General features: G+C 39.4%; 2 protein-coding genes across 4 annotated transcripts; both read right to left on the minus strand.

The window, feature by feature from the left end:
* Nucleotides 1-24420: 24420 nt before the first annotated feature.
* Nucleotides 24421-44007, minus strand: LOC103517941 (probable maleylacetoacetate isomerase 2). 3 transcript variants are annotated; one of them, XM_026829865.1, is made up of 7 exons: nucleotides 42041-42294; nucleotides 41027-41227; nucleotides 40734-40811; nucleotides 40089-40215; nucleotides 39035-39137; nucleotides 38437-38563; nucleotides 24421-24985 (listed from the first exon to the last, which is right to left on the minus strand). In XM_026829865.1, the coding sequence occupies exons 1-6, from the start codon at nucleotides 42056-42058 to the stop codon at nucleotides 38437-38439; spliced, it is 654 nt and encodes a 217-aa protein (XP_026685666.1). In that variant the 5' UTR covers nucleotides 42059-42294; the 3' UTR covers nucleotides 24421-24985. The 3 variants fall into 3 exon arrangements, with proteins under 3 accessions (XP_026685666.1, XP_008481212.1, XP_008481211.1); XM_008482990.3 differs by lacking the exons at nucleotides 24421-24985; nucleotides 42041-42294 and adding an exon at nucleotides 43746-44007 and having other exon boundaries at nucleotides 38107-38563; XM_008482989.3 differs by lacking the exon at nucleotides 24421-24985 and having other exon boundaries at nucleotides 38107-38563.
* Nucleotides 44008-46569: 2562 nt separating this feature from the next.
* LOC113471024 (probable maleylacetoacetate isomerase 2) lies at nucleotides 46570-49437 on the minus strand. The gene is made up of 3 exons (XM_026829864.1): nucleotides 49399-49437; nucleotides 48319-48519; nucleotides 46570-46701 (listed from the first exon to the last, which is right to left on the minus strand). Exons 1-3 carry the CDS (start codon nucleotides 49435-49437, stop codon nucleotides 46585-46587), a joined length of 357 nt encoding a protein of 118 aa, XP_026685665.1. The 3' UTR covers nucleotides 46570-46584.
* Nucleotides 49438-52675: the final 3238 nt, after the last annotated feature.

Consider the following 52675-nt stretch of genomic DNA (forward strand, 5'->3'; position numbering starts at 1 on the left):
GGCACCGTTTATTTTTTCCTACTTTTTTTTCTTTTTCCAAGTTTTTATTCAACTTGAGATCTCTGTTGTTGTTGTTGTATGTTTGTTTGGGTCAAATAGGTACCTACTACCTACTACATATATAGTACATATATCTTGTCAATTCACTTGATAATAGGACTTAGAAACTTAGATGACAAGATTTTAGGTTGTTTAAACAAACACTTTTTTCCATGAACGACCTTGTTGATGATGATGATGATGGTGACCAAAGGTTTCAACCAAAAGATTAAAACCTTAAAATGGCTTGAAAGTCTTCAAACGCCAAAACCATACGTTTATTGTACAAGATTTTAGTCGCCCCATTAGAAGTTTCGTCTCGGGAAAGAAACAGGTTCCGTCGAAGGAATCTTTCATCCCTTCTAGGGAATGAATATTCCCCTCTAGGGGGGAAGAATATATTTACCTCGCTGGGTGAATACAGGCGCTGACTGGAGGGAGAGCATTGGATGTTGTTCAGGTTGCATTCCTTCTTGATGTAGGAGAGACCACCCAGATCTGATGTGTCACCATCACAGGACATCATCGATACCTGGAACAACATACAGGCGACACAAATTGGAATGATTGAATAGAGGAAAACTCACTGCCAAAGTACAGTGACTTTCAAGAAACGCGTTTCACTAGTGGGAATTGCGATTTATCGTCCCGAAATTGAAGAGAGGAGGACGAAATAGATAATATGTTTAGTATAAAGTCCACCCCGTTCGGGAATCGAACCCGCGACTTGGACCTTACAAGGCAGACACGCTACCTCCAAACTAGACTGACCAGCCTAGTTAGCTTAGTTGGTAGTGCGTCTGCCTTGTAAGCGCTAGGCCGTGGGTTCGATTCCCGCCCGGGTCGGATTTTATCCTGGTGGGATAATGTTCGTTCTCGGAACGGCTGGCTTTCTCCTATCCTGTCTTCCTTCTCTAACTTTTTAAAAGAATTACCGATATTTCGGTATTTCTTTCCAGATCTAAAAGTCGAAGAAGAAAAAGAAAAAATCCTATTTCTTTATTTATTTTTATTTTTTATTTTTCAAGGTGAAAACCTACCCTTATTAGATGCAATATCTCACCTTCTAGCGAGGGTATAGACTTGTTGGGCGGCCACTGTTGGGACAGGAGGTCGGGATTGCGTCGATATTTCTGCCGTCCCCCTCTCACCCTGTCCAATCGCACTCCCTCCTTGAGCATGCCCTTACGCAGACACTTCTGAAACCGACAGGCCTGGCACGCCTTACGACGTCGCTTGTTGATTTCACAGTCGTTCGACGCAGGACATGTGTACTCGATGTTACCTGGTGGGGGGATAAATAGATGAATAAGTGAAAAAATAAAATAAAGAATTCGAAAAATTCGATTAAAAAGGTTTTAAATTGGTGAGCTTTCGATGTCACTCAGGACATCATCTTCAGACCAAGATAGATGATGACTCTATCGCAGCAGGAATAGAATTATAGAACTAGAAAAACTTCTTTTTTTAAGAGGTGTGATAGAGGGAACTGTAACTGCTAAGGTCTTATCGTCCCGAATCCGAAGGAAGACAGGATAGGAGAAAGCCAGCCGTTCCGAGAACGAACATTATCATGATTGCTATGAGACTGAAATAGTAAAGAGAACATACTATAGGATTATAGGAAATCTATCGTCATATTGATTGTGAATAGTTCATTTTGTTAGAATTTAGAATGATTGAATATCCCTAAAAAAGGACGTAGGTCACCCATCCAGGTACAAACCTCTCCCTATGGTGCCTAACTTTAGCTTCATAGTCACCCCACCATAACAAAACGATTAAGGCGGATTTGATTCCCGTCTGAGGCGGATTTCATCCTAGAGAGATAGATAAGATTCTCGGAACAGCTGGCTTTCTTCTATCCTGTCTTCCTTCTCTTATCGCTTTCGGGACGATAAGACCTTGGGCAGTTACAACTTCCTCTATCTACTCTATCAAACTTTTTTTTAAGCCATTAAATGGTTGGTTGAAAAAGTGTGTTGATTTGTATTGCGAAGTGTAGTTGCCAAAACTTTCACCTCAAGGTATCAGAGTACTAATAGGTACATATTCTGGCCAGCTGGGCTATATTATGGTCACAGCCAAGGTTGCCCTGCAGACATAGATATTGAGGTGCGTGCGTACGTGAGTCTACAAACTCATTTCTGAGTAGCTCATTTTTATCAGAAAATTGGAAACCAACCAAAGTTTGGTATAAAAAATAATAATGAGGAAGGAAAAATATAAGCTACAAAGGGGTTTACAATAAGCTACAAACTTAGTAGCTTATCATAACCCCTATCATAAAGAAAAGAGCCATAGCTACTGGGCAAGACGCCCTAATACTTTTTGACACCCTCTGCTCCCTTCCCAGTTTTCAGGTTGTAAACAAATCTTCGGGCTCAAGGTTTTGCGTTTCTTATAGCACAAGATATTACCAGATGGTTTCAGCTCCATCCATATCATAGCGAGTAGCAAGGAGTATATCATAGGAGTATCGAGCTATAGTATTTAAACTACCCTCAAGTGCAGAAAAATTCGACCGAAGTTTTGCGCTAGGGAACTGTGCTGCAAAAAATCTCGTTTTTTTCGATTTGCAGTTTTTTAAAAGAGCTTTAGGATAAAAACCGCCTAGGGCGGGAATACCCACTTCCCGCGACCTAGCGCTTACAATGCAAAATTTCAAGAATGGAGAACTTCATTATATTGTAGCCGGAGCTCTTTCAAATAACACCTTTATCTTTGGCTCTCAAGTTCTAAAGGTGTGTCCACTGTCCACACATAGTGGACCGGCCGTAGATCGACATCGATCAACAACTGTCCATACTGCCTCGACAACATAAATTCACCTCGTCGCGCTTCGATCGACGGCCAGTCGACTATATTTGGACACACCTTAATAGGGCTCAAAAAACACGTATACCTATCGGGGTATAGTTGGCTTAGGATGTAAAGGTGGCGTTCCGATCCTAGCTGCCGGGTCGCAAGCTGTGCGATCGCTGCCTACTGCTTCCTATGTATTCTTATGAAGTACTTTCCGAACCAAGCTGCCGGGTCGCGCGACCCGACAGCTCTATTTGGGTCGCGCTGCCCAGTCGCTCTGAGAGCAGTGTGGTCGCCTGGTCGTGAGGTTTTCGTGTGATTTAAAATACTATTCTTGTAATAATTTGTTCGACTGGAAGTTTGTAATGGAAGTCGCGCGACCCGGCAGCTAGGATCGGAACGCCACCTTAATAGAGCTCGAAAAACAACTACATCGTAGGCTCAAGTTATATCACTTTACGGTACTGCCGCGAAACTTTTGCTCTACAGTGTAGGTACACACTGAGCTCAACCAATCTCTTGGAGCTCCAGCGCAACATGTTTTCCATTGAAAAGAAAGAAGGAAGAGTGATACACCGTTGTCCATTGTATTTTAGGGAGAGAGAGAGAGAGAGAGAGAAAAAATGGAAACGGTCAAACTGAATTTGTATTTTATTATACAAGAAGTACTTAGTTAGAGGGATGGGGAAAGAACTTGTTACCTAGTTTGGAGCACAGAGCATCTGCATCTGAATTGTAAGCGCCAAGTCGCGGGTTCGATTCCCGCCCGGTGCGGAATTTACCGTACACAGATAACATATTGATAGATTCTGACGTAACTTTGTGAAGATTCATCTTGAAAAGAAGAACACAGATAAGGTTCGTTCTCGGAACGGCTGGCTTTCTCCTATCCTGTCTTTCTTCTCTCTTCGATTTCGGTACGATAAGACCTTAGCAGTTACAGTTCCCTCTATCAAACAGACACGGAACACCCCGCCCGTAACCAATATACCAAATGTGTTTGGCACATTGTATAATCAAAGTTGATAGCCGGCGTTCATAGAATTCGCTGTCGGGACGCGCGACCAAGCTGTGCGACCGCTGCCTACTGCTTCCTATGTATTCTTATGAAGTACTTTCCGAACCAAGCTGCCTGATTATAATTATACCGTAGCCGGAGCTCTTTCAAATAACACCTTTATCTTTGGCTCTCAAGTTCTAAAGGTGTGTCCACAGTCCACACATGGTCGACCGGCCGTAGATCGACATTGATCAACAACTGTCCATACTGCCTCGACAACACAAATTCACCTCGTCGCGCTTCGATCGACGGCCAGTCGACTATATTTGGACACACCTTAATAGGGCTCAAAAAACACTTATACCTATCGGGGTATCGTTGCCTTAGGATGTAAAGGTGGCGTTCCGATCCTAGCTGCCGGGTCGCAAGCTGTGCGATCGCTGCCTACTGCTTCCTATGTATTCTTATGAAGTACTTTCCGAACCAAGCTGCCGGGTCGCGCGACCCGGCAGCTCTATTTGGGTCGCGCTGCCCAGTCGCTCTGAGAGCAGTGTGGTCGCCTGGTCGTGAGGTTTTCATGTGATTTAAAATACTATTCTTGTAATAATTTGTTCGACTGGAAGTTTGTAATGGAAGTCGCGCGACCCGGCAGCTGAAATCGAGATTAATCAAATTAGGTATTTCATTTAGGCCGGCCATTCACTATCAGGTAGACCTGACAGGTACGCCTGAACAGCTGAGCCTGTCAGGCCTACCTGAGAGTGTATGGCAGCAATAACAAGTCTCTCAGGAGACCTGTCAGGTCTACCTGGAATCTGAGACTTTTGGGAAAAGTAGCGATGTTCTACGGTTAGAATCAACTGAAAACTGAGGAGACCTGACAGAATCTAAGCCACAAGTTCCAAGAAGCACACCTGTGTTAACTTTCACACGAGTAAAGCACCTAACTTGATTTTAAATTAAATTGTTACACAACTTGCCGGATGGCCATGAAACTTCTCTGAGTTATCAACCTTAGAATAAAACAATCGGTAACGTCAACTGGGAAGTCCGATGGAAGCGCACTGAGGGGAACCGCAACTTCTCAACTGTAAGTCGGACAGTTCTAAAAGTTTCACCATTCGATTCGGCGTGAAAAATCCCATGGGATCAACTATTCACCCTACTTGTTAATCAACGAGCTATTTTTTGACGAGTGCGCGCCCAAAGGTCATCGGACTTCCCAGTTGAAGTGGACTGTACGTAGACTCGGACAACCACAATAGGAGTTGGCTCAACGTAGGCGTAGAAAGCAATGAATAATGGTCCAAAAATCAATCAGCAAATTTATTTTGTGTTGTTGAAGATGTTTGTCAAATTTCATCAAAATCAGACAACTCGTACGAGATTTTCAAGCACCGTTCCGATGTCTCTTTTTAGGGGCGATTAAACAATCTTTCATTGGCGAAATCTCCGAATAAATCAATCCTGGAACCCACCTTGAGAGTGCAGTATCACCAAAAAGAATCTGTCAAACGACTGGAAGAATCCGTGAAAAGACTGAAAGAATCTGTCAAACTTCTGATCCGCACTGTGGTAGTCTCCGGGCAGAATACCGTGGCAAAACGTACTTAAACCAGGTATAGGTAGAACCAAGCCAACATGCACCATTGGCACACCGGCACAGAACCAAGCCTACACCAATATAATGAATGGTGTGCATTGAATTCAAACCAGAAGGACGCCTAGGACCGGGTGAAATGAGAAATTTCCAACAAGTGCGAACGCAGGCAATGGTGCAACTTTGGTCTTCTATTATTTGTTTTAATTGAAGGTTTCTTTTACGACTTTTCTTACCAATATTGTCTAATAGCGTCCTTAAAAAGAATGGATTTATGCAATGTAAGTTTTCTTGACTGTGTTTGAACACTTTGAACTTATAGCGTCTACATATCTCTTACTGCAAATATTCGCTATTGCATTGGTTCAATTATTGAAGAATTGCTTACAAAAAGTGTCACATGTAGATTTCCCTACAAGTGCCAAAGAAAATAGTAATAGAAAAAAGCATCCTGGAACGACTGGAAGAATCTGTCAAACTTCTGATCCGCACTGTGGTACTCTCCAGGCAGATTACCGTGGCAAAACGTACTTAAACCAGGTATAGGTAGAACCAAGCCAACATGCACCATTGGCACACCGGCACAGAACCAAGCCTACACCAATATAATGAATGGTGTGCATTGAATTCAAACCAGAAGGACGCCTAGGACCGGGTGAAATGAGAAATTTCCAACAAGTGCGAACGCAGGCAATGGTGCAACTTTGGTCTTCTATTATTTGTTTTAATTGAAGGTTTCTTTTACGACTTTTCTTAGTTCTTCTATGTACCAATATTGTCTAATAGCGTCCTTGAAAAGAATGGATTTATACAATGTAAGTTTTCTTGACTGTGTTTGAACACTTTGAACTTATAGCGTCTATCTCTTACTGCGAATATTCGCCATTGCATTGGTTCAATTATTGAAGAATTGCTTACAAAAAAGTGTCACATGTAGATTTCCCTACAAGTGCCAAAGAAAATAGTAATAGAAAGTAGAAAGCATCCAAGGAAGAAGTACCGCATCACCAAAGGAAGAGCCAAACTAGAAAAAAGCTCCTCAGTCAGCAATACCAAATCGCCAAAATGGAGACAGCAAAGGAGCACGTTTTCAACGCATCACGTGGTCGGTATTCGTGGACTCTAGGAAAACCTTTGTTACCAGGTACCGGGGAACCTTTGTTAAGAGGTAGCAGCAGAACCTTTGTTTTTCTGTTTTGCAATACAGACGCTCCCGATTCTGACGCACTTTTCATTATTTTTTACAAAAAAGTAAGAACTTCTTATTATCACGGACTCGGTTGATAAGGCTGATAAGCTTTTCCGCATCAATAATAATGATCGGTCAGCCCATTCGTTCCTTACAAAGTGAGATTATCTCATGGGTTTTGCCCTGTTAATCAATCGATTGCAGGATTGCGACTGATTGAAAATCGAGTTATACTTGACTTTGGGCGATCCAGTAATAAACTCAATCCTTTGATAGTCCGAAATGGTAAACCTCAGCCTCAGAGCATCCATAATAATAAAAACCTTCTGGATTTATCATATTTTATTAGTTCGAATAATGAAGCTTTTTTGCCTTTCAAAGACGAGGGAGGACACCTTGGGCCAAAGCAAACAGCACAAGAAAGCCACAAAAAAACCTCCATTCAACATACAACCCCACAAACAAACAATCCTTTGCAATTGAGAGTCAAATTGGAAATTCAGTCATAATTAACATTCATAAGTGCTCTTTTTCGACTTGGGAGAATGAAGGGGAAGAAATAATTGCTTCTCCAGGGGATCAATATTCCTCCAGAGGTCTCGTTATCACTGGACCAAGTGATCTGTGGTCAGTTCTAAAAAGTTGAGATATCATGCGTTCAAGATCACACGTGAAGAATTTGCTCACGCACAATGGACATGTTCATCAGGCAGACTGCACAGTGGACATGTACAGTTCATCAGGCAGACTGCACAGTGGACATGTGCAGTTCATCAGGCACACTGCATGCAGATTGAACATGCGTTGGGCTAATGCTCACACGCACAATCCTTACTACAAGTACGTGGTGTGCCTATTTTTATCCGAAAAAACTCTCAGCGGGAAGTAGCACAACCTAGGTTAGGGAAGAGATAAAGGCCCCCGGGGTCACGCTTTGATTGTTCTAATAGGTTTTCTTATCACGAAAAGCAATCGGAGTGCAAAGGCAAATCGATTGTGAAAAAAACCTAGATCTCTCTCCATGTAGTGATGGAAAACTTCCTACTTTTTCGATCGAAATCACATTCAGCCTTAGTAGCTGACTCTGAATTCAAAAGCCGGCCATCAAAGTTAAGCTATACCGGGCAGGGCAGCCTATTCAGGCATATCTGCGCAAGCTGACTAGTTGCCTGGACACACACGTTACGTAAAGGTGGGCTGTTCAGTTTTTCTTTATTTGACCATAGAAATCGAAATTAATCAAATTAGTTATGTATTTCATTTAGGCCGGCCATTCACTATCAGGCAGACCTGACAGGCACGCCTGAATAGCTGAGCCTGTCAGGCCTACCTGAGAGTGTATGGCAGCAATAACAAGTATCTCAGGAGACCTGTCAGATCTACCTTGAATCTGAGACTTTTGGGAAAAGTAGCAATGTTCTACGGTTAGAATCAACTGAAACCTGAGGAGACCTGACACTCCTGACAGAATCTGAGCGTACGTCAGGCCACAAGTTTCAATAAGCACACGTACCTGTGTTAACTTTCACACGAGTAAAGCACCCACTTGATTTTAAATTAAATTGTTACACAACTTGCCGGATGGCCATGAAACTTCTCTGAGTTATCAACCTTAGAATAAAACAATCGGTATGAGAGTGTATGGCAGCAATAACAAGTCTCTCAGGAGACCTGTCAGGTCTACCTGGAATCTGAGACTTTTGGGAAAAGTAGCGATGTTCTACGGTTAGAATCAACTGAAAACTGAGGAAACCTGACAGAATCTAAGCCACAAGTTCCAAGAAGCACACCTGTGTTAACTTTCACACGAGTAAAGCACCTACTTGATTTTAAATTAAATTGTTACACAACTTGCCGGATGGCCATGAAACTTCTCTGAGTTATCAACCTTAGAATAAAACAATCGGTAGGTATAGATACTACATACTACTACCAGGTATAACTGTACGTCTACAATATGCGTTGAAGACATGAAAACATGTTCTGTTGCAAAACTTCGTTGTAGCTCTTCAGCTTTTCGCTTTTCCTCACAGAAACTTCAAGATCAACACCTCGGTGGTGTAGTCAAGACCCTCGCCTGGTAAAAAGGAGGGCGCGGGTTCAATGCCAGACAACAAATGGAGTTCCATCCCTCATTTATTTGAAAATTCGACGAATCAAAGGTTAGGTGGTATAGAAAGCCTCAGGCTTTAACCCAGTACCCCAGAAGCTATGTTTCACTCAATAGTCTGTCTAATGGTGATTTTTTCCCCAACACAAAGGCAAACAGTAGGTACATACTAAAATTGGACACAGTAAATGGAAGTTATAGGTGTAGAAGGCAAACAGTAGGTACATAGTACATACTAAAATTGGAAACAGTGAATTGAAGTTATAAGTGTAGATACATATAGCAGAGACAAAAACAAAGGCACCATTTTTCATATAAGACAAGACAAAAGGATTTTTGGGCAATTTTTCCCCTTCTTTTTGACAACTTCCTCAGGGGCTAGAGGTTGAGGCTACTTCCTTTTTTTTTAAGTCAGAATTTAGAAATATTGAGATTATTCAAAATGGAAGTCCAGTCAGCACACACACACACACACACACACACAAATGTTTAGGGCTCAGACCCGTACTTTAGTACTAGGAAGGGTAGGACCAAGGATTAGGGAAGGGGGAAGGATAGGAAGTAGAAAAGGGAAGTTAGAGGTTGGAGAATAAGCCTTCGCTGACTGCTTCAAGAAGGGAAGCTTTGAATGACACACACACACACACACACACACACACACACACACACACACACACACACACACACACACACACACACACACACACACACACACAAATGTATAGGGCTCAGACCCGTACTTTAGTACTAGGAAGGGTAGGACCAAGGATTAGGGAAGGGGGAAGGATAGGAAGTAGAAAAGGGAAGTTATGCACCGGATATATGTAAATGATGTTTACGAAGAAGTCTCGTGCGATTGCCATACTTTTCTCGGCTAATTCTTTGACAAACGGACAATATACATATCAAAGTTGCAACGATCTGAAGGGTGGCAGATTTTATCAATGACTAATTAATCAGGGATTTCACCAATGGAAGATTTCTTTAATGACCCAAATAGGAGTCGGATAGACAATTCTATAGTCCAATTGTGTAGGTAAATAAATATCTTTTTGAAACAGATGCATCTTTTAATTTTTAGATTCAAGACTCATTTTTTTTTCACAGCAGACAAAAAGATATTTATAGGGCAGATATTTTCCATAATTTATTCCATCAACAGTCATATGTGCATACGAAGATACGAAGAGAAAATGATGTTTTTTTAAAGAAATAATGCTGTTATCAATAATGCAGTTAAAAAAAGGCGCTGAGTAAAGTTCAAGATGTGAGTTTTTTTCTCGAGTGTATCTACGTCAAACGAAAATTGATTTATTAGTCGGAAAAACACAGGAAAGATCGCAAAAGAGTAAAAATCGCTGTACCAACAAATAACAAATTTACGTCAGTTTAGGAATCGATCAAAAATAGAATATTCAAGTTCTTTTTATTTATTTCTTTATTTATTCAAATCAGGTATTAGATGTTATCTTTTCGATACTCAATAGGCACTTAAGTAGCTTTAGTAGCTCACTTACTACAACGGAAGGGGTTCCTCGGGACATCGGACATTATGATTTCATGTGCCTAGTAGATAGCTAAATACTCTGGCTGGGGGACCTCAAACGGGGAGTACCTACACCAGTTTGGTCTCCCATCTGGATAAGAGGGGAAAAAATTGCCGGTTCCTTGGATTGCCAATTCGACAGGTTCGACTTTGTCTCGGTGAAACACAGTCGAACCAAATCGTTCAGATTATAATCGAGCATTATCAATATCCTATAAGAAAGTAAAAAGACCATTTTGCTGAACACAAGAGAAAAGACCAATCACTAACACACCTGCAGGGTGTTTGATACATTGAATACGAAATCGACCTAAGGCAAAACCTAGCCAGTAGAAGACAGGATAACACAGTAGCCTGTAATCCGAATCCCAGTGATAAAGTGGTTAACGCGGTGGAGGTTGGTGGTTCGAATCCCCATCAAATCAGAAAATTTATCGAGTGTATACTTAGGAAATTCTTGGGAGCGAATTTCTTCGTGTTCCAATTTTAAATTGGCATATATTTTTCTTCTTCACAGATAAAAAATCGATTTAAATTCCTGATGAACTGTACATGTCCACTGTGCAGTCTGCCTGATGAACATGTCCATTGTGCGTGAGCAAATTCTTCACGTGTGATCTTGAACGCATGATATCTCAACTTTTTATCTCTTGCATTCTGGCATAACTCTGGCATTCAAAGCTTCCCTTCTTGAAGCAGTCAGCGAAGGCTTATTCTCCAACCTCTAACTTCCCTTTTCTACTTCCTATCCTTCCGCACAACTAATTGTTCCTCGTTATCACAATATCGTTCCTCGATTAATGAAGAATCCACCACGATAATTTTATGACTTGAGTTGGAATCGAACCATCAATCCCAATCTGAGTACCTACCACCGGCGATAACCACTAGGCACAGAATTCAGGATAATACCTCTTACTTAGGTAACATCTACGTAATTATTATATTGCATTGTATTGTGAAGCAAAGAGTTCTAGTTTGGTCTTTTGGTCCATAGAGATCAGGGACAGCAAAAACTCATCAGGGTGATCAAGGCCCCATTCCTGGAACGGAAGGGTCCATAATCCGAAGCATTTGCGGCACCTCTTTTTCCAGATTTTGCAACCAATATTTAATACACTGAAACACTTGTCCACGCTACAACAACATCCCTTTGAAGAATTGGCTACAAGAGAAAATCTTTAGGTGCTTGGTCCTATTTTTTGAGTATATGCCTTAACAGTATAGGGATGGTAACTTTACCTACCCACATTTCTACTTTACGTACTTTTCCTTCCGCAACCATTTCCCTACCCTAAACTGTGTTGCTCTTCACAAAGCCATTCGATAATATAGCTATATAGAAGATACGAAGAGAAAATGATGTTTTTTTAAAGAAATAATGCTGTTATCAATAATGCATTTAAAAAAAGGCGCTGAGTAAAGTTCAAGATGTGAGTTTTTTTCTCGAGTGTATCTACGTCAAACGAAAATTTATTAGTCGGGAAAACACAGGAAAGATCGCAAAAGAGTAAAAATCGCTGTACCAACAAATTTAATCCTAAAAATATACAGCCCCTTGTGTAACTGACTGACTCACTCACTCACTGACTCACGTATACAAATTCTAACCCACTTCTAGATGAGCTAGGAAGTTAATCCTATTATTACGCAGCATCTACGAGTACGGTCGATAGATGTCATGTCGCCTGAAACACGTCTAAAACATGTTTTTTTTCCACCAAAAATAGGACACCGTTAGCTCAATGGTAACTCAGACCTACATACCTAATATGAACCTATGCGGCAAAGGACGCCGCGGCGCCGCCGGAGGCATAAACCCCCCACCCCACAATATAAAATAAAACCTAGGTTTTGGCTCCAAATGTCACATCACCCTGGGGCTGATTGAGGGCTGACGAAAAACGCCGACCCCATTTAAACACGGGAAAAGGCGAAGAAGAAGCGGAGGTGATCAAAAAGCATCAGGACTCAGGAGTCATGCATGCGGTAAGTTATCTAAGTGCGCGACTGTCGGGGTGCGCAAATAAAGATCGCACGCACTCTTGAACTGACAATCAGTTAATTTTAACTTGGTAAAAACAACATCATAGATTAGGCAAACATAAATAAGAAGTTATATCATCATAGGCAAAAATATGAACAAATAAAACTTAATCATCTAAATTTTAACTCGTCATGTTTGTTGACCTATGACTCACAAAAGTTTAATGACGTCAGATTCTCATGTACGTAATGTCCGCGGCCTTTGAAAAAAAAATCTATTGTGAAAAGCTTGCGTGTCGATGACAATGGCTTTTTGTATACAGGGTGTCCAGACAGCGTGTGAGACGTTCTATGAACCGTTCTTTAGGGTGGATCGCGCTAATCACTACATTTCTGAGGTTGGTTCTCGGTTCTAACCTAGCATCTGGGTTCTACCAGTGAATTTCCCTTTCCAGTGATTAAGTACAGGCGCTACTACTTTGGCTGACGCTTTGGGCTGACTTTTGGTTTTGGCCACAAAAACCTTACGAGTGGATGGATGCCCTTCGCACTCAGCCTGTGTTATTTCTTTAGCAAGGGAAATTTCAGGCTGGTATTCTCTCTATTTAAAGTTCCCCGGCCAGACTCCTCCAATACCTACCTATAACTAACTCTGGAAGAGTAAGGAAGTTTTAAAACCAAGTTCGCCATGGTGCTGAGTGATATAGCCAAAGGTACAACACTATACAAGACCAAATACTCTCTGCCAATATACGAAAAAAATATAATTATACAATGTAAGTTTTCTTGACTGTGTTTGAACACTTTGAACTTATAGCGTCTATCTCTTACTGCAAATATTCGCTATTGCATTGGTTCAATTATTGAAGAATTGCTTACAAAAATTGTCACATGTAGATTTCCCTACAAGTGCCAAAGAAAATGGTAATAGAAAGTAGAAAGCATCCAAGGAAGAAGTACCGCATCACCAAAGGAAGAGCCAAACTAGAAAAAAAGCTCCTCAGTCAGCAATACCAAATCGCCAAAACGGAGACAGCAAAGGAGCACGTTTTCAACGCATTACGTGGTCGGTATTCGTGGACTCTAGGCAAACCTTTGCTACCAGGTACCGGGGAACCTTTGTTAACGGGTAGCAGCAGAACCTTTGTTTTTCTGTTTTGCAATACAGACGCTCCCGATTCTGACGCACTTTTCATTATTTTTTACAAAAAAGTAAGAACTTCTTATTATCACGGACTCGGTTGATAAGGCTGATAAGCTTTTCCGCATCAATAATAATGATCGGTCAGCCCATTCGTTCCTTTGCTTTGTGGCTTACCAAGTGAGATTATCTCATGGGTTTTGCCCTGTTAGTCACAGTTAATCAATCGATTACAGGATTGCGACTGATTGAAAATCGAGTTATACTTGACTGTGGGCGATCCAGTAATAAACTCAATCCTTTGAGAGTCCGAAACGGTAAACCCCAGCCTCAGAACATCCATAATAATAAAAACCTTCTGGATTTATCACATTTTATTAGTTCGAATAATGAAGCTTTTTTGCCTTTCAAAGACGAGGGAGGACACCTTGGGCCAAAACAAACAGCACAAGAAAGCCACAAAAAAAACCTCCATTCAACATACAACCCCACAAACAAACAATCCTTTGCAATTGAGAGTCAAATTGCAAATTGGAAATTCAGTCATAATTAACATTCATAAGTGCTCTTTTTCGACTTGGAAGAATGAAGGGGAAGAACTAATTGCTTCTCCAGGGGATCAATATTCCTCCAGAGGTCTCGTTATCACTGGACCAAGTGATCTGTGGTCAGTTCTAAAAATAGAATAGAATAGAATAGAATATACCTTGTTTATACTACCAGCATAGGACTGAAAAGTCCCTTTACTCTCGCAGTCTAAACAAGGAGGTTACCGACATCGACAGTATAAGTAAGACTTCATCCTTCAAGTTTTCTTCCGCTGGATTACTTTTGGACTGTAAAATCAGTATTCCGATGGTAAAGAACTTGTGCTTCTGACATATGTACTTCCAACATTGAATGAACTTTTGCTTTTACAATCAGTATTTTTATAAGTGGGGCCATTGGCTGTATTTAAGCCCCAAGTCACTGCAACCTGGTTAGATCTTATGGTCCCTAAAAGTACAGAAGTACTTACAGGGATGGTGAAGAATAATTATGTTAAGAATATTGTGAAGAAAGAATAAACTTATTATTATTATTATCTCTTGTGACTTTCCCTTGGGTTCCCTAGCCTTCTTACAATAAGTCTTACAAAGGAGTCTAGGGCTTACAAAAAAGATTTCTTACAATGGAGCCCAATTCATTTCCTATTCTTCCCCCCTCTTCATATGTTTCTTGAGTCTTGGCACCAACATCTATGCAACATCAAAACTCCTGATAAGGTCTCCCGTTTTTCCAACATCAAGTCTCTCATGATAGGTCAGCAAAAAGCTTCCACACTTTTACACAATCCATGAAATCCAGCAGAAATAATTGGCGTTTCACTAATCAACAGGTGAGGTTATCGATAAAAAGCTCAGTAGGTAGTCGTTAAGCAGGTTAACTAATGTTACCGGGTGGTGGTGATCGTTACTATTCCTTGTATTCAGGTTTTCATCGGAAGGATCCCAAAATTCAAACCTTTTGACCTAATGGTCGAATTAATCCTGTATCTGTAGGATGACCTGTTTTAAATGGAATTTTTTTGGATACCATCAATTTAAATGTTGTTGTTAACGCTGGCTACATCAAACAGTTTTACATCAATTTAAATGATGGTTACCATGGTTTGGGGGCACGGTTGGTCCAGTGGTAACGCGCTTGCTTGCCATGCAGAAGGTCCCGGGTTCGAATCCCACCATCGACAAAAATAAACTTTTGCTTTTACAATCGGTATTAGTATTTTAGTACGGCCATAGGCTATAAGTCCTATCTCACTGCGACCTGGTTCGATCTTTTGTGACTTTCCCTTTGGTTCCCTAGCCTTCTTACATCAATGTCTTACAAAGAAAACTAGGGCTTACAAAAAAAAGCCCTAGACTTCTTACAATGGAGCCCAATGGATTCATTTCCTAGTCTTCTTCCCCCCTCTTCATATGTTTCTTGAGTCTTGGCACCATCATCTATGCAACATCAAGACTCCTGATAAGGTCTCCCGTTTTTCCAACATCAAGTCTCTCATGATAGGTCAGCAAAAAGCTTCCACTTTTACACAATCCATGAAATCCAGCAGAAATAATTGGCGTTTCACTAATCAACAGGTGAGGTTATCGATAAAAAGCTCAGTAGGTAGTCGTTAAGCAGGTTAACTAATGTTACCGGGTGGTGGTGATCGTTACTATTCCTTGTATTCAGATTTTCATCGGAATGATCCCAAAATTCAAACCTTTTGACCTAATGGTCGAATTAATCCTGTATCTGTAGGATAGGATGACCTGTTTTAAATGGGTGGTTGAATGACTAGAAATTAGAAGCCTGTCCTCTATGCCTGGAATTTTTGGATACCATCAATTTAAATGTTGTTGTTAACGCTGGCTACATCAAACAGTTTTACATCAATTTAAATGATGGTTAAAAGTATTGAGAAACCCTTAAAGGATAGTTCAATCTTGAGAGTTGAACCTTTTGTATTCCAAGATCAATTCAAATTAATGGTAAAAAAATTTCAGTTTCTGATTTCTTAAAGACACAATTTTATTTTGATTGTTAAAGGATTCGGCACAATCCTTAATACATCACAGGATTGCCTATTTAATGTAAGACTGTACAACGCAGTACAAGGGATGGAAAAGTCCACTGTTTACGCCTAGTTTTTGCTCGCCAGAGAAATCTATTTCGAGATTTTATCATGTTTTCTTTTTTCAGAGTATTTAGAATTTAGATCATCGGCTCGCACTAATTATTATTAACTATACCTATAGGTATGATTATAAATTAATTTATCTCATTGTTACATAAACACACAAACTCGCAACATCACAGAAATGGCGGGAAACGCAAGTACAGTTTCGCTCCCACCTCAGTTCACCACAATAAACATAACACCAGGCTAAACGCTGAAGGTAGGCATTCTAGAATTACACACGTTGGCACACTGGCGGACTTTACGGTGCATACAGGGTGGCATGGAAGTTGTGTTGAAGTACACACAGAAACACAATTTTTAAGGTTATAGGGTGTAGGTCTGTAGGTATACTACTTAGACCGTGGGTGTTATAGTAGCGTTTTGTTACCGTGTTGCACAGTTATCATCAGTTTTAGAATGTGGCCCACAACAAATTTAATCCTATTATTACGCAGCATCTACAATACGAATACGGTCGATAGATGTCATGTCGCCTGAAACACGTCTAAAACAATTTTTTTTCCACCAAAAATAGGACACCGTTAGCTCAATGGTAACTCAGACCTACATATGAACCTATGCGGCAAAGGACACCGCGGCGCCGCCGGAGGCATTAACCTCCACCCCACAATATAAAATAAAACCTAGGTTTTGGCTAAAACCAAATGTCACATCACCCTGGGGCTGTCCACCAAAAATAGGACACGGTTAGCTCAATGGTTATAACTCAGACCTACATATGAACCTATGCGGCAAAGGACGCCGCGCCGCCGCCGGAGGCATTAACCTCCACCCCACAATATAAAATAAAACCTAGGTTTTGGCTAAAACCAAATGTCACATCACCCTGGGGCTGATTGAGGGCTGACGAAAAACGCCGACCCCATTTAAACACGGAAAAAGGCGAAGAAGAAGCGGAGCTGATCAAAAAGCATCAGGACTCAGGAGTCATGCATGCGGTAAGTTATCTAAGTGCGCGACTGTCGGGGTGCGCAAATAAAGATCGCACGCACTCTTGAACTGACAATCAGTTAATTTTAACTTGGTAAAAACAACATCATAGATTAGGCAAACATAAATAAGAAGTTATAATGTTATATCATCATAGGAAAAAATATAAATAAGAACAAATAAAACTTAATCATCTAAATTTTAACTCGTCATGTTTGTTGACCTATGACTCGCAAAAGTTTAATGACGTCAGATTCTCATGTACGTAATGTCCGCGGCCTTTGAAAAAAAAAAAAAATCTATTGTGAAAAGCTTGCGTGTCGATGACAATGGCTTTTTGTATACAGGGTGTCCAGACAGCGTGTGAGACGTTCTATGAACCATTCTTTAGGGTGGATCGCGCTAATCACTACATTTTTGAGGTTGGTTCTCGGTTCTAACCTAGCATCTGGGTTCTACCAGTGAATTTCCCTTTCCAGTGATTAAGTACAGGCGCTACTACTTTGGCTGACGCTTTGGGCTGACTTTTGGTTTTGGCTACAAAAACTTTACGAGTGGATGGATGCCCTTCGCACTCAGCCTGTGTTATTTCTTTAGCAAGGGGAATTTTAGGCTGGTATTCTCTCTATTTAAAGTTCTCCAAGCCAGCCTAGTTAGCTTAGTTGGTAGTGCGTTTGCCTTGTAAGCACTAGGCCGCGGGTTCGATTCCCGCCCGGGGCGGATTTTATCCTGATGGGATAATGTTCGTTCTCGGAACGGCTGGCTTACCCTGGCTTCCTTCTCTCTTCGATTTCGGGACGATAAGACCATAGCAGTTACAGTTCCCTCTGTCAAACCTCTTTAAAATGGTTCGATTCCCGCCCGGGGCGGATTTTATCCTGATGGGATAATGTTCGTTCTCGGAACGGCTGGCTTTCTCCTATCCCTCTCTTCCTTCTCTCTTCGATTTCGGGACGATAAGACCATAGCAGTTACAGTTCCCTCTGTTAAACCTCTTTAAAAAAATTCCTTCTCTCTTGATTTTGGGACGATAAGACCATAGCAGTTACAGTTCCCTCTGTCAAACCTCTTAACAAAAAAATACATGTGTTTTTTTTTTTTATCCTGATGGGATAATGTTCGTTCTCGGAACGGCTGGCTTTCTCCTATCCTGTCTTCCTTCTCTCTTCGATTTCTCTAGCAGTCACAGTTCCCTCTGTCAAACCTCTTTAAAAAAAAACTTGATATTTGCATTCGCTTAAAAAAGTACAGTTACAGCAGAAAAAAAGTTCCCCACCAGACTCCTCCAATACCTACCTATAACTAATTCTGGAAAAGTTTTAAAACCAAGTTCGCCATGGTGCTGAGTGATATAGCCAAAGGTACTACAGTACTACACTACACAAGACCAAATACTCTCTGCCAATATACCTATACGAAACTATACATCTATTAAAAGTATATTTAAAAAATACAAGCACGGTTCGTATATCGTATTACTGCTTCAAGCTCTATGCTACCCAAAGGTACCACCAAAGATACCCATGTACTAAGTTCCTAAACTTACGACTTACGAGATACCAGAGACTTTCTCTAACCTGCTGAAACTTTCAAATTCGAATCTCCATACAGCGTGTCCAACTCCTGAGGGCCTTTTGTTTAAGTTCCTGTTTTTTATATTATTTATTTTACATATAAAAAAGTGTTAATAGGTACATTATATTATATTTGCAGATAGGGACCTAATATGTAAGGTATATTAATTTCGAAAAACTATGGGTAGGTACATCGTCAGTCTTATAAATCAGTCAACAGGATAACATTTCTGAGGGTGTTTATTATATTGAGAATTTAAGACACTAAAATATTTTGCGAGATCATTTTTACTCATGATAGAACCAATTTATAATTGCCCAAGTAGATGTTGGCCGCGCCCGCGACGAAAGAAAGAAAACGAAACTTGGGTCCTAAGCTGTGTCCACAATGTCCACATACAGTTAATCGATGTTCATCCATTTTATGTCTGGACGCAGCCATCAGCAATATTCTCAAAAGGAAAGCTATCGCAAACATAATTATGTAATATTGTAAAAACCTAAATGTAATATTGTAAAATTGTAAATTGTGTATAATGTTGTAACAATCACAATAAAATAAAATTGAATTGAATTGAACATATACATATAATATTATTTATGTGATAGACCTTTGAAAATACTGTATCAACATCTATCAACAGCTGACGTAAGTATTCTTTCTTTTCTAGCAGGTATGGGGAATTCGGGATTCAATCCGTAAGTGAACCCTTCCACTAAGAGGTTGAAAAAGTTATCGGGACTCAACTCGTTAAAAAAAAAAGGTAGGTGGGACTCAATCCGTTGACTCCCCCGGCAGCCGTAGATCAACACAAAATAAACGAACTGACCGGGGGAAGAGGAGAACGGCTTATTATTATTTATTTTATTTTTTTTATGTTATTATTATTATTTTTTTTTGTTTACGTCCGGAAAACACTTGTAATATTGAAATTTCTAAAAAATTCAAACAACGACTTTTTCGTTCAAAACTCAAGACTGGGTCGTCCGGAAAACACTTGTAATATTGAAATTTCTAAAAAATTCAAACAACGACTTTTTCGTTCAAAACTCAAGACTGGGTTAGTAACACAATTTTCTGTTCGAGACTCAATAAAATCACGTAAAAATCTCACCGCGCCGGTTTTAGGAACCAGAGAGGACTGCTAGACACTAACACTACTGCGAGTAGTGAAGAACAAGTTACGATCCTAAGGAGAACGGGAGGTATGCCAAGTCCTGGGGTAAGCCTCCTGGTCTGTGAACCGCCTGATCAGTGGATCACACGTAGAGTGATTCAATATGATTTTCCACACATCTCCCTTATCCGGCCGATGAGGAAACAGATTCGCCCCAGTCATAGCGGGTTGCTCACTCGAATGTTCCCCGACTGGGATACTGGGAGATTCAATCAGAGGAACCAGAGGTAATGTTATGTATATCTCAGCTTAACTTCGTACACACTACACAAAAAGCCTACGTTGAGGCTTAGGTGTGGGGCAAACAGCTCTAAAAGTTGAATTAAGCTTAAACGAATCTAACTGCCTCGGCAGTCTAAATAGAGCCGTACACTTTCAGTAAAGTTACGGAGATGTGTGAGTCCGCTTTTGAAATTTTCTATTCGGTCCGTCACACCGTCACTCTTTTAGCTGATCTCAGCTTAACTTCGTACCTACACAAAAAGCCTACGTCGAGTCTTAGGTGTGGGGCAAACAGCTCTAAAAGTTGAATTGAGCTTAAACGAATCTAGCTGCCTCGGCAGTCTAAATGGAGCCGTACACTTTCAGTAAAGTTACGGAGATGTGCGAGTCCGCTTTTGAAATTTTCTATTCGGTCCGTCACACCGTCACTCTTTTAGCTGATCTGGAACAGTTGTTGACACAACGGGACACTTCATCTAGCTGCCTCGGCAGTCTAAATAGAACCGTACACTTTCAGTAAAGTTACGGAGATGTGTGAGTCCGCTTTTGAAATTTTCTATTCGGTCCGTCACACCGTCACTCTTTTAACTGATCTGGAACAGTTGTTGACACAATGGGACAGTTACCGACATCGACAGTATATAAGTAAGACTTCATCCTTCAAGTTTTCTTCCGCTGGATTACTTTTGGACTGTAAAATCAGTATTCCGATGGTAAAGAACTTGTGCTAGTTACCTACCGACATCGACAGTATAAGTAAGACTTCATCCTTCAAGTTTTCTTCCGCTGGATTACTTTCGGACTGTAAAATCAGTATTCCGATGGTAAAGAACTTGTGCTTCTGAAATATGTACTTCCAACATTGAATAAACTTTTGCTTTTACAATCGGTATTAGTATTTTAGTACGGCCATAGGCTATAAGTCCTATCTCACTGCGACCTGGTTCGATCTTTTGTGACTTTCCCTTGGGTTCCCTAGCCTTCTTACAATAAGTCTTACAAAGGAGTCTAGGGCTTACAAAAAAAAGCCCTAGACTTCTTACAATGGAGCCCAATTGATTCATTTCCTAGTCTTCTTCCCCCTCTTCATATGTTTCTTGAGTCTTGGCACCATCATATTCTATGATTCTATGCAATATCAAGACTCCTGATAAGGTCTCCCGTTTTTCCAACATCAAGTCTCTCATGATAGGTCAGCAAAAAGCTTCCACTTTTACACACTCCATGAAATTTCCAGCAGAAATATAGGAGCAAATTTATCAACACACTGATTGGCGTTTTTTTTTACTAATCAACTGGTGAGGTTATCGATAAAAAGCTCAGTAGGTAGTCGTTAAGCAGGTTAACTAATGTTACCGGGTGGTGGTGACTGTGAAAAGTATTCCTTGTATTCAGGTTTTCATCGGAAGGATCCCAAAAAATTTTTGTTGTTGTTGTTGTTGTTGTTGTTGTTGTTGTTGTTGTTAACGCTGGCTACATCAAACAGTTTTACATCAATTTAAATGATGGTTAAAGTTAAAAGTATCGAGAAACCCTTAAAGGATAGTTCAATCTTGAGTGTTGAACCTTTTGTATTCCAAGATCAATTCAAATTAATGGTAAAGAATTTCAGTTTCTGATTTCTTAAAGACACAATTTTATTTTGATTGTTAAAGGATTCGGCACAATCTTTTATACATCACAGGATTGCCTATTTAATGTAAGACTGTACAACGCAGTACAAGGGATGGAAAAGTCCACTGTTTACGACTAGTTTTTGCTCACCAGAGAAATCTATTTCGAGATTTTATCATGTTTTGTTTTTGCACCAAGAATATTTAGAATTTAGATCATCGGCTCGCACTAATTATTATTAACTATACCTATAGGTATGATTATAAATTAATTTATCTCATTGTTGTTACAAAATAGTCGCCGGGTCAAATGCCATTGGCGATAAGATTTCGCATCACAGAGAGCCCCAATAAATGACCAAACAAAAGGGCCGTTGAACTTTCACACTAGAAAGTTCGAATTTCCTATCACCGCACCGGATATAAATAATGATGTTTAGACTTCTTCGTGCGATTGCCATACTTTTCTCGGCTATAATTCTTTGACAAACGGACAATATCCATATCAAAGTTGCAACGATCTGAAGGGTGGCAGATTTTATCAATGACTTAATCAGGGATTTCACCAATGAAAGATTCCTTTAATGACCCAAATAGGAGTCGGATAGACAATTCTAGTCTAATTGTGTTAGGTAAATAAATATCTTTTTGAAACAGATGCATCTTTTATTTTTTAGATTCAAGACTCATTATTTTTCACAGCAGACAAAAAGATATTTATAAGGCAGATATTTTTCATAATTTATTCCATCAACAGTCATATGTTCATAAGAAGATACGAAGAGAAAATGATGTTTTTTAAATAAATAAAATGCTGTTATCAATAATGCATTTAAAAAAAGGCGCTGAGTAAACTTAAATTGGGCCGGGAGTTCTCAATTAATCCAGAGTTTAAGAAAATACTGGCCTGCTTAAATAAAATGGGTGACGTCAAAGAAAAACCCTTGACATTGTGTTAACTCCCAGTGTTAAGATCGGCCATAAACTGGGCCTGTCTGTCCCCCTTATTTCTAGCGTTCAATGACAATAATGACACCCTGTATGATCATTTATGACGGTCACACTTGTACACAATAACATGACAACAGCGCCTCGCTCATCAAAATACGAAACATGCACATATAGCGCTCGGCATTCCATAACACAGGTTAAGATCGGCCATAAATTGGGCCTGTCTGTCCCCCTTATTTCTAGCGTTCAATGACAATAATGACACCCTGTATGATCATTTATGACGGCCACACTTGTACACAATAACATGACAACAGCGCCTCGCTCATCAAAATACGAAACATGCACATATAGCGCTCGGCATTCCATAACACAGGCCCAAACGAGATATAAACCCCCTCCCCCTGTGGGGCGGCTAAAGTGCCGTCTGAGCCGCCCCAGAGGGAGGGTTTTCACCATTCGATGCCGATTTCTACATGACGAGAAAAATCCAAACCGCTTCGTCAGAAGCCCCACCCCCGTTGGCGGGCGCAAAACGCGTGTAAATGAAGTGATGCCTTAGGGCCTTAGGCTGTGTCCAGTTGTCCACACATGGTCGACATACTACATACATTTAACTCAGTAGAGCCGCCTTGTACTCAATGGAGACATCAAGTCTACGCTGCAATCTCAATTAACGACAATACTTTGTGATAATCTTCAAACTGAGAAACATTTTACGTTGATATAATGTTGAGCAAACTGAGTTGTTTAAGCGGCATTTGACGAACAAGGAATAGCTAACGGGATATTGACAAATATGGACAATCAATTCTTTCGCTGTGGAAACCTTGCGATTGCAATCATTGTTTTGTTAAAGGTAGAGGGAGCTGTAACTGCTAAGGTGCTGAGGTCGAAAGCGAAGAGAGAAGGAAGACAGGATAGGAGAAAGCCAGCCGTTCCGAGAACGAACCTTATCTGTTTAGGTTGGTTGGAGGTTGGACCATTTGCAGGATATTGACAATCAATTACTGAATTCCATTTCAACCTTTCGCTGTGGAAACCTTGCGACTTGCGATTGCAATCATAATTTTGTTAAAGGTAGAGGGAGCTGTAACTGCTAAGGTGCTGAGGTCGAAAGCGAAGAGAGAAAGAAGACAGGATAGGAGAAAGCCAGCCGTTCCGAGAACGAACCTTATCTGTTTAGGGGGGTTGGACTATTTGCATAGGATATTGTTTGACGAGAGAATCCTGTTCCAAACATTTTTTTGCCCAAAAGATGGGTCTAGCTATCCCGAAAGCAAATGCTGCATGCATCCGCTACGGGTTTTTACCAGAGGGAAATTTTTAAAATCTGTATTAATGGAAAAGCCAGCACCTCATGTTAGGATAAACTTCTACTGTACAATATTTCTTACCTCTATAGATAAGGACGACATCCCCTTGTATTGTTTGAGGTGATCTGGACACCTCTGGTTTCAGATCGTGTTCAATCCCATCTGAAACAAACAGGACAACAAGTTAAATCGAAGACAGGATAGGATAGGAGAAAGCTAGCCGTTCCGAGAACGAACCTTATCTGTTTAGGATAAAGTCCGCCGCGCCGTGGGCGGGAATCGAAACAGCGACCTCGGGCTTACAAAACAGGCCCCCAAGCTAACTAGGCTGGCTGGCTACTACAAATTTCAAGACCAACAAAAACCCATTTTTTGTTGCCTGCCTCGGTGGTGTAGTGGTCAAGGCGCTCGCCTGGTAAACAGGAGGGCGTGGGTTCAATCCCAGCCGAGGTATGGAATACCTAATGAAAAATTGAAAACTTTAAAGTTAAATATCTCAGTTTGATGAATTTCATTCATTGCCCTTTTTGCACCCAGCTCCTCAATTAATATACCAAGTTCAGTTTCCTGGAAACGTTTAATGAAGTTATTCGTAGGGATGGGCGATATATATCGATATTTCCGAATATCGATATTTTACTTTCGATATATCGGTAATATCGTTATTTTATTATCGATATCGGAAATATCGATATTTTTATAAATATCGCCCATCCCTAGTTATTCGTAGCATTCAAGATACCCGAAGACACTCGTACACGATTTCTAGTCTTTCTACTTCTATGTAGTTGAAGTCAACCAAGTCTTTTTTTTATTTGTATTTATTAAAGTGTGCTAACAACAACCAAGTCTTAAATAAGGACATAACTTCTCCATTGAATAAGGACATTGATTCTCAATTAAACAAGGTTTCCATCGTGGGCGTTTTGATTTAATACTTTAAATTAGATAAACTTAAACAATAAAGAAATACGATTCATAGGTATAATAAATGGTTAAATTGTTTTCTAAACTACAGGGTGGTTTGTACTTTGCGTTGACTTGGCGGCTGTAGGATCTACTTGGTGGCTTCGGGAGGACAATCAGGTTGACTAGAAGGATGGGCGGCGCGGAACGCGGGGTGGTTCTCTCATTAGTATAAGATACAAGGTAGTAGGAATTACTTCCATTGAAGTAATCCCTAGGGATTTCCAATGTATGTAGTTTCTCTTGAGTAACACTAATAATAAAATTAAAAAGAACCTTTCATCAGATATATGATTTTGTTTCTTAATTTTTTGGTACTTGGTTTCTTGAAATAAATGTATAGGTACCCAGATAATAATATATTTGAAAGAAAAATGAAGAAAAAAGAACTAGGATGGGCATCATGCATATTTCAGAAGAAAAAAATCTGTCTGTAGCCTAGTGAGTATCACACTGGCTTGCACCCAGGAGACCCAGGTTTGAATCCTAGCAATGCCTAAAAATTTGGACTGTTATTTGGATGTTACGGGGCCCACTCAGCCTTGTGAGGACATTGAGTAGCTACTTTGTACCTCGATCTACATTGTAACTTTTCATCTGAGTAAAGACCAGTGGCAGCATTATCAGGGTAAAAAGATTTGATTGAGACTTGGAATTGATTACACAGGAGGCTCTTAGTAATGCAGTGAGAGTGTGAGACTCACAAAAATTGTAAAATGGTTATGAACAACCGTACCACAAGATATATGGAGAGAGAAAGAGGGAGAGAAAAAAAAGCTTTTCCAGGGTCTAGATCCCAGAACTAAAAGTCATGTATTAAGTACCTATGATTACATTTGAATTCTTCTTCCTTGCATTTTCCCATGTTCAGACTGTTCAGATGGGATCAGTGTTTTTGGTCAGCCTCTCAATCAGCCCTAGGTACGGTGACTGCTTTCAGCTGACATTTGGTTTTGGCTACAAATATTAGGAGTGGATGCCCTTTGCACTCAACCTTTGCTATTTGTTTAGCAAGGGAAATTTCAGCCTGATATCATCCCTGTTTAAAGTTTCCCCAGCCTTCAAACTCCCATTGTTCCCATTAACACTTCAAACTCCCATCATTTGCACCTACAAGTGTAAACTTCAGCCATGGTCACATATCAGATGGGTATCTTACACAACCAATCTCCTATCCTGTAGGTAGTGTAAGTACTTAAACCTCTACCAATATTATTAAACAGCTCAAATTGTGAGCTTAGATGATCATGATCAACAATATCAACATTCAAAAACACAACTGCCTTGAAACAAATCCTAATCAAACAGTTCCACTATCAGTACCTACTAGGGAAAACTCACATGGGTAGATTTCACCTAAATAGGTAGATCTTGCTCCATATCAATTCCTAACCTCACTTTTACTTTTCAATCCAATACCAGTTAATCAATCGATTGCAGGATTGCGACTGATTGAAAATCGAGTTATACTTGACTGTGGGCGATCCAGTAATAAACATAAACTCAATCCTTTGAGAGTCCGAAATGGTAAACCCCAGCCTCAGAACATCCATAATAATAAAAACCTTCTGGATTTATCATAAATTATTGGTTCGAATAATGAAGCTTTTTTGCCTTTCAAAGACGAGGGAGGACACCTTGGGCCAAAGCAAACAGCACAAGAAAGCCACAAAAAACCTCCATTCAACATACAACCCCACAAACAAACAATCCTTTGCAATTGAGAGTCAAATTGCAAATTGGAAATTCAGTCATAATTAACACTCATAAGTGCTCTTTTTCGACTTGAAAGACTGAAGGGGAAGAACTAATTGCTTCTCCAGAGGATCAATATTCCTCCAGAGGTCTCGTTATCACTGCACCAAGTGATCTGTGGTCAGTTTTAAAAAGCTGAGATATCATGCGTTCAAGATCACACGTGAAGAATTTGCTTATGCACAATGGACATGTTCATCAGGCAGACTGCACAGTGAACATGTGCAGTTCATCAGGTAGACTGCACAGTGAACATGGGAAGTTCATCAGACAGACTACACAGTGGACATGTGCAGTTCATCACGCAGACTACACAGTGGACATGTGCAGTTCATCAGGCAGACTGCACAGTGAAAGTGAACATGGGAAGTTCATCAGACAGACTGCACAGTGGACATGTGCAGTTCATCAGGCACACTGCATGCAGATTGAACATGCGTTGGGCTAATGCTCACACGCACAATCCTTACTACAAGTACGTGGTGTGCCTATTTTTATCCGAAAAAACTCTCAGCGGGAAGTAGCACAACCTAGGTTAGGGAAGAGATAAAGGCCCCCGGGGTCACGCTTTGATTGTTCTAATAGCTTTTGTTATCACGAAAAGCAATCGGAGTGCAAAGGCAAATCGATTGTGAAAAAAACCTAGATCTCTCTCCATGCAGTGATGGAAAACTTCCTACTTTTTCGATCGAAATCACATTCAGCCTTAGTAGCTGACTCTGAATTCAAAAGCCGGCCATCAAAGTTAGTTTTCTTATCACGAAAAGCAATCGGAGTGCAAAGGCAAATCGATTGTGAAAAAACCTAGATCTCTCTCCATGTAGTGATGGAAAACTTCCTACTTTTTCGATCGAAATCACATTCAGCCTTAGTGGCTGACTCTGAATTCAAAAGCCGGCCATCAAAGTTAAGCTATACCGGGCAGGGCAGCCTGTTCAGGCATATCTGCGCAAGCTGACTAGTTGCCTGGACACACACGTTACGGAAAGGTGGGCTCTGTTCAGTTTTTCTTTATTTGACCATAGAAATCGAGATTAATCAAATTAGGTATTTCATTTAGGCCGGCCATTCACTATCAGGTAGACCTGACAGGTACGCCTGAACAGCTGAGCCTGTCAGGCCTACCTGAGAGTGTATGGCAGAAATAACAAGTCTCTCAGGAGACCTGTCAGGTCTACCTGGAATCTGAGACTTTTGGGAAAAGTAGCGATGTTCTACGGTTAGAATCAACTGAAAACTGAGGAGACCTGACAGAATCTAAGCCACAAGTTCCAAGAAGCACACCTGTGTTAACTTTCACACGAGTAAAGCACCTAACTTGATTTTAAATTAAATTGTTACACAACTTGCCGGATGGCCATGAAACTTCTCTGAGTTATCAACCTTAGAATAAAACAATCGGTAGGTATAGATACTACATACTACTACCAGGTATAACTGTACGTCTACAATATGCGTTGAAGACATGAAAACATGTTCTGTTGCAAAACTTCGTTGTAGCTCTTCAGCTTTTCGCTTTTCCTCACAGAAACTTCAAGATCAACACCTCGGTGGTGTAGTCAAGACGCTCGCCTGGTAAAAAGGAGGGCGCGGGTTCAATTCCAGACAAAAAATAGAGTTCCATCCCTCATTCATTTGAAAATTCGACAAATCAAGGGTTAGGTGGTATAGAAAGCCTCAGGCTTTAACCCAGTACCCTAGAAGCTATGTTCCACTCAATAGTCTGTCTAATGGTGATTTTTTCCCCAACACAAAGGAAAAGAGTAGGTACATACTAAAATTGGACACAGTGAATGGAAGCTATAGGTGTAGAATTGTAGATACATATAGCAGAGACAAAAACAAAGGCACCATTTTTCATTTAAGACAAGACAAAAGGATTTTTGGGCAATTTTTCCCCTTCTTTTTGACAACTTCCTCAGGGGTTAGAGGTTGAGGCTACTTCCTTTTTTTTAGTCAGAATTTAGAAATATTGAGATTATTCAAAATGGAAGTCCAGTCAATCAATCATTTACCGTCACTAGACTCACAAGCAATTTATAAGGCGAGAAAAGTTTTTTTAGTCAGAATTCAGAAATATTGAGATTATTCAAAATGGAAGTCCAGTCAATCAATCATTTACCGTCACTAGACTCACAAGCAATTTATAAGGCGAGAAAAAAAAAACGTCAGTTTAGGAATCGATCAAAAATAGAATATTCAAGTTCTTTTTATTTATTTTTTTATTTATTCAAATCAGGCATTAGATGTTATCTTTTCGATACTCAATATAGGCACTTAAGTAGCTTTAGTAGCTCACTTACTACAACGGAAGGGGTTCCTCAGGACATCGGACATTATGATTTCATATACCTAGTAGATAGCTAAATACTCTGGCTGGGGGACCTCAAACGGGGAGTACCTACACCAGTTTGGTCTCCCACCTGGATAAGAGGGGAAAAAATTGCCGGTTCCTTGGATTCCCAATTCGACAGGTTCGACTGTGTTTCTAATTTCTAATAGGTGAAACAATCAAAAACTAAATCGCCCAGATTATAATCGAGTATTATCAATATCATATAAGAAAGTAAAAAGACCATTTTGCTGCACACAAGAAAAAAGACCGATCACTAACACACCTGCAGGGTGTTTGATACATTGAATACGAAATCAACCTTAGGCAAAACCTAGCCAGTAGAAGACAGGATAACACAGCAGCCTGTAATCCGAATCTCCGTGATAAAGTGGTTAACGCGGTGGAGGTTGGTGGTTCGAATCCCCGTCAAGTCAGAAAATTTATCGAGTGTATACTTAGGAAACTCTTGGGAGCGAATTTCTTCGTGTTCCAATTTTAAATTGGCATATATTTTTCTTCTTCACAGATAAAAAATCGATTTAAATTTCAAGTTAGTTTACACAACTAATTGTTCCTCGTTACCACAATATCGTTCCTCGATTAATGCAGAATCCACCACGATAATTTTATGACTTGAGTTGGAATCGAACCATCAATCCCAATCTGAGTACCTACCAGCGGCGATAACCACTAGGCACAGAATTCAGGATAATACCTCTTAGGTAACATCTACGTAGTTATTATATTGCATTGTATTGTGAAGCAAAGAGTTCTAGTTTGGTCTTTTGGTCCATAGAGATCAGTGACAACAAAAACTCATCAGGGTGATCAAGGCCCCATTCCTGGAACGGAAGGGTCCATAATCCGAAGCATTTGTGGCACCTCTTTTTCCAGATTTTGCAACCAATATTCAATACACTGAAACACTTATAACTTGTCCACGCTACAACACCATCCCTTTGAAGAATTGGCTACAAGAGAAAATCTTTAGGTCTTGGTCCTATCTTTTGAGTATATGCCTTAACAGTATACCCGAAGCATTTGCGGTACCTCTTTTTCCAGATTTTGCAACCAATATTTAATACACTAAAACACTTATAACTTGTCCACACTACAACACCATCCCTTTGAAGAATTGGCTACAAGAGAAAATCTTTAGGTCTTGGTCCTATCTTTTGAGTATATGCCTTAACAGTATAGGGATGGTAAATTTACCTACCCACATTTCTACTTTACGTACTTTTCCTTCCGCAACCATTTCCCTACCCTAAACTGTGTTGCTCTTTACAAAGCCATTCGATAATATAGCTATATGCCCTAAAAAAACTTACAACATCTGCCATCCAATTATCCATCAGAAGTGCTGACATTCTTTCCGACCACCACTGGAAAACACTTGGCCCAATACTTTACCTACCCACATATCTACTTTACGTACTTTTCCTTCCGCAACCATTTCCCTACCCTAAACTGTGTTGCTCTTCACAAAGCCATTCGATAATATAGCTATATGCCCTAAAAAAAACTTACAACATCTGCCATCCAATTATCCATCAGAAGTGCTGACATTCTTTCCGACCACCACTGGAAAACACATGCCCTAAAAAAAACTTACAACATCTGCCATCCAATTATCCATCAGAAGTGCTGACATTCTTTCCGACCACCACTGGAAAACACTTGGCCCAATAAACACTACAAGTCCACAAATAAATTAACGGGAGGAGACAAAAAAATTAATTTCGAAAAACTATGGGTACATCATCAGCCTTATAAATCAGTCAACAGGATAACATTTCTGAGGGTGTTTATTATATTGAGAATTTAAGACACTAAAATATTTTGCGAGATCATTTTGATTCAACATTCCGAGAAAATAAACGCGTATTTTCGCCACGCAAAATTTGACATGACTCCGGTGGTAAATTGGAAAAAAAAAGGTATACTCATGATAGAACCAATTTATAATTGCCCAAGTAGATGTTGGCCGTGCCCGCGACGAAAGAAAGAAAACGAAACTTGGGTCCTAAGAGAAGAAAACGTCCGGAAAACACTTGTAATATTGAAATTCCTAAAAAAATCAAACAACGACTTTTTCGTTCAAAACTCAAGACTGGGTTAGTAACACAATATTCTGTTCGACTTAATAAAATCACGTAAAAATCTCACCGCGCCGGTTTAAGGAACCAGAGAGGACTGCTAGACACTACTGCGAGTAGTGAAGAACAAGTTACGATCCTAAGGAGAACGGGAGGTATGCCAAGTCCTGGGGTAAGCCTCCTGGTCTGTGAGGAAGAGTAACATCTACATAATTATTATATTGCATTGTATTGTGAAGCAAAGAGTTCTCGTTTGGTCTTTTGGTCCATAGAGATCAGGGACAGCAAAAACTCATCAGGGTGATCAAGGCCCCATTCCTGGAACGGAAGGGTCCATAACGACAATACTTTGTGATAATCTTCAAACTGAGAAACATTTTACGTTGATATACTTAATGTTGAGCAAACTGAGTTGATTAAGCGGCATTTGACGAACAAGGAATAGCTAACGGGATATTGACAAAAAATATGGACAATCAATTCTTTCGCTGTGGAAACCTAAGGAGCTGAGGTCGAAAGCGAAGAGAGAAGGAAGACAGGATAGGAGAAAGCCAGCCTTTCCGAGAAGAAACCTTATCTGTTTAGGTTGGTTGGACCATTTGCATAGGATATCGTTTGACGATAGAATCCTGTTCCAAACATTTTTTTTTTTTTTGCCCAAAAGATGGGTCTAGCTATACCGAAAGCAAATGCTGCATGCATCCGCTACGGGTTTTTACCAGATGGAAATTTTTGAGCTCTGTATTAATGGAAAAGCCAGCACCTCATGTTAGTATAAACTTCTACTGTACAATATTTCTTACCTCTATAGATAAGGAAGACATCCCCTTGTATTGTTTGAGGTGATCTGGACACCTCTGGTTTCAGATTGTGTTCAATCCCATCTGAAACAAACAGGACAACAAGTTAAATCGAAGACAGGATAGGATAGGAGAAAGCTAGCCGTTCCGAGAACGAACCTTATCTGTTTAGGATAAAGTCCGCCGCGCCGTGGGCGGGAATCGAAACAGCGACCTCGGGCTTACAAGACAGGCCCCCAACTAGGCTGGCTCCTACAAATTTCAAGACGAACAAAAACCTATTTTTTGTTGCCTGCCTCGGTGGTGTAGTGGTCAAGGCGCTCGCCTGGTAAACAGGAGGGCGTGGGTTCAATCGCAGCCGAGGGATGGAATTTGATCGCGCTAATCACTACATTTCTGAGGTTGGTTCTCGGTTCTAACCTAGCATCTGGGTTCTACCAGTGTATTTCCCTTTCGGAAATGGAAAACTGAACACTAGACCTTCGATGGTTGGGAATACGTCATTTTGGATTTCTAGGAATTAAGTACAGGCGCTACTACTTTGGCTGACGCTTTGGGCTGACTTTTGGTTTTGGCCACAAAAACCTTACGAGTGGATGGATGCCCTTCGCACTCAGCCTGTGTTATTTCTTTAGCAAGGGAATTTTAGGCTGGTATTCTCTCTATTTAAAGTTCCCCGGCCAGACTCCTCCCATAACTAATTCTGGAGAAGTAAGTAAGTTTTAAAACCAAGTTCGCCATGGTGCTGAGTGATATAGCCAAAGGTACAACACTATACAAGACCAAATACTCTCTGCCAATATACCTATACGAAACTATACAAACTATACATCTATTAAAAGTATATTTAAAAAATACAAGCACGGTTCGTATTACTGCTTCAAGCTCTATCCTAATACCCAAAGGTACCACCAAAGATACCCATGTACTAAGTTCCTAAACTTACGACTTACGAGATACCAGAGACTTTCTCTAATCTGCTGAAACTTTCAAATTCGAATCTCCATACATCGTATTCAGCTCCTGAGGGCCTTTTGTTTAAGTTCCTGTTTTTTTTATATTATTTATTTTACATATAAAAAAGTGTTAATAGGTACATTATATTATATTTGCAGATAGGGACCTAATTGTATACTTGTATAGGTACTCATGATAGAACCAATTTATAATTGCCCAAGTAGATGTTGGCCGTGCCCGCGACGAAAGAAAGAAAACGAAACTTGGGTCCTAAGCTGTGTCCACAATGTCCACATACAGTTAATCGATGTTCATCCACTTTATGTCTGGACGCAGCCATTAGCAATATTCTCAAAAGGAAAGCTATCGCAAACATATGTAATATTATTTATGAGATAGACCTTTGAAAGTACTGTATCAACATCTATCAACAGCTGACGTAAGTATTCTTTCTTTTCTTAGCAGGTATCGGGAATTCGGGATTCAATCCGTAAGTGAACCCTTCCACTAAGTGACTAAGAGGACTGAGTTGAAAAAGTTATCGGGACTCAACTCGTTAAAAAAAAAAAAAAAAAAGGTTGAAAAAATATTAAAAAGAAGTTTCCGTTTTGTCTGCTAGAGTGCAGCATTTGTCAACTGATAAAAAAAGTAAGGATCCGTATACACGATGCACTGTGCGTTTTTTCTCGCCAAGAGTTCGGTAAAGTCAAAGTAGGTAGGTACTTACAAGACACGCGATAAATACCTACGTATGTATTTTACTTATAGACTTATACCTAGCACTTTATAACTTTATTTATTTCTATTATAGGTATATCACTTCAAGAGGTTTGAACTTTGATAGAGTGAATTGTAAATTAACTATTGACGCCTTATTGACACAAAATCGAAGAGAAAAGGAGGACAGGATAGTAAAAAGTCAGATGTGTTCAAAGAACGAACCTTGTTTGTTTAGGATAAAGTCCGCCCAGGGCGGGAATCGAACCTGTGACCTACAACTTACAAGGCAAGCGCGAAACCCTTCAAGCTTGCAATAATTCCAATAGTAAAGAGTTAGGTGAGTACTTGAATAGTCAGTTGTACCTTAACTACCCATTTTACAGTGAACGTCGCTTCGGTTTTAAGTAAGTACACCTGTTGTTAGCTCCCACATAAAAAATAGGCCGTGGCCCATAGTAAGTACCTAAGTACTGCTTATGTTTAATATGTTCTGTGCACAATGCCTAGATGCTAATAACTGCAGTGGTGGATAACAAAATAACAACAGACTTCACAAGTGCAAAAATTTATCTACCCACAGGCCTGGAAAAGACAAAAATTTTTTCCCCCCCCGGCCGTAAATTTTGGGATTTTTTTTTTTTTTTTTTTTTTTTTTTTTTATCTATTTTGAGTCTTGGTTCGAGCAGTTGATTTGATGATTTGTGTTATGGAGATTAGTGGTTCGAGTCCTAGTTCAATCCAGGAATGATATTTGGGACAAACAAGTATTTGTTCTTAACACAATCAGAAATCCTTTTCAGTAGGTAAGTACATATATTATGTTCTCTTTTACCTGCAGAATATACAGACACTACACCACTGATGTGAGTTCTGTCTAGGGTTTGTGTAGATTTATGGCTCAAGTTCTACACCAGTGGTTCCCAACATTTTTGGTCTTACAGTACCTTGTTTTCGACAATAAACAATAAACCCTTGCACAAATTAAATTACATATTCTAAAGACTCCCTCCTCCTGTAGTAGGTACCAAAATAAGTGAAACTGTAATTGCTCCTGTAGTAGGTACCATATCTTCTTATCACTATCAATCTCCATGCACTCACTATGCAGTAGTCATTTACCTGTATACTTGTTGTTCTAAAAATACATCAGTGTAAAATTAAAACCGCACATACTCAGGATGTATTGCACTTGCACATTTTAATAGGGTTTAAAGGAAAAAAAAAAAAAGCTTTTCTAGGGTCTAGATCCCATAACTAAAAGTCATGTATTATGATTACAGTTGAATTCTTCTTTCTTGCAATTTCCCGTGTTCAGATGGGATCAGTGTTTTTTGTCAGCCTCTCAATCAGCGCTAGGTACAGTGACTGCTTTCAGCTGACATTTGGTTTTGGCTACAAATATTAGGAGTGGATGCCCTTTGCACTCAACCTTTGCTATTTGTTTAGCAAGGCCGGGAAATTTCAGCCTGATATCATCCCTGTTTAAAGTTTCCCCAGCCTTCAAACTCCCATTGTTCCCATTAACACTTCAAACTCCCATCATTTGTACCTACAAGTGTAAACTTCAGCCATGGTCACATATCAGATGGGTATCTTACTCAACCAATCTCCTATCCTGTAGGTAGTGTAAGTACTTAAACCTTAACCAATATTATTGTTAAACAGCTCAAATTGAGCTTAGATGATCATGATCAACATTCAAAAACACAACTGCCTTGAAACAAATCCTAATCAAACAGTTCCACTATCAGTACTGGGGAAAACTCACATGGGTAGATTTCACCTAAATAGGTAGATCTTGCTCCATATCAATTCCTAACCTCACTTTTACTTTTCAATCCAATTAATTTGCTCATGATTAATTAACAAATTGATATCTGTTGGACGAATATTACACATTTATGCCTGGCTGAGTCCCAAATTGTTTCCAATGGAAATTAATAAGGTACAAGAATAAGTTTCAGAGAGAATGAGATATTCTTTGAATTTTTGTGCTAGGCCCTTACCCTTACATCTTCTTATCACTATCAATCTCCATGCACTCACTCTACAGTAGTCATTTACCTGTATACTTGTTCTAAAAATACATCAGTGTAAAATTAAAACCGCACATACTCAGGATGTATTGCACTTGCACATTTTAATAGGGTTTAAAGGAAAAGGTAATTAATTTTAATTAATTAGAAATCAAATTGGGGAAAATTTAAATCACAATCGCATTTGATTGAAAAAATAATATTAAAAAGAAGTTTCCGTTTTGTCCGCTAGAGTGCAGCATATGTCAACTGATAAAAAAAGTAAGGATCCGTATACACGATGCACTGTGCGTTTTTTCTCGCCAAGAGTTCGGTAAAGTAGGTAACTAGGTACCTACCTACAAGACACGCGATAAATTAGATAAATACCTACGTATGTATTTTACTTAAATAGGCTTAAGTATACCTACCACTTTATAACTTTAGTTATTACTTCTATTATCACTTCAAGAGGTTTGAACTTTGATAGAGTGAATTGTAAATAATTAACTATTGATGTCTTATTGACACAAAATCGAAGAGAAAAGGAGGATAGGATAGTAAAAAGTCAGATGTGTTCAAAGAACGAAAACCTTGTTTAAGAGTTCGGTAAAGTATAGGTACCTACTTACAAGACACGCGATAAATACCTAATACGAGTAATACGTATGTATTTTACTTATAGACTTATACCTACCACTTTATAACTTTATTTATTTCTATTATAGGTACCTACCTATATCACTTCAAGAGGTTTGAACTTTGATAGAGTGAATTTTGTGCCTAAATAACTATAGTATTGACACAAAATCAAAGAGAAAAGGAGGACAGGATAGTAAAAAGTCAGATGTGTTCAAAGAACGAAAACCTTGTTTGTTTAGGATAAAGTCCGCCCAGGGCGGGAATCGAACCTGTGACCTACAACTTACAAGGCAAGCGCGAAACCCTTCAAGCTAACTATAGGTTCCACCTATGCATTTCTAAGTACCATATACTGCCACTAAACGTGGTAAGTACATTATTTCTTAAATTCATGCAAATGGATTTTACAAGTTCGTAATAAATTCGTAGGTATCACCTAATTCTCAGTAAAAAAAAAAAAAAAAAAAAAAAAAAAAAAAAAAAAAAAAAAAGGGTTTTTAGGTTTTTTTGGAAAAAAAAAAAGAAAAAAAAAAAAAAAAAAAAAAAAAAAAAAAAAATCATGGGTCTTTAGGTTTACTGTGAAATAAAGAAGGAAATAAATAAAACACTTTTCAAGGTAGGTATATTCAAAGTATTTGATACTTTTTTGTTCATCCATTTGATATTCGACGTTTATTTGGAATGAAATACAGGCTACAATCTTCTACACAGTAAAATAAAATTTTGACATTAAATTTTTTATCGTAAATGGTAAAATACAATGTACGTAAATTAACAAATAGGAATGTGGCTATAATTATTAAAAAATAAATGATAATAAGTAAAATACCAAATAATAAAAATCATAGAATAAAATAAAATAATAAATTAAAGGTTATGATGGCAAGAATGCGTGTCCAACAGCCACAAAAAATTAAGTTACATATTATGTCTAAAAAGTACATCAAGTCAAATAAATGCAGGCTAATATGTATTCAAACGAAAATCAGTATAGGTAACTCAAATAAAAAGACTCCTTTATCTTTAAACTAAGATCAATCGAGTTTTCATTTCTTGTCTTTTTATTTGGATTTCAACCATCAATTTTCAGGGATATAAAAAAAAAACAACTAATAATAGAATGTCAAATCTAAATTAAAATATAATAATGTCAAATACATATTTAAATTATTCAATAATGTTGTAAATTTGTACTATGGAATGAGGATGGAAACCTTTTTTAATCCTTCTATTGCTCATTCTTTTGAGCCGGGATAAAAACAAGATTTATTTACTTCTTTTTCCATCTTTTAAATCCGAAATTCTGAACTTTTTCCCCCGAAGGTAAAATTCAAAATGAAGCTTAGTAAGAATTATCTTTTTTTTTTTTTTGTGGGAGACAAGATGAAGAGACTTGTCATAAGGTCATTTTGGATTTGGAGAACCTATTTTGGATTTAGATGGTTTATACTTTATAGCGGTCTTTTGAGCCGGGATAAAAACAAGATTTATTTACCTTTTTTTTCATCTTTTAAATCTGAAATTCTGAACTTTTACCCCCGAAGGTAAAATTCAAAATGAAGCTTAAGTAGTAAGAATTATCTTTTTTTTGTGGGAGACAAGATGAAGAGACTTGTCATAAGGTAATTTTGGATTTGGAGAACCTATTTTGGATTTAGATGGTTTATAGTTTACAGCGAGCGTTCATAATTAATATACCATGTTCAGTTTCCTGGAAACGTTTAATGAAGTTATTCGTAGAGGAGGAGAACTATCGATAGCACTATCGATAACTATCGATAGTTTTGACTATCGAACGCTATCGATAGTTGAGGCTTGACTATCGTGGGGGATAAGACCTTTAGAAACAAGGAAAATATGTAATAAAAAAAAAACTATCGAAAACTATCTATGGCGCCGACTATCGATAGTTCTCCTCCTCTAGTTATTCGTAGCATTCAAGATACCCGAAGACACTCGTACACGATTTCTAGTCTTTCTACTTCTATGTAGGTGAAGTCAACCAAGTCTTAAATAAGGACATTAGTTCTCCATTGAATAAGGACATTGACTCTTAATTAAACAAGGTTTCCATCGTGGGCGTTTTGATTTAATACTATAAATTAGATAAACTTAAACAATAAAGAAATACGATTCATAGGTATAATAAATTAATGGTTAATATGTTTTCTAAACTACAGGGTGGTTTGTACTTTGCGTTGATTTGGCGGCTGTAGGATCTACTTGGTGGCTTCGGGAGGACAATCAGGTTGACTAGAAGGATGGGCGGCGCGGAACGCGGGGTGGTTCTCCAGTTCCCGATCTATGCGCAGGACGATGGGGAACGGCCTCAGGTCCACGTGAAATCTAAACGCAAAAAAGCAAGAGGAAATTTGAATATAAACAAAAAGCTCAAAATGGCTGAGGTGCAAGGTGTAAGGCAACCCTGACCTTGAGGGAACATGCTTTTCGAATACGAAGAGGAATTTGTTGGGGTCTTTTTACCTAAGTATCTTTGCAGAAATAATAAAAGGTTTTAGGACCGTGAAAATCGAAAATTGGCCCCGGTCAGTTCTGAGACCCCAACTTTGAACTTGCAAAGTGGATTAATGTTTTAAATTCCTATATAAAATTTTATCAAAATCGGATTGTCGGACCAGGTGATCGCGTGTTATAGCGGAACAAACAAACATTCATCTAGAAACCAAAAGCAAAGCTGTCAAGTTAAAACATAGACCTCTCTATGGTTCGGTCAATCAATAAGAGTCGGATGAGAGTCAACAATCAAGTATCCAAAAAACATATAACGGTAAGCAATAATGTCAATAAGATACTTACCGCCTGGCATTGAATACTTGAGGAATGAGACAGCAATCTGCCACTGAAATTTCATCTCCCACACAATACTTTCCTGCTGATGAGGAAAGTAATTTTTCCACAGCTGAAAATAAGAGAAAAATATTCATAAATACATTAGCCAGACACCTGAGAAAATCCGAAAGTAACCCGTTGAAATATTTGCAAATCGAAAAACGAGTGCAAATATTTTGTCCATGCTGGAATTTGAAACCGGGACCTTAGCTTCTGCATGGCAAGCAAGCGGGACCTTCTGCATGGCTAACCTTTTTCGAGCAAATTTTCTTCTCTTCCCAGGTTCAATTCCCGCCTGGGGCGGATTTACGAACAGATAAGGTTCGTTCTCGGAACGGCTGGTTTTCTCCTATCCTGTCTTCCTTCTCTCTTCGCTTTAGAGACAATAAGACCCTGGCTGTTACAGTTCCCTCTATCAAACCTCCCTTAGAAAAAAAGATCTTCTCTTTCCGGGATTCATCTAATATTGGATCAAAGTTTTGTCCACAAATGAAGTCAATGCCTGATTTGAGAGTTGGTATTACCTCGCAATCCCCTATGTATCCAATGCTCTGCTGATGAGGAAAGTAATTTTTCCACGGCTGAAAATAAGAGTGAAATATTTACCAGACACCTGAAAAAATCAGTAACCCGTTGAAATTTTTACAATAGAAATACATATGAGTGCACATAATTTGTCGATGGTGGGATTCAAATACTTCAAACCGACCGACCTTCTGTATGGCAGGAAAGAGCGTTACAACTGGGCTAACCTTTCTCGCGCTATTCTCTTCTTTTGCCAAGGTTTGATTCCCGCCCGGGGCGGATTTCCGAACAGATAAGGTTCGTTCTCAGAACGGCTGGTTTTCTCCTATCCTGTCTTCCTTCTCTCTTCACTTTGGGGACGATAAGACCCTGGCTGTTACAGTTCCCTCTATCAAACCTCTCTTAGAAAAAAGATCTTCTCTTTCCGGGATTCATCTACTGGATCAAAGTTTTGTCCACAAATGAAGTCAATGCCTGATTTGAGAGTTGGTATTACCTCGCAATCCCCTATGTATCCAATGCTGAGCCCATTCTCTCTTCTTCTCCTCTCCCACATAGATGAGAACTGTTAGATTTTGTAAGGGCTGAATCCCGGACGCTATCACCTCACAGATCTCTCGAACCTGAAATAATGAGTGGGAAATTCCGATGAACGAATACATATACTTACAAGTTAAGGCCCGTTCCCACGTTCGGAAAAATATCGTGTCGTGCGCAAGAGGGAATACTCCCATTTAAATTACATTACCTACAGGACATTCGGCTCACAGATCTCTCGCACCTGAAATGAAATTCCAACGAACAAATGTCCTTCAAGGCCCGTTCCCACGTTCGGAAAAATATCGTGTCGTGCGCAAGAGGGAATACTCCCATTTAAATTACATTACCTACAGGACATTCGGGGAAAAAATCGGATGCAACGCACGAAAAATGGAAACGGGTATTTACAAGTTACAAGTTAAAAATATCCATCAAATTTAATTGAAATAGGACAAACCGTTTGGAAGTTATTGCGAATCAATTTAATTACTGAAAAAGGGCTTTCTGTGCGGAACATTTTGTCAAATTTCATCAATATTGGAACGAAAATTGAGTAAAAAATTTAGAACCCATTTCTATCGTTTACTTTGTCATACATTACTTTGGCTCTCTTATGAACGTCTTGAGGCATCAGAGCTCTCTGCGGTCTGGTTTCTTCCAGATAATGCATTATGTTTAACTGAAAGTGAACAGAAATGAATTCTCATGTAAACAAGAACAAAAAGGTTGGTCTAGTTAGCTTGGAGGGTAGCGCGTCTGCCTTGTAAGCGCTAGGTGGCGGGTTCGATTCCCGCACGAGCCGAACTTTATCGTAAACACATCATCGTTCTCGGTACGGCTGGGCTTTTTCTTGAAGTTCCTTCTAAGGCCAGTTGTCCCACATTTTCCACTTACAGACTCAATCAGGGTATGGCCATCGATCTGCAGCGCGGGCACCTGTTCCATCGGATTAACATCTCGGAACTCATTGCAGTGCTGTTCTCCGCCCGCCTTGATTAAACTGATTGGTTTAATATCGTACGGGATCTCTTTCAAGTTGAGAGCGATGCGAACCCGCCAGGAGCACGAACTACGCCAGTACGAATAGAGCACAGGCTGGAACACAGTGGAATTGAACATGGAGAACATGTAAATTAGTGGAACTGTAGTAATCACTTTAAAAAGCACCCTTTTTGGGGGCACGGATTGTTTAGTGGTAACGCGCTTGCTTGCCATGGAGGTCCCAGGTTCGAATCCCATCATTGTGCCAGTTCCTTTGGTAGCAATATTCTACTGACGTGACTTCTGCACAAGTACCACAAGCTGTTTCCAGTTTATGCAGGTAAGCATACAATACTGGAATATGACTAGAGTCTCCCATAAAAATATCTGACAGTTCAGCAGTAATTTCTCAAAAATTACTCCTATACACAATGTGATAAATTTATTGTGCTATTTGTGCTGTTAAGTTGTACTGTTTTTTTTTTTTTTTTTTTTTTCCTTTGCTGATGTAAGTAAGTAGGTATATCCAGCTCAAACAGCTCTTCTGGCATGGAGTGGCCCCTGATCCTATACAAGGGAGTCCTTGACTATGATTTGGTCAGTTTGGAACACTGATGCTGGGCTTTACCAATACGGGATTGAGATAAAATCTCTTTGCATGTACATATGTGTTTAACTTTACAAAAGAAAAGGAATTTTAATCGTGTTAAGCATAAATGCTTGTCACAAATGTCATTCCCTGCTTAATGCACTATGCTAAATTTTATGGCTTGACTTGGACTCAAACCACCAACCTCCAGATCCAAAGTCCACCGCGCTAACCATTACACCACTGAAGTTGGTCTAACTTTACAAGAACAAAAAATGCATTCCAATCTCTTTGCAGGTGTCTGGTGTCTGGCTAAAGTCTAATGTTTGGTTACTTACCTTCCCAATCATTGACATTCTTCTGAAGGGGTCCTCACGAATCCAATCCAATGGCAGTAAGAGTTAACAAGGAGGGCAGTGGTAGACTGTGATCCTAAGACTAAAATGTAGGTACACAATGAAACAACTTCACTTATCACAGCACAGACGAAATAACACAGACATAGAAGGAGAGGGTGTGAATTTAATTAAATAATTATCTATCAATTAAATTGATAATGATTTTTATCAGAAATCAATCCAATAAAAAAAAAAAATAAAACCGAAAAATAAACAAAACCCCAACAGCCAACAGCGGATCTAGCACAGGGGAGCGTGTTGAGGACGAGATTTAGAGTACATTGACCAGGCTCCCGACTATACTTAATGGTCCTGGGTCTATGGTCCTTGCTGTGAATGTGCACTTGGGAGGAAACCCCTAGAGAGTAATTCTTGGGAGAGAGGGCTATGATAAAATTAAATAGTAAAGGTAAGTCCTAAGTACTTACTTGTTTTTAATCTTATGCAACAGCAGTTATTTTTCAATATCCATGCACTGTTGATGCTAACTATGGCATCTTTCAACTAGGCTTTTATTTTGAGGGATTTTACAATAAATAGCCTTGTATGGTAAAGGAGACTTTTATGGTCACTTTTATGATGTACTTCAAAAAATCGAAAGAAACAATTAAGAGATTAGAGCTCAGAGTAAGAATAAATTATAAATTTTTAACTTTTTCAAAAGTTTTTCTTGAAATTCTTGAGTTTTTCTAGCTTTTCCAAGCACAAGACAAGGCCACAAGCACATAGCACAAGCACAGCGGATCTAGCACAGGGGAGCGTGTTGAGGACGAGATTTTTCGAGAAAAATCCCATGACAACAGTAGGGGGATGGGATTTTACTTTTTATAAATAGCCTTGTATGGTAAAGGAGACTTTTATGGTCACTTTTATGATGTACTTCAAAAACTCGAAAGAAACAATTAAGAGATTAGAGCTCAGAGTAAGAATAAATTATAAATTTTTAACTTTTTCAAAAGTTTTTCTTGAAATTCTTGAGTTTTTCTAGCTTTTCCAAGCACAAGACAAGGCCACAAGCACATAGCACAAGCGGATCTAGCACAGGGGAGCGTGTTGAGGACGAGATTTTTCGAGAAAAATCCCATGACAACAGTAGGGGGATGGGATTTTAGTTTTCATAAAACGTCCCTTTCCCACCGTAAATTCTTTGTTTATTTTTGACTTGTAATTTTTCTGTTTCTCAAGTCACAACTTTTGAAGAATTTATTTGAAATAAAATTTCGTTTTTCGTAGGTACTTACCTAATAATTAGTTTTCTACTTTTCTAACCTTTTATTCTTGCGCTAATTCAAGTCACAAGTGAGTGTTTCTGTTACCTACTATAAAGTACCTACTCTTTTTTGTCTACACAGGATTGAGATAAAATCTCTTTGCATGTAGATAATATTATGTGTTTAACTTTACAAAAGAAAAGGAATTTTAATTGTGTTAAGCATAAATGCTTGTCACAAATGTCATTCCCTGTTTAATGCACTACGCTAAATTTTATGGCTTGACTTGGACTCAAACCACCAACCTCCAGATCCAAAGTCCACCGTGCTAACCACTACACCACTGAGGTTGGTCCAACTTTACAAGAACAAAAAATGCATTCCAATCTCTTTGCAGGTGATGTCTGGCTAAAGTCTAATGTTTGGTTACTTACCTTCCCAATCATCGACATTCTTCTGAAGGGGTCCCCACGAATCCAATGGCAGTAAGAGTTAACAAGGAGGGCAGTGGTAGACTGTGATCTAAGACTAAAATGTAGGTACACAATGGAACAACTTCACTTATCACAGCACAGACGAAATAACACAGACATAGAAGGAGAGGGTGTGACTTTAATTAAATAATTATCTATCAATTAAATTGATAATGATTTTTATCAGAAATCAATCCAATAAAAAAAATTAAAACCGAAAAATAAACAAAACCCCAACAGCTGACCGGCCGGCCTAGATACATAGGTATTCCACATCTAGGTAGGTATGCCTAGATATTATTTGCATAAAACGCCGTTTAATTAAATTGAATACTATAAGCCCGTCTTATCATATTTGTACAGCATGAAGCATGCTTCAACATTAATTGTCAGGCGTTTTATAATCACAAGTGGAAATCGGAATATTTTTTCGCGCCGTTGAAACGCTTTTGTTCTTCTTTTTCTTTTATTTCGGCCTAGTTAGATTCTACCTTGTAAGCGGTAGGTCGTGGGTTCGATTCCCGATCTGAGTGGTTTTTATTCTAAAGTTTAGAATCTAAACCGATAAGATTCGTTCTCAGAACGGCTGGCTTTCTCCTATCCTGTCTTCCTTTTCTCTTCGCTTTCGGGGCGATAAGATCTTAGCTGAGTCATACGGTTCCCTCTATCAAACCTCTTTTCCTTCTCCTTAGTTGAGTCAACCGTCCTGAATCTGTTACCTCCCCTGTTTTCAGCCAGTAGGTACCGTTATCTTTATGTTTTGCATTTGAAATACGAAATACCGTCGATAATAAATATGATTGATGATGGACACAAACATTAAACATCACATTGACCAGGTATATGCGGCGAAATGCGAAAAGTCATTAACATCCCAATCCCATGTCTCCGATGTCACAGATTGTTCATATCAGTGGTTCTCAAACCTCGCGGTAGCCTTTTTCACAGAACTCTTTCGCGTTGACCAATGACCGACATAAAGTTAATTGTTGCTTCTCTTTTCAGTGATTTTGAACCCATAGACTGTAGGGGAGACCGGGGCAGGTTGTCACACTTTTTATACTTTTATTTTTTTAATTCTTTTGGTTAACACTTTTTAAAAACAAATTCGTTCATACAAAAGAGCATACTCATCGGAAGAGCGGTTCAGCAGGAAGCCGAGACCGATATCGTATGCCGTCTTCTGCTTGAAAAAAAAAAAATATTCTGGTGGTAATATATCTACCATTGCCCATGAGGAAGTGGTAAGTATACCTACCACTGCCTGGTAACAGTGCTAATATTTCTCTCTTTGACATGAACGAAGTAATGTTTTTTCCTACTGAACTGAAGTTCCTTTTAATTTTTACTTCTTAGTTAATTTTGTCATTTTTGTTTGCTCATTTTGTTCATTCTTTTGTTACCTACTTATACTAAATTTATTATTATTATTATTTTTAAATCCATTTTAATCCGTTTTAAAAATTAATAAAGTGTATTCTCCCTTCATATCACTAAAAACTTCAACAGTTACATAGATTCCGTTTCCACTTGTCGGTCGGCAGAAAAAAAAAACGTATCGTGTGTAGTGGGAACACTCTTATCTGGATGACATTTTGTGTCGTTCGGAATAAAAGTGTGTTGTGCTATTGTGTACAGCACTGTACACGTCACGTGACGTTAACCCCTCCTCAAAAGAAAGAAAAAATATCTCGCTACACGTAGGAAGTGAACTCGCGGTACCCTATAGGTTGATAAGTTAAGAACCGCTTGTTTAGACTCTATCTCAAACCTAGATTCTACTCATTCTACATTTTAAACATTTTAATATTTAGTTTAGTAATTTAGTTTAGTTCGGACCAGACCACCTAGCAGGACGGTCGCACGATGAATAATATGTCACTTCTAATAGTTATCGTAGTTGTTAGTTGTGCAATAAATCGCGTCCAATCGCTGCTATTCCCGGTCGAATCAGAATCCAGACAGCTCATTGAACTTGGCGGTTTGTGGGACTTCAAGGTCTCTCCTAATGAGAGTACCGGGTTCGATGCCGCTTGGCACAGCACATCGTTTAAAAAGGTAACAAGAAATATTTTTCCTAGCAAACACATATACGTACATAGGTATAAGAGACCTTTTGTAACCAAAATTAGCGTCCCGTTAACTGAACTCTTTAACGTCATTGGACGAAAACTCGTGTCTGTCCATGTGCAGAGAAACGAGTTTTCGTCAAATAACTCTAAAGAGTTCTGTTACGGGAAGCTCAATTTGGTTGCAAAAACTTGCTATTATCTTATTAAGGTTTCTTCTCATAAAGGCTAACTTTCTAATTGTCCCTTCGATTACGGACGATAAGACCTCCGTTGTTACAGTCCTCACCATCAAACCTCTTTAACGCGTCTGACTTGTAAGGGCTAGGTCGCAGGTTCGATTCCCGCCCGGTATGGATTTTATCCTAAACAGATATAAAGTTCGTTCTCGCAACGGCTGGCTTTTTTCTTCCTGTCCTTCTTCTTTCTTCGAATATACGTCCAAAAAATGATATCCTTTCTAAGCCCAGCCACTCACTATCAGGTAGACCTGACGACAGGTATACCTGATCAGGTGATCAGGTCTAACCTGATAGTGAGTGGCTCAACGCACGAAAAATGGAAACGGGTATTTACAAGTTACAAGTTAAAAATATCCATCAAATTTAATTGAAATAGGACAAACCGTTTGGAAGTTATTGCGAATCAATTTAATTACTGAAAAAGGGCTTTCTGTGCGGAACATTTTTGTCAAAGTTCATGAATATTGGAACGAAAATTGAGTAAAAAATTTAGAACCCATTTCTATCGTTTACTTTGTCATACATTACTTTGGCTCTCTTATGAACGTCTTGAGGCATCAGAGCTCTCTGCGGTCTGGTTTCTTCCAGATAATGCATTATGTTTAACTGAAAGTGAACAGAAATAAATTCTCATGTAAATACATATAATATAAGGTTTGTGAACAAGAACAAAAAAAAACGCATGAAAAATGGAAACGGGCATTTACAAGTTAAAAATATCTATCAAATTTAATTGAAATTGGACAAACCGTTTGGAAGTTATTGCGAATCAATTTAATTACTGAAAAAGGGCTTTATGTGCGGAACATTTTGTCAAATTTCATCAATATTGGAACGAAAATTGAGTAAAAAATTTAGAACCCATTTCTATCGTTTACTTTGTCATACATTACCTTGGCTCTCTTATGAACATCTTGAGGCATCAGAGCTCTCTGCGGTCTGGTTTCTTCCAAATAATGCATTATGTTTAACTGAAAGTGAACAGAAATGAATTCTCATGTAAACAAGAACAAAAAGGTTGGTCTAGTTAGCTTGGAGGGTAGCGCGTCTGCCTTGTAAGCGCTAGGTGGCGGGTTCGATTCCCGCACGAGCCGAACTTTATCGTAAACACATCATCGTTCTCGGTACGGCTGGCTTTCTTCTATCCTGTCTTCCTTCGCTTTTGGTAAGACAAGACCGTAGCACTCACAGTTCCCTTAATCAAATACACAAAAAGCCCACTCCGAGGCTTAGGTGTAAGGGAAAACAGCCCTAAAGGATGGGTTAAGCTTATACGAATCCCTCTATCAAAAGAAAACAAATCTTATAGTGGTCATGTGAAATCGCAAAGTCCGAAGTTGCCAGCCTAGTTAGCTTGATTGGTAGCGCGTCTGCCTTGTAAGCGCTAGGACGCGAGTTCGATTCCCGCCCGCGGCGAATTCTATCCTGAAGGGATAAAAGTCTGAAGTTCCTTCTAAGGCCAGTTGTCCCACATTTTCCACTTACAGACTCAATCAGGGTATGGCCATCAAACCTTGTTTGTTTAGGTTGTAGGCCGCCCAGGGCGGGAATCGAACCCGTGACCTACAACTTACAAGGCAAGCGCGAAACCCTTCAAGCTAATTAGGTTCCACCTATGCATTTCTAAGTACCATATACCTACTAGGTACCACTAAACATGGCAAGTAGGTACAATATTTCTTAAATTCATGCAAATGGATTTTACACGTTCGTAATAAATTCGTAGGTAGGTACCTAATTCTCAGTAAAAAAAAAAAAATCTGTAGCTCGATGGGAAGTGGGTTTGACATCAATTCCCGCCCGAGCCGAACTTTATCGTAAACACATCAGGTTCGTTCTCATAACAGCTGGCTTTCTCCAGTTCTGTCTTTTGTCTTCATTTTAGGGACGATAAAACCTTGGCAGTTATAGTTCCCTGTATCAAATACACAAAAAGCCCACTCCAAGGCTTAGGTGTAGGGGCAAACAGCCCTAAAGGATGGGTTAAGCTTCTACGAATCCCTCTATCAAACCTCTGCAAGAGGAAAACGAATCTTATAGTGGTCATGTGAAAATGTAAAGTCCGAAGTTGCCACTTGCCAGCCTAGTTAGCTTAATTGGTAGCACGTCTTCCTTGTAGGCGCTATGACGCGGGTTCGATTCCCGCCCAGGGCGAATTTTATCCTGAACGGATAAAAGTCTGAAGTTCCTTCTAAGGCCAGTTGTCCCACATTTTCCACTTACAGACTCAATCAGGGTATGGCCATCGATCTGCAGCGCGGGCACCTGTTCCATCGGATTAACATCTCGGAACTCATTGCAGTGCTGTTCTCCGCCCGCCTTGATTAAACTGATCGGTTTAATATCGTACGGGATCTCTTTCAAGTTGAGGGCGATGCGGACCCGCCAGGAGCACGAACTACGCCAGTACGAATAGAGAACAGGCTGGAACACAGTGGGAATAAATAGAGACTCCATTAGAATACTGAATATTCGTCTCTATCTATAAACCTGAAGAACAACTAGGCTCTCTCTATTAAACTGATCGGTTTAATATCCTACGGGATCTCTTTCAAGTTGAGAGCGATGCGAACCCGCCAGGAGCACGAACTACGCCAGTATGAATAGAGAACAGGCTGGAACACAGTGGAATTGAACATGGGGAGAACATGTAAATTAGTGGAACTGTAGTAATCACTTTAAAGAGCACCCTTTTTGGGGTCACAGTTTGTTTAGTGGTAACGCGCTTGCTTGCCATGGAGGTCCCAGGTTCGAATCCCATCATCATGCCAGTTCCTTTGGTAGCAATATTCTACTGACATGACTTCTGCACAAGTACCACAAGCTGTTTCCAGTTTATCTACCAAAATGGAAAAATAAAATTCCCTGACTTTTCCCGGTTTTCCAGTCCAATTTTTCAAAATTTCCAGTCTACTTTTCCAAGATTTTCCACCCTATTCCTACTGCGCCGCAGCCGATTTTTTTTTTCCAAGCAATGTTCTCAAGCCTGTTAAATATTTCAATCTTTTTTCATCCGACTAGGGTAAGGTCTTGAGTCCTCCATTTGCACCATGAAATAACTGCGCCGCAGGCCAAATTTTTTCAAGTACTTTCTCTGAGGTCAGAATAACATATCCACATGGTGAACATTTTAACTTATTTCTACCGCACACCCCTTGTCAGATCTGTCCCCTCAGTCAAGTCAGAGCAAAATCATCGGGCTCTTGGAAAATCTACTAAATAGTTGTCTGTTGTGAATTACTTGTATTGTGAAAGATTTCGATAGGTGATTTGCAATAAGTTCGGAACTAACTAAGAACCAACCAACGTAACAGCTAAGGTTTTGATTTTCGAATCTTTCATCGCTTTTAAGTTCGGAACAAACTAAGAACCAACCAACGTAACAGCTAAGGTTTCGATTTTCGAATCTTTCATCGCTTTTTTCCCGTAGTTCCTGCTATCCAATTGTATAATCTGATTTATCTGATGTCCTTTACAAGTCACAACATCAGGTACCTTCTAGAATACAATATAGAATATAACAACAGCGCCGCAGGCGAAATTTTTGAACATTTTGGTCTAAAATCTTCAGAAATTCAGTCTACACGCGCCGTCATGTCATGTCGGAAGCAGGGAATTATCATGATCTTGGTCAAGATGTAAATGAAGATACAGTTCGTCCAATCTAGAGACTCATCATCCTATATCCTGTGATCATGATTCATGAGTGGCAAACTGAGGAAGTTGAGATAAACACCAACCCAGACCTGAATATCGTATAATATAGTTTTGGGATTCTCAATATGCAAATACTTAAATAAATAGACAATGATAATTTGTCTAGAAATGGGACTCGCAGATGTAATACAATCACAATTCTATGTAAAGTCCTGATGTTCCTATAAATACGAGTAGTAACAAACTTTACCCTAAGAAAATCCTGATTATCGTCTTTCATGGTGACATTGATGACATCACTTATGTTTCTTCTCCTTCAACAATTGAACAAAGAAGCCATTATTGTCAATAATGCATAGCCCACTGCTGGAGTAAAGGGACTTTTCAGTCCTATGCAAGCAGTATAAATAAGCACTATTATTATTATCTGATAGTGAGTGGCTGGCCTAAGGCTGATAGTGTTCGGGAAAAAAAATCGTGTCGTCTGTAATGGAATAATGGGAACACTGTCATTTGATTTACATTGCCAAAGAGGAAATTCGGGAAAAAATCGGATGAACCTCACGACAAATGGGAACGGGCTCTATCTAAGCGGGATAAAACCTTATCCAAGTTTTCCCACGTTTGTCCCTCAGATATCCGGCAGGTTACAGCATCTATTAATACTCGTGCGACACAGACGAAATAACACAGACATAGAAGGAGAGGGTGTGACTTTAATTAAATAATTATCTATCAATTAAATTGATAATGATTTTTATCAGAAATCAATCCAATAAAAAAAATTAAAACCGAAAAATAAACAAAACCCCAACAGCTGACCGGCCGGCCTAGATACATAGGTATTCCACATCTAGGTAGGTATGCCTAGATATTATTTGCATAAAACGCCGTTTAATTAAATTGAATACTATAAGCCCGTCTTATCATATTTGTACAGCATGAAGCATGCTTCAACATTAATTGTCAGGCGTTTTATAATCACAAGTGGAAATCGGAATATTTTTTCGCGCCGTTGAAACGCTTTTGTTCTTCTTTTTCTTTTATTTCGGCCTAGTTAGATTCTACCTTGTAAGCGGTAGGTCGTGGGTTCGATTCCCGATCTGAGTGGTTTTTATTCTAAAGTTTAGAATCTAAACCGATAAGATTCGTTCTCAGAACGGCTGGCTTTCTCCTATCCTGTTCCAGATAATGCATTATTTTCGGGGCGATAAGATCTTAGCTGAGTCATACGGTTCCCTCTATCAAACCTCTTTTCCTTTTCTCTTCGCTTTCGGGGCGATAAGATCTTAGCTGAGTCATACGGTTCCCTCTATCAAACCTCTTTTCCTTCTCCTTAGTTGAGTCAACCGTCCTGAATCTGTTACCTCCCCTGTTTTCAGCCAGTAGGTACCGTTATCTTTATGTTTTGCATTTGAAATACCTACTGTCGATAATATGATTGATGATGGACACAAACATTAAACATCACATTGACTAGGTATATGCGGCGAAGTGCGAAAAGTCATTAACATCCCAATCCCATGTCTCCGATGTCACAGATTGTTCATATCAGTGGTTCTCAAACCTCGCGGTAGCCTTTTATCAAGTCGTGAAGTACTCCGGGAGCAGCTAGAGACGAGTGGCGATCTACAAACCAATCCTTGATGATGATGAACAGACAAGGTTCATTCTCGGAATGGCTGGCTTTCTTCTATTCTGTCTTCCTTCTCTTTTTGCTTTCGGGGTGTCCGGTGTGGTGTGTCCAAACACAGTGGACGGCCGTAGGTAGATCCACATCGATCGCTGGTCGATCGACCATGATTGAACTCATCTTAAGACCTCACCACATTACAGTTCTCTCTATCAAACCTCTTCAACTTTCCTGTCTCTTTTCACAGGAGGATTGACGTACAACATCATTACCAGTGACGTTCAGAACAGCTGTACGGTTAAACTACTCAACAAGTACAATAAAGTAGTGGCGTATAGCACATTGTGTACAGGAACCTTAACAGTGGAGGATGTGAGACCTTGGTGGCCCATTGGGATGAATAATAATCAGGATCTGGCCTATTTGTACACTCTGCAGGTAAGTTATACGTGGGGAGGTTGCGAGTTCGATTCTCCCCTCGGTCGTAAAAAATCTACCTACATATAATGTAGAGGAAGTGGTGGTATTATGGAACATGCTGGTAATATGGAACACCACAATATCTCGCCTAATAGGTGGTATACCTAATTTTCATAGTCAGAAAATTAGTGAAAATATCCGTTTTAGGGATATCCGAGTAAAAAAAGTGGTTTTTAGCTTTACTTTAGCCCATAGTCTGTACGTATGTACAAGTATACTCGTATTATGCTTTTGTTTGTTTTTTCTAAAAAAAAAAAAAAAAAAAAAAATTTTCATTTTCGTAAAGTTCGGAACTAACTAAGAACCAACCAACGTAACAGCTAAGGTTTTGATTTTCGAATCTTTCATCGCTTTTTTCCCGTAGTCCCTGCTATCCAATTGTATAATCTGATTTATCTGATGTCCTTTACAAGTCACAACATCAGGTACCTTCCCGCACGCGCCGTCATGTCATGTCGGAAGCAGGGAATTATCATGATCTTGGTCAAGATGTAAATGAAGATACAGTTCGTCCAATCTAGAGAGTTTTGAAATTAAATTCCTTCTTTCATCTTTCAGATCATACGATGCCGATCTCCTAAAGGAACACAAGCGTATATTGGAGAAGACTATTGACGCTCATAGGAAGAGAGCTAATGTCATCATGTGGTCCATCGCTAACGAGCCATCCAATACAACACGACCTGATGCTGTCAATTATTTCAAGTAAGCCACTCAAGCGTAGACTGTCTAATGGTGGGTCCAGACTTGTGCAATGCAACGAAATTCGTTAGTTTGGACGTGTTTGAGAAAGTTGCAGCAAAGTTTTTT

This window comes from Diaphorina citri, unplaced genomic scaffold (assembly GCF_000475195.1).
Source record: "Diaphorina citri unplaced genomic scaffold, Diaci psyllid genome assembly version 1.1 scaffold2012, whole genome shotgun sequence".
Taxonomy (NCBI): Eukaryota; Metazoa; Arthropoda; class Insecta; order Hemiptera; family Psyllidae; genus Diaphorina; species Diaphorina citri.

Excerpts from the sequence above, each read along its gene's own strand:
- LOC103517941 (XM_026829865.1), bottom strand. Across the intron at positions 40,812-41,026 it reads GCCATACCCTGATTGAGTCT|TTAAACATAATGCATTATCT; the intron begins GTAAGTGGAAAA and ends GTTCACTTTCAG. Across the intron at positions 40,216-40,733 it reads ACGTTCATAAGAGAGCCAAA|GTTCGAGAGATCTGTGAGGT; the intron begins GTAATGTATGAC and ends TCATTATTTCAG.
- LOC113471024 (XM_026829864.1), bottom strand. The coding sequence starts at position 49,437 with ATGAAAGATTCGAAAATCAAAACCTTAGCTGTTACGTTG. Across the intron at positions 48,520-49,398 it reads AAACCTTAGCTGTTACGTTG|CCTGTTCTCTATTCGTACTG; the intron begins GTTGGTTCTTAG and ends ACTGTGTTCCAG. Across the intron at positions 46,702-48,318 it reads GCCATACCCTGATTGAGTCT|TTAAACATAATGCATTATCT; the intron begins GTAAGTGGAAAA and ends GTTCACTTTCAG.